This window comes from Pongo abelii, chromosome 19 (assembly GCF_028885655.2).
Source record: "Pongo abelii isolate AG06213 chromosome 19, NHGRI_mPonAbe1-v2.0_pri, whole genome shotgun sequence".
Classification (NCBI taxonomy): domain Eukaryota; kingdom Metazoa; phylum Chordata; class Mammalia; order Primates; family Hominidae; genus Pongo; species Pongo abelii.
The window spans coordinates 42,388,036-42,457,362 of NC_072004.2; the positions used below are offsets into that span (position 1 = coordinate 42,388,036).

The window sequence follows — 69,327 nt, forward strand, 5'->3', positions numbered from 1 at the left end:
CTCTGTCATCATCAGAAGGGTTCAAGTGTCTGCTTAGCTGCTGGTGGGTTGCTGGGGGCTGCTTAGCTCAAGAGGAAGGGTAGCTCTCAGGAGGCCTTCCCCAGCCCCAAACTTCGGTTCACAGAGAGGTCCTGAGCACAGAGAGGTCCTGAGCCCAACATGGGTTGGACACGGCGATGCCTTTGTCTGTCCCTTCTCTGTCCCCCTCACCAGCCCATTCTGACAGTCCAGCTTCCTCTCCTTTACCCAGGCAGGGATGTGTCCACCCCAGTCAGGACAATAGTTTTAAACTCAGGGCTAAGGGACCTTTATTGGCCTGGGGGAAGGAGATTGGAGGAGGGAGCTACAGAGGGCCCGGCCATGTGGGCTCTGACTCCTACAGATGGCCAGGAGCTGGGCAGCCCAGCCAGTACTGAGCGATAGAGCGTGGGTAGGGAGGGTCCACAGCGTCCACTCGCCGTGTGCGAAGGTTGACTCGGTAGTACTTATCTGGAAGAGAGGAAAGCAGAGGATGCGTCAGGCCCAGCCTGGCCCTGCCCACTCTTCCCTTGAGAAGAAAGTCTAGGGTCTCTCTCAGAAGGGAAAGTGAGTGAACATCCATGATGCAGCTAAGGACTTCTGGCCTGGCTTTCTGTGGTCACTACCTGCAGGCTGCATTCAGCCCTTGTGCACCAGGGACAGCAAGGAAAACCCAAGCTAGACCAGCTTCAGGGGTGGCAGCGGCTCCTACCTCCAGAGAAGAAGAAGACACTCTGGATGGGTTCACAGGTGGCAGGCACAAGCCAGTCCATCCTGTAGTCATCATAGTTGTTGGCTCCCAAGTTGCTGTCCTCACTGGAGAACAAGGACAGCCACATGGCGTGGGATGGCCGGCGGGAGTTCTGGTTGCGGCCACGGCTGTGGCCTCGGTGTGAACGGTAGCCTTTGCGGTTGCGACGCCTAAACTTTTGCTTCTTGGCCAAGGCGGGGCGGGGTGCCATGCCTGAGATGTAGATGCGGCCAGCCATGGCTGCGTCCACTTGCCCTGGCACACCGTGCCAGTCCCGGCTAATGAACTGGGGCTGTCTGGTACCAGCTGTGGCAGGGAAGGGGTGAATGAGAGGTCTTGGGGGTCCCAATCTTGCCCCTTCCAGCAGGGCCATTAGAGTTCATCTGCTGCACCTTGCCCAAAGACACACGGCAGCAAATGGCAGAGCCAGGCCTTTGACTCTCAATCCAATTCCCTTCCCCCTGTGCTCTCCCTCCACCATATCACTGGTGTCTCCACCCCATCCCCCCAGGCCCCCTAAACTCCTCAGCCATAGCCCCTCCCTCTGCTGGCTGTGCTCTCGGCTGTGCTAGGCAAAGTCCAAGGTGTGGGGTCCAGGTAGAGCCGAGCTTTCCCCAAAAGGTCAACAGAAGCAAAGTCTGGCCTGAGCAAACAGACTTTGATCGATAGCTCCACAACCACAGCCCCCTCCAGCCAGCCTGGCTCTACCAATACCAAGGGGTTTCAGCCCTTTTGAGGGAGAAGCAAGACTTGCCCTCTCTCCATACCAGAGGTTCTGCCCCAGAAGAGAAGCTCGAAGATGTCCTCCCAGCTGTCCCGCTGCATCATGGCAAAGTGTTCAAACACAGCCGACAGGGAGCTGCCTTCACACTCCTCCTGACTGGGCTGGTGCTGGAACTGGTACTCCCAGTACTGTTTCCCTGAGAAGCGGGGTGGTGGGCATTAGGAGGGCTGGGCCAGGGCAAGACTGGAGATCCCAGAGGCTGTTGAAGTTAGGATCTCCCAGCATGAGGTGGGGGTCGGGGGTGGGCACATGCTGAGGCCTGTCTCCAGTGAAGTGTGAAAGGAATCCAAGACTGCTCCACTGCCTGCTCAGTCTCCCACCCACCCCCTGAGTACCCTTGAAGAAGTAGACCCGCTCCCGGCCACTGTAGCTATGGGCAGGGAGGGCCAAGGCTGCATCCACGTTGTCCGGGATGCCATCGAAGCCATCAGAGATATTTCGGGGGTAATCAGGGTCCAGGACGCCATCCTCAAAGCGCCAGTACTGACTACCCTAAGAGGTGGGGAAAGTGAAAAGGGGTATAGAGGCTGCTGGCTGGGCACAGAGGCAGAGTCCCTTGCCCTAAGGCAGCCTTTCCCAGGTCCAGGTTCACTGCCCAGGACCTGGAGTTTTGGGGCTGCCCTGTGCTCACAGAGCTCCCACCAGGTCCTGCAGGGCCCCGGGTCCAGCCTCCCTGTCCACCCTGTCCCTGGGAGCAATAGCTCTCAAACCCTCCCTAGATGCTTTCTACCCTGGCCCACAGCCCCTGGCACCTTGAAGAGGTAGGTCTTCCCCTGACAGTTGATGCGGGTGAAGGCGGCATCGATGGGGCCCTCGATGCCCCAGACATCTCGGATGAGCTTGGGGTACCCAGGCCTCACTGCCTTTTCATCCAGTTCATAGCAGTACTGCCCTAGAGTGGAGGAGGTGGTGTGAGAGCGGGGATGCTCCTGGGGCAGACCCCCATCCCCAACACCTGCCCTGGATTCACCTCGGAAGGCAAAGAGGGAACCGTTCTTGAGGTCAGTGAAGGCGTCGAAGGGCTTCCCACTGCACAGCTCCTCCTCTGCTGGGGGCTGAGGTCTCCCTGGATGAAGGGTCTCAGGCCTTGAGTCCATCCCCTCAGGCCTAGAGGTGCCCACCTCAGGCGCAGGGGCCTCTTCCTCAGGTTTCAGAACAGGTGCCTGCTCAGGATTCCCTTCGGGCTGGGCCTGGAAGTCAGGGGTCAGGGAGGGGCCCCCCAGCTGTTCGTGGACGGTGGCATTGTTTTTCTCCTCACCATCGTCATAGACCGAGTACTCATCCTCCGGCATAGTGAACACATCCCCACGAGTCACTGCAGAGAGTGGATGGTAGTGAGTCTCCAGCAGCAGGGGGCACCCCAGCCCACCCACCTGGGCTCTGAACACACCTTGGGGCTTGCACTCAGCCGTATAGTCTGTGCAGCAGCTCTGGTAGTAAGAGCAGAGCTCGTCACACTGGCATTTCTTGTCCGCGTTGAAGCCCTCAGTGCAGCGGCCCTTGCATGACTCTGAGGAAGGAGTGTCAGTCGGTGCCACCAAGCCCAGACCACCCTCGCCCTCCCTACATTGACTCAGATGGCCACCAACACCCCCCTGTACCTTGGTCAGCCAGAGCAACCCATGCCAGCAGGGCCAGTATGAGAAGGGGTCTCAGGGGTGCCATGGCAAGCTGGGCTCTGGTCTCCCTGAAGTCTCTGCTCTGATGCCTGAGGAAGGGAGGGAGAGGCAGAGACAGGGAAGGAGGGCACTGGAGAAGAGAAACTGCCTTTTCTGCTGCTCTGTTTGCTCAACCTCCAGCCCATCCCCTCTGCCCCCTCCAGCGGCTGCTGCAGCAAAGGTCACATTCCCGGAACACTGGGCCTGGGAGAGCTGGAAGATAAGACCTTTGCCAAGCTCAGAATCATTAGGTCATCGGAAGGAGAATTAGCACCGTGGGTCTGGAGGGCAGAAAGAAGGCTCATTGGGCAACAGCTTTATCTCTCTGAGTCTTAGTTCATTTTCAGTAAAATAGGATTAACAAAGCCTTGCCTCATGGGGTGCTGGGAGATTACATTAACTGGAACAGACAAAATGCCCAGTAGCTGGAGCAGCCACAAATTCCTTCTCCAAACATAGCTATTGATCTATGATTGTGTTTGATCAGACACATCCCTGGCTGGGTGCTCATTTGCCATTATTTATTTAGGGCAGGAAAAAGGGAGTGGGAGGAGAGACTGTAAGCACTCTGGGGAATTTTATTTTTTAGCATAAAAGAACAAAGTTTCATTTCTGGGTTCTTCTCTTGGGTGCATCAATCTCCCCAGGCTGGAAATTTGGGTAAATATCAACCCACTGGACTGGATTTAATTTCTGAGTCTTTTCTGAGCAGGCCACTCCCTGTTCCCAGCCTCAGTCTCCCCATCTGTAAAGAATGGGCTTGTTCAACACACTTTTAGACTCTCAAGAGAAATATGATCCCTCTACCTGGAAAATGCCCACTGGCATGAAACACCTGATTTTGTGCCCAATTTCAGGTGTCCACAGAACTTCTGAAATCCTCCCATCACCTGAAAAAAGTGATCCTGAGATTTTAGCTGACTTTTTCTGTTCTGTAATCAGAGGGGACTGTGATTTTGGCCAATCTCTTCCTCATGGGCTTCAGTGGAGTCAGCTGTGGAATGGAACATCAATTCCCACCCCATAGGCATGTTGTGAGGTTTCGCTGAGAAACAGCCATAAAAGGGCCTTAAGAATTATGATGATTGTTTTAACCACTTAGTAGGGAGGGGGCACCCAGCGGTGTTGCTCCCACGTACCGATGTCACGTGGGGCGGGGAGGCGGGGCTGAGAACGGAGACCGTCCTCTCATTCTCCACCCCCTTCCTCCAAGTCCAGCCCAGGGGGAGGTGGCTGCGACTGACTGAGGGGCTAGGGAAGGCTGGCCAGGGGCGTGGGCGTGGCTGGCGACGACTTGAGGGTGGGGCTGCGCAGGAGGCTGGAGGAGCCCCGCGGGACCCAGAGGCGGGGCGTCGGCCCCGGGACCGCTGCGGCTCCGGGGCGTGGCTGCTGCCGAGCATCTCCCAGCTCAGCCGAGCCCCTGCCCAGGCCACGCTTTGTTCCAGCCGCCGCCTCCTCTACCCTCCGGCGTCCGGAGCCATCCCTCGCCTCCTCGCTCTCTCCTTTCCCCCGCTCCCTGCATCTGGGCCTGCATCACCTTTGCCAACCGCTCCCCCGATCCTGCCGACACTCCTCCCCCAAACTTCTGACCGGCACCCTTGCCTGGTACCCTTATCTCCATTCCTCCCCCTCCATCTTCTTTCCCCGACCCCTCTCGGGTCCCTCTTTTCCCAAAACCGGGGTCTCTCCGCGTGGCCCCCGCCTCCAGGCCGGGGATGTCCCCCGCGGCCCCGCGCCCATGGTCCTGACGCTGCTCCTCTCCGCCTACAAGCTGTGTCGCTTCTTCGCCATGTCGGGCCCACGGCCGGGCGCCGAGCGGCTGGCGGTGCCTGGGCCGGATGGGGGCGGTGGCACGGGCCCATGGTGGGCTGCGGGTGGCCGCGGGCCCCGCGAAGTGTCGCCGGGGGCAGGCACCGAGGTGCAGGACGCCCTGGAGCGCGCGCTGCCGGAGCTGCAGCAGGCCTTGTCCGCGCTGAAGCAGGCGGGCGGCGCGCGGGCCGTGGGCGCCGGCCTGGCCGAGGTCTTCCAACTGGTGGAGGAGGCCTGGCTGCTGCCGGCCGTGGGCCGCGAGGTAGCCCAGGGTCTGTGCGACGCCATCCGCCTGGATGGCGGCCTCGACCTGCTGTTGCGGCTGCTGCAGGCGCCGGAGTTGGAGACGCGTGTGCAGGCCGCGCGCCTGTTGGAGCAGATCCTGGTGGCTGAGAACCGGTGAGCGCGCCAGGCTGGGGTTGGGAGAGCGCCGCGTGGTGTGGACAGTTAAGCGCCTGCGTTCCCGTGTGCCTCGCGCCGTGCCTTTGCCTCCCTCACCTCTCTGCCTGCCTGCACTACATCTGTTAGGGATCAGCCTGTCTGTTTCACAGATAAGGAAACTGAGGCTTGGGAAAGTTTAGTGACTTGCTCAGTGGGTCACAGTGAACTAAGATTTGCTCCCAGGGCTAGTGGGGTGAGGAATGGAGTTACAGGACAGGAGTCCGTCCCTGGCTCTATGGATGGAGATGGCATCCTATTGCCAATTCTCCCTCTGCCCCGCCCCCAAGCCCACAGCTCTCCTTCCCACCGGCTCGGGTTCCCTTCTATGACACCTCTCGCCATCATCCCGTCCCCCTCCCAATGAGAGAAGAAGGGAAACACAATGCTCAGAAAAGAGGGAGGGAGACCTCTCCTTTCCCTCCTTCCCAGGCTGTAAGGCGTGCTGGCCTGAAGCTGCTTACTCCCTTCTTGCCGCCCCAATCCAGCTTCTGCTCCATCCTTCATTCTGGTTCTTGCAACAGGCCAGACATGATCTCATTCTGCAGCTGCTGATGGGAAACAGTTTTCTGCTGGGAGGCATGGGTGGGGGAAGAGGACACCGGGGTGCAGAGCCCGGCAGGGACCAGGCAGAGTGTGTGTTCTCTCCCTTCACCCCACTTAGCACCAAAATGCCGCAAGAGGGTCAAACAGAGGCCTGGTTGCCACTCTTGCATGTCTCTTGGGATTTCTCCGGGAGTATGAAGACCTCCAAGGACTCACTTTCCCTCCCTTCTGATGCCAGAGCAGACCAAGCTGTCACACTCCAGTCTCATGCTGAAGCCTCCAGCTTCTCAAGCTTAGAAGAGTTTTTGGAAGAGTCACTTTCAGCTCATGCAGCTCTCACAAGTGTGAAGGGAGTGGGTTGGGGGTGTTTTCCTTGCCATTTTCGAAAAGAAAAAAATTACCTTGTGATTGGTGGAAAGATACAACTGTCAAAAATGCATGAATGAAGCAATTTAGGTTGGGAGACCAAGATAGGGTTCTGCTTATTTGGCAAGCCATTAACCTCCCATCTGACATCCGTTGCCATGGTGGGGATAGGCCGTGAATTTGGAGGAGGTAGCAAATAAAATATGTGCTCACTGGGTGTGGTGGGGTCAAGGCTGGTAGGTGTGCCCTGCAGGCTTGCTATGTGAAGTCAGGTAGCTATAACTACAATCCCTGGAGAGTGAGTACAGCCAGCACCCCAAGGAGAGGAGGGCTGCAAGATGCAAACAGTACTGCTATATCTCAAGGTTAAAAATGACAATTCTCACCTGGTTCAGAGTTACCGAGAGAAGGGTCACTAACCAGTGTCACTGGTCCCAAGAAACGCACGCTGGTCTCTTCAGGACCAAGGACAGAGCACAACCTGCGTGGTTGCTATCACAATACTTCCAAAGAAAGGCAGGGTCCCCGCCAGGCGCTGTGGCTCACGCCTGTAATCCCAGCACTTTGGGAGGCCCAGGCGGGTGGATCACCTGAGGTCAGGAGTTCGAGACCAGCCTGACTAACATGGTGAAACCCTGTCTCTACTAAAAAAAATACAAAAATTAGGTGGGCATGGTGGCGGGCATCTGTAATCCCAGCTACTGGGGAGACTGAGGTGGAAGAAATACATAGAACCCGGGAGGTGGAGGTTGCAGGGAGCTGAGATTGTGCCATTGCACTCCACCCCATGCTGGGTAACAGAGCAAGACTCGTCTCAAAAAAAAAAAAAAAAAAAAGGCACTGTCTGTAATCCTAGCACTTTGGGAGGCCTAGCACTTTTGGGAGGCCAAGGCAGGCGGATCACCTGAGGTCAAGTGAAACACAAAAATTAGCCGGGCATGGTGGTGGTGCGTGGTGTGTGCCTGTAATCCCAGCTACTCTGGAGGCTGAGGCAGGAGAATTGCTGGAACTCGGCAGGCAGAGGCTGCAGTGAGCTGAGATCGCGCCACTGCAATCCAGCCTTGGCAACAGAGTGAGACTCCATCTCAAAAGAAAAAAGAAGGGGAGGGTCCCTGCACCCCTTGTAGGCTGCATGAGAATGGGGCTGGAAAGAAGAGAAGGGGAGTGACACACTGCGAATTTTTTTATGAAACGTTTTTCTCCTTCACCAACCAAGCCCCCACTGCCTCATCTCAAAGAAGGCTCTTCTGGGCAAGCATGGTAGCTCATGCCTGTAATTCCAGCACTTTGGGAAGCTGAGGTGGGTGGATCACTTGAGGCCAGGAGTTCAAGACCAGCCTGGGCAACATGGCAAAAACCCATCTCTACAAAAAATATACAGATTAGCCGGACGTGATGGCATGCACCTGCAGTCTCAGCTACTCAGGAGGCTGAGGTGGGAGGATGGCTTGAGCCCAGGAGGCGGAGGTCACAATGAGCTGAGATCATGCCACTGCTTTCCAGCCTCAGCGACAGAGCCAGACCTTGTCAAAACAAAACAAAACAAAACAAAACAAACCTATTCCATCAGTGTGCCCACCCCTTTTTGCCACTTCCGTCTTGCTTTCTTCTTCTCAGGATGCTATTGCACCCATTGTCAAGGAGCCTAGGTCACAGTTTTCCTGACTTCCAACTACCAGAAGTCCAACAGAATATGGCTCTTCAAATCTGGCCCCACAACACCCAGTGAGGGCCCCGTATGACTGCTAGCCTTCTATATTCACAGTCCACCCCCTTCAGGGGATCTTAATGAAGCTATCCTCAGAGTAGTTAAATGGCTTTCCCAGGAATATTCAATGAATAAATGGAGGAGACAGGTTTTTGAAATCACAGAAAGGTGGCCGGGAGCAGTGTCTCATCCCTGTAATCTCAGCACTTTGGGAGGCCCAGGCGGGCAGATTGCCTGAGGTCAGGAGTTCGAGACCACTCTGGCCAACGTGGTGAAACCCCGTCTCTACTAAAAATACAAAAAAATTAGCCAGGCATGATGACATGCGCCTGTAATCCCAGCTACTCCAGAGGCTGAGGCAGGGGAATTGTTTGAACCAGGTAGGTGGAGGTTGCAGTGAGCCGAGATCGTGCCACTGCACTCCAGCCTGGGCAAGAGTGAGACTCCATCTTAAAAAAAAAAAAAAATCACGAAAGCCATTGCACATAAATTCAAAAAAGTGGAAAAGCACACAAAAGGTACACAGTTAAAAGTTATTCTCGGCCAGGCGTGGTGGCTCATGCCTGTAATCTCAGAACTTTAGGAGGCTGAGGCAGAAGGATTACTTGAGCCCAGGAGTTTGATTGAGACCAACCTGGGCAGCATAGTGAGAGCCCTGTCTCAATTTTTTAAAATTAAATTAAAAATTTTTTTAAAGTTCTTCTCAACCAGACCCCCTCTCTGGAGATAAACCACTATAACAAGTTTCTTGTATATCCTTCCAGAGACAGTCTCTGCATATACAGGCATTTGCATGTATATTATATAGACATGTTTGCAATATATACACAATCTTCCCCTCCTTTGGAGCTGGGATTTGAATCCAGACCTGTGTAATTCTAAAATATGTGCCCATTTCACCAGACCCACAGCCTCTCAGACCACAGAAGAACTGGGAGCTGGGTGAGTAGTTATCACAAGAGTGCAGCACAGTTCCACTCTGTAAAGGTGCCAGGTGCATAGGGAAAAGTGAGGGCTGGGGCATCAGGAGACTCAAAATAAAGTCCTGGCTCTGAATTGATATGTTCCTGAGCAAGTCCTTCCCTTCACTAGGCCTCAGGTAAGTCCTCTGAAAATGAGAGTGTTGGCTGGCTGGGGGCGGTGACTCACGCCTGTAATCTCAGCACTTTGGGAGGCCAAAGCAGGCGAATCGTTTGAGGTCAGGAGTTTGAGACCGCCTGGCCAACATGGTAAAACTCTGTCTCTACTAAAAATACCAAAAAAAAAAAAAGTGAGCCAGGCATGGTGGTACATGCCTGTAATCCCAGCTACTTGGGAGGCTGAGACATGAGAATCAGTTGAACCCAGGAGGTGGAGGTTGCAGCGAGCTGAGATTGCGCCACTGCACTCCAGCCTGGGTGACAGAGTGAGATCCTGTCAAAAAAAAAAAAAAAAAGAAAAGAAAAGAAAAAGAAAATAAGGGTGTTGGATTAGATCATTTCTTTCTTATCTTTTTTTGTTTTTGTTTTTTGTAGAGACAGGGTCTTTCTGTGTTGCCCAGGCTGGTCTCAAACTCCTGGACTCAAGCAATCCTACTGCCTTGGCCTCCCAAAGTACTGGAATTACAGACATGAGCCACTGCATTCAGCCAGATTAAATAATTTTCTTATTTTATTTTTCATTTTTTGAGATGGAGTCTCCCTCTATCACCCAGGCTGGAGTGCAGTGGCACGATCTTGGCTCACTGCAACCTCTGCCTCCCAGGCTCAAGTGATTCTCATGCCTCAGCCTCCCGAGTAGCTGGGATTACAGGCACCTGCTACCATGCCCAGTTAGTTTTTGCCTTTTTAATAGAGATGGAGTTTCACCATGTTGACCAGGCTGGTCTCGAACTCCTGACCTCAAGTGATCGGCCCACCTCAGCCTCCCAAAGTGTTGGGATTACAGGCGTGAGCTACCACGCCTGGCCACATTAGATATTTCTTAAGCACATCCTGGCTCTTATATTCTAGGCATTTATGTAGTCAGATGTCTAGAAACGCAAAGTGAAGGTGAAGGATCTTGAACTCCGGAGACAGGCAGATCTGGGTTCAAATCTCAGCTGTGCCTCTCAGAAGCTGTGTGACTCTGGGCATGTCATGTAACCTCTTTGAGTTTTGGTTTTCTCATTGGTAAAAGGAATAACTGGGCCAGGCGAGGTGGTTCACGCCTGTATTCCCAGCGCTTTGGGAGGCCGAAGTGGGAGGATTGTTTGAGCCCAGGAGTTTGAGACCAGCCTAGGCAATATAATGGGATCCTGTCTCTACAAAGTAAAAGAAAACAAAACAAAAAAAATCAGCCAGACATGGTGGTACATGCCTGTAGTCCCAGCTACTCAGGTGGCTGAGTTGGGAGGATGAATTTAACCTAGGTGGCCAAGGCTGCAGTGAGCTGTGAGCTTATGGCATGTTCCGGACTCAGCTAGGTTCTGCAGTGGACACAAAATCACATGCACTATGGTCACTGTGGTGCCCTTTGGGCAAGGACTCCATTGCTGGCTGGGCCTCTACCTCTTTGGCAGTAATGTCACCTGTGGAGGACATCACTTTTTTTTTTTTTTTTTTTTTTTAGACGGAGTCTCACTGTGTCACCCAGGCTGGAGAGCAGTGGTATAACCTCAGCTCACTGCAACCTCTGCCTCCTGGGTTCAAGTGATTCTCCTGTCTCAGCCTCCTGAGTGGCTGAGATTACAAGCGCACACCACTACAACTGGCTAGTTTTTGTAATTTTAGTAGAGATGGGGTTTCACCATGTTGGCCAGGCTGGTCTCGAACTCCTGACCTCAAGTGATCCTCCTGCCTCAGCCTCCCAAAGTGCTGGGATTACAGGCATGAGCCACGGCGCCTGGCCATCTGTGGAAGACATCATTTGTGGAGGTCAGTAAGGCAGGAAGCCTGAACCTCTTCCAGGATGTGGCAACTCTCCCACCTGCTCGGCAGGCCTCCAAGTTCTCTCTGTTGGATCTGTCCTCTCCACCACAGCCAGAGGGAATTTTCTAAAACCCAAATATGGCCAGGCCACTCCCCTCCCTGATAGTTTTCAGTGGCTTCTCTTTGACATCAAGATAAAGTACAAATGCCTTGAGGTGCCTCAAAAGGCCCCCAGGTCCAATCTCTTTTCACACTCTCCCCTTGAATCTTCTGCCTCAGCCATGGAAGTGTGGGCAGCTCCCCAAGTGCACCAGCTCTCCAGCACCTCCAACTCTTTGCATACACCTGTGCCTGAAATGCAATCTCTCCTTCTCCTCCTGACTAATGCCCACACTATTCTCTTGCCCTAACTCCATAGGGAACCATTCAATATATCTAATGTGTATCTTTCTATCTGTGTTCTGCTAAAATCTTTAAATCTTTATTCTTGGTTTTGTGTGCATTTATTTTTAATGTATATAAATAGTGCTGTGTCATATAGCACATTCTATTTCTTACTTTTTCCCACTCAGTGTTGGGTTTTGTTGGGTTTTTTTTGGGTTTTTTTGGTTTTTTTTTGAGACAGGGTCTCGCTCTGATGCCCAGGCTGGAGTGCAGTGGCCCAATCACGACTCAGTGTAGCCTCAACCTACTGGGCTCAAACTATCATCCTGCCTCAGCCTCTCAGGTAGCTGGGACTACAGGCCTGTGCCACCATACGTGGCTAATTTTTTGATTTTATAGAGTCAGGGTTTTGCTACGTTGCCCAGGCTATGTTGTCCAGGTTCATGTTGCTGTGTTATCACCTGCTCAGTTATTTGGACCTCCCCCCAAATCCTACAGAATAGGCACCTGCCCATGTTACCTGACTCTCCCCAAGCTTGATACTGATTGCCTCCAACTTCCTCACACTACAAATGACACTGCAGTGAACATCCTTGCCTAAGTGCTCTTGTCTATCTATATGACAATCTCTTTGGGAGAAGTTGCCTGTATTGTTCAGCTTCTGATTTTGCCCATCTAACAGGTGTAAAGTGGTAGCTGGTTTTCTGTTTGTTTGTTTTCTGCCAGTGAACATTTTATTCAAGGTATGTGTGTGGAGAATGGTCAGGGACAAAGGAGAGTGGGAATGGCCTTTGAAATAAAATAAAATGATTTAGGTGAAGAAACTCTAGGAAAGGGTAATTTTCTCCATTTAGATCTTTTTTTTTTTTTTTTTTTTTTTGAGACGGAGTCTTGCTCTGTCGCCCAGGCTGGAGTGCAGTGGCGCCATCTCGGCTCACTGCAAGCTCCACCTCCTGGGTTCACGCCATTCTCCTGCCTCAGCCTCCTGAGTAGCTGGGACTACAGGCACCCGCCACCACGCCCGGCTGATTTTTTGTATTTTTAGTAGGGACAGGGTTTCACCATGTTAGCCAGGATGGTCTCGATCTCCTGACCTTGTGATCCGCCCGCCTCGGCCTCCCAAAGTGCTGGGATTACAGGCGTGAGCTACCACGCCCGGCCTAGATCATATTAAGAAAGAAAATGACATATAAGGTTTCTGGTCTATGGAACTAACAAACAAGTAGACTATTAATATAATATCAGATATTAAATGCCCTGAAGACAATAAAATAAGGTAATGAGTTAGAAAGTGATGGGGAAAAGCCTTTAGATTGGATTATTGGAAGGAAGTAACATTTGAGCAGACATTGGAATGATGAACCATGAAGAGGATTTTATTGAAGAACATTTCAGGTAGCGATAGCTATTGTTTTAATTTTCATTTCTCTGATTACTAATGAGTTAGAGCATCTCTTTATCTGGTTGTTCAAATTTTGGATTTCCCCTTGTCAATTGCCTGTTTATGTCCTTTGCCCATTTTCTTTTGAATTTATTGTCTTTTTCTTCTTGATTTGAATATTTGCTGATATATTCTACATATAAACCCCTCATTGATTTTTTTTCTTTTCTTTTTATTTTTTTTCTGTCTCTCTTTTTTTTTCTTTTAACACAGGGTCTCACTTTGTTGTCCAGGATGGTCTCAAGTGAACCTCCCACCTTGGCCTCCATGTGCCAGGCATTGTGCCAAGCATTCTACAGGCATGAGCCACCTTGCCCAGCCTGGTTTTATATTTTCCCTTTTTGGTTTTAGACATTGCAATACCTCTGGCATTCTTTCTATTCCTCAAACATGTCAGCTCCTCTGCCCTCAGGCCTTCATCCTTGCTCCTCTCTCTGCCTGTTATGCTCCTCCCAGATATTTGCACACAGGAATTTCTTCATATTAAGCTCTTAGATGTCATCTCTTCCCACATACCCCTCCTCCAGGCACACTCCATTACATCATCCTGTTTTGCTAGCCAAGGCCCTGTCACTACGATCTGGTTCACTCATTGTTTTCTTGTCTATGTCTTCTTCCATCACCCTGAGGATAAGCTCTGGCCAGTCTCAGTTAAACCTCAGCCCGTAGGGCAGTGCCTGGCACAGGGGAGGTCCTCAGGAAACATCTGTTGAATGAATGATGTGCCCCAGTCATGGGCCATGGAGTGAGGAAAAGGCAAGGCTAAGAGTGGTGTGCTTCAAGTGACACTTCAAATTAGGACAAGTTAATATTTGTTGAGTTTTTACCATGTGCCAGGCATTGTGCCAAGCACTCTATAAGGCTTATCTCATTAGTCCTGATAATAATCCTATGAGGCAGGTATTTCTATTTTCTGTTTATGAGATAAGGAAAGCAAGGTAGATAAAGGAAGCTGACCAAAGGTCTCCTTTATCCCAGTTAGAAAACGGGCTGAGAAGAAACCAGGACCCAGGGGGATCTGCTCCTGAGCTGAGGCTCTTAGCCACCACACATACTGCCTCTCAAGGGGAGGAGGGAGGGGGAGAACGGCTGCGGCCAAAATAGAGCACCCTTAGAATCCGAGAAGTGGGGTCCTCCCAGGGGAGGTGGTGAGGGTGGGGAGCAGGGAGGGGAATGCTCTCCCGTATATGAGGCCAGCGAGGCCCAGAGAGGGTTAGTGACCAGGCCCCAAACGGGCAAGCCAAGCTCCCCAAGCTGCGGCAATTCCACTGTCCCCTTCCACTTTCACTGGGCAGAGACCGCGTGGCGCGCATTGGGCTGGGCGTGATCCTGAACCTGGCGAAGGAGCGCGAACCCGTTGAGCTGGCGCGGAGCGTGGCAGGCATCTTGGAGCACATGTTCAAGCACTCGGAGGAGACGTGCCAGAGGCTGGTGGCGGCCGGCGGCCTGGACGCGGTGCTGTATTGGTGCCGCCGCACGGACCCCGCGCTGCTGCGCCACTGCGCGCTGGCGCTGGGCAACTGCGCGCTGCACGGGGGCCAGGCGGTGCAGCGGCGCATGGTGGAGAAGCGCGCAGCCGAGTGGCTCTTCCCGCTCGCCTTCTCCAAGGAGGACGAGCTGCTTCGGCTGCACGCCTGCCTCGCAGTAGCGGTGTTGGCGTCTAACAAGGAGGTGGAGCGCGAGGTGGAGCGCTCGGGCACGCTGGCGCTGGTGGAGCCGCTTGTGGCCTCGTTGGACCCTGGCCGCTTCGCCCGCTGTCTGGTGGACGCCAGCGACACAAGCCAGGGCCGCGGGCCGGACGACCTGCAGCGCCTCGTGCCGCTGCTCGACTCTAACCGCTTGGAGGCGCAGTGCATCGGGGCTTTCTACCTCTGCGCGGAGGCTGCCATCAAGAGCCTGCAAGGCAAGACCAAGGTGGGTGCAGATGTGGAGTTAGGTGGATCAGGGGTTAGAGAGCCTTTGGGAAGGTTTCCCAGAGGAAGTCACATTCAACCGGGTCTTGAAATACACATCAGAATTAGGTGAAGCAAGACAAAGGACAAGGGGGCCAGTCATTTTGGCGTTGAAGGCAAGACCCGAAGTTTGGACTTGGTTTTGGGGGCAAGAGGAAGACACTAAGAAGCTTTTAAGCAAGGGGACACTTAGGTTTTACAAAGATCATCCTAGCTGCTGTGTGGAAAGGGGCTTGGCAAGGGTGAGGATGGAGGCAAGGCAACCCAATAGAAGACTATGACTTGCAGGGGTGGGCGTTGGGGGAAGGGAGAGACAGGGATGCCAGTGGCAGAGAGCAGATTCAAGAGATGTTTAAGAGATGGAGTTAGCACTTGGTGGCTGGGAGAAGGAGAGGGAGGAGCTGAGGATGACTCCTGGCCCTGAACATAAGCAATGAATAAGGTGAACTGGGTGAGAGACAAGTGGAAGTGGGGAAGGGGAAGAAAGTGACTTCTGCAGGACATATGGAGTTTGAGATGCCTGAGAGATGCCCAGCTGGGGAGCTTCAGTGGGTAGTGTAGCCTTTTGAGTCTGGAGTCAAGATGGCTGTTAGGGACAGAGGCTTGGGGCTTGGGACAGGACATCAGTGTGTCAGCCAGATAACCCCCATCGGAGTTCCAAGGGGTCCTCATGTCCAGGGTCTAATCTACCAGTGACCTTTGCCCACTGCTTTAACTTGCTGTGTGACCTTGAGCACCTGGCTTCCCCTCTCTAGGCCTCTATCTGGGCCTCATTTTTATCTTCTGGAAAATTCAATAAATTGGACCACAGCAGCAGTTCTTACCCTGGATGTGGGATAGTTTTAGCACCACAAGTTTGTGGATTGTACTTTTTGGAAACAGAGTTCTACTATATTGCCTAGGCTGGCATCAAACTCTCAGGCTCCAGGCAATCCTCTCTGCCTCAGCCTCCCAAGTAGCTGGGACTATAAGCACACACCCACATCGCCCAGCTGGGCTTTGTTTTTAAAATATTACAGGTTGAAAATTCTCCCTACAATGTCACTCTCTCTTCTTTGCATTTTTCTGTGGAGCCTTGGAGGTTGGTGATAGCTGGTGCACAGAGATGTGGTGCATACCCCATGGCCCACCTTGTCTCTACCCCAGCTGTCATCTGGAGGTGCTCAAAGGAGTGTGTCTTACAGATGATTATCACCCATCATGTGTGTCCCTGCAGATCAAAAAGAGACTGCTGGCTGGGTGAGGTGGTTCATGCCTGTAATCCTAGCACTTTGGGAGGCCAAGGCAGGTGGATCACTTGAGGTCAGGAGTTCAAGACCAGCCTGGACAACATGGTGAAACTCTGTCTCTACTAAAAATACAAAAATTAGCTGGGCATGGTGGCAGGTACCTGTAATCCCAGCTACTCGGGAGGCTGAGGCAGAAGAATCACGTGAACCTGGGAGGCAGAGGTTGTAGTGAGCCAGAATCGCACCACTGCACTCCAGCCTGGGCTACTAAGTGAAGCCCCATCTCAAAAAAGAAAAAGAAAAAGGAGACTGCTATGTTAGGGGGGTCTCTGGGGCCTCTTTCAACATCCAGTGTTCTAGGAACTTCTGATTCTTCTCTCTGCACTCCAGAGCTGGGTCAGGGAGGACTTGCTCTATAAGGCAGGTCATTCTGCTTAGGGAGAAGGGTCTTAAAGGAAGTAGGGAGTGAGGACCCCAAGAATTGGATCTGGGCCGCAACCATGATCACCAGCCTGTCACCCCTTTCCCACCGAGGCCAAGTGAGTGCAGTTCAAAAAAGACATCTCGCGTCCCACTCTGTCCTTCATTGTGCCAGATGCAGGTTTCCAGTAGTGACTAAGACATGTCCTCAGCTTATACTCCAGTGGAAGTTGCATTGTCAACCAGTGACAGTGGCATTCAGAGTGTGGTATAAGTCCTCATTGGAGGTGTGGGCCAGGATGTGGAGGAATCAAAGCAGGCTGCACGAAGGAGGTGCTAATCAATTTGGATTCTGGTGGATGAGTAGAATTTCCGTGGAGTGGGAGGATTCCCATGAGCAGACTGGAAGAACTAAGGGTTTGGAAACATAGTGGGCCAAGACCCAGAGGTGTGAAAGCCTTGGAATGTGTGTGTGTGTGTGTGTGTGTGAAGTGTAAGTTAGTGGAAGGCGAGGTGAACTGGGAGTGATGGGCGGCTGCACTGTGCCCTGCCTGGCGCTATGCTGAAAGCTCAACTTTATTCCAGGGCCGGTGGATGCTGTAGAAGGGATATGAAGGAGGGATACGCCCCTCCGCCCCCAACCCATCCGAGTCAGGACCTGGTCAGGAATTGAGAGAAATTCAGGAGGGGGATCCGCAGGGCCCCATGACTTAGTGGCTGAAGGCGGGGCCAGGGCAGATGGAGGGACTTTGGGTTGTGAGAAGAGACAAGGAGAGGGACTGGGCACGTGTGGAGGCACCCGGAGAACTGGTGGAACCTACAGCTCTCTCCCCACTCCCTCCCTAGGTGTTCAGCGACATCGGCGCCATCCAGAGCCTGAAACGCCTGGTTTCCTACTCTACCAATGGCACTAAGTCGGCGCTGGCCAAGCGCGCCCTGCGCCTGCTGGGCGAGGAGGTGCCACGGCCCATCCTGCCCTCCGTGCCCAGCTGGAAGGAGGCCGAAGTCCAGACGTGGCTGCAGCAGATCGGTTTCTCCAAGTACTGCGAGAGCTTCCGGGTAGAGTCGCAGGGGATACGCCTCCCCCGAGTCAGAGCGGGCGCCCTGTGCACAGGGACTGCCTTCCCTCCCCGACTCGCACTCCCGCGGCGCCGGGGTGGCTTTTGGGGGCGGGGAGCCTGTACGCAGCCACCCTTGGGGTCACTCGGCTCTGATCTAGGTCCCATCCGCCTCCTCCACGCCTTCTCCAGTTCCTTCCCTTGCGTCTTGTGCTCGAGGTCCAAGGGCGGAGTAGCGGAGCCCTTCCTGACACCCGACTCCTTCCCCAGGAGCAGCAGGTGGATGGCGACCTGCTTCTGCGGCTCACGGAGGAGGAACTCCAGACCGACCTGGGCATGAAATCGGGCATCACCCGCAAGAGGTACAGAGCCTCCTGCCCGCCGGACCCCAGCTAGGTCTAAATAAGCGCCCCCTCCGCTCGCAGCCCGTCCGATTCTGGACCTCAGCGTCTTCTCCTCCGTGGGGTGCAGGTTCTTTAGGGAGCTCACGGAGCTCAAGACCTTCGCCAACTATTCTACGTGCGACCGCAGCAACCTGGCCGACTGGCTGGGCAGCCTGGACCCGCGCTTCCGCCAGTACACCTACGGCCTGGTCAGTTGCGGCCTGGACCGCTCCCTGCTGCACCGCGTGTCTGAGCAGCAGCTGCTGGAAGACTGCGGCATCCACCTGGGCGTGCACCGCGCCCGCATCCTCACGGCGGCCAGAGGTCAGCCCGCCCACCCGGGACCCCGCCCCAGCCCCAGCCCCAGCCCCAGCCGCGGCCCCGGAAGGGTGAGGGGAGACACGGGGTGGAGCCTTCCAGCCTCACCGTGGATTGATTGAGCACAAACGTGGGTCACACTGGGCTCTGAGGATGTAAAGATGAATACGTTGCACTTTACCTCAGGAAGTTCCCAGTCTGAGCGGGGTAGGCGGTGGGAGGAAGGAGGGTATTAAACAGGCAGTTGGCCCCGGCAGAAAGCCACCCAGGTCTCCAGTGGGAGCACAGAGGAAGCCCAGCCCACCCCATCCACCCAGGTGTAGATTTCAGAGAGGACAGGATGCCTGACTATGTCTCGAGAGATGCACTGGCGGGGAGGGGTGGCAACAGGAAGGGCAGCCCAGGCAGAGGCAGCGGCCTATGGAGAGTCCATGCAGTGGGGTGTAGGCAGGAAGGGTGTGCGTATGTGTGTTATCCTATTGGCCAACAGCTTACAAAATTTGGGTCTAGAGGTGGTTTAGAGTGAATTCTAGGCCTCTAGCCACCCTCCTTGTTTACTAATTTATTTTAACTTACTAATTTACTACTTAGCTAATCTTTATTGTCAATTACAAGGTACTCTCTTTGGTTTTTAAGATGTTATCCCATCAGTCTCTACATTGATTCTATGCAATGAGTGTTCAGTTTTTAAAATCAACCTTAAAGAACTCTTGAAAGAATAAAAAGAGGAGTAAGTGTCCAGTTTGAGGGCCGGGCAATGTGGCTCATGCCTGTAATTCTAGGACTTTGGGAGGCCAAGGCAGGCGGATCGCTCAAGTCCAGGAGTTTGAGACCAACCTGGGCAACATGGTGAAAGCCTGTCTCTACTAAAAGCATAAAAAAATACAACAAATTAGCTGGATGTAGTGGCGCATACCTGTAGTCCCAGCTACTTGGGAGGCTGAGGTGGGAGGATCACCTGAGCCCAGGAAGTTAAAGCTGCAGTGAACTGTGATCTGGTCACTACACTCCACCCAGCCTGCGCAGCAGGAGTGAGACCCTATCTCAAAAAAGAAAAAAAGTATCAGTTTGAGGAGTTTTGAAAGACATCTGTGTGACCCCCCACCCCCACCCTCGTCATTAAAGATATAGACTATTTCCATCATGGGTGTTCCTTTTAAAGATAATGAAACTAACATTTAAAGAATTCAAATACATTTCCCACGGTCATAAAAGTCATTAGATGGCAAAACTGGGACTTGAGCCCTTGTCTTTCTGCTTCATAAACAAACAAATGTTGTCTAAGAGGGTTATGTCTAAATATTATAAGAAGATGAATTATTTTCATTTTATCCTTTCATTCAGCAATTACAGACTAAGCACCCACAAGACACAAGGGACTGAGCTTTGGCTGCATTCTTATGCTTCAACCAAAGCAGGTTGGCTTTTATTATTTTTACATTGCAGCTCCCATTAAAACTTCAAGATTTCATTTTTATTTTAATTAATTAATTTGAGACAAGGTCTCATTCTGTCACCCAGGTTGGAGTGCAGTGGCACGATCACAACCCACTGAAGCTTCAACCTCCCGGGCTCAAGTGCTTCTCCCACCTCACCTCCCAAGTAGCTGGGACCACAGGCGCGCAACACCACACCCAGATAATTTTTGTATTTTTTGTAGAGACAGGGTTTCACCATGTTGCCCAGGCTGTTCTCAAACTCCTGGCCTCAAGCAATCCTCCCAACTTAGCCTCCCAAAGTGTTGAGACTACAGGTGTGGGCCACCGCACCGGCGCAAGATTTCATTTTTAAACAACAGGAAAATCCTAGGGCAAAAATAGCTTACAAAAAATAGTTTGTATAGTGAGTAGGGAGCCATGCATAGTTTTTAAGTGGGAGGAGTGACATGCTCAGATTTGGATTTTAGAAAGATGTTCTGGTAGCTGTGGCAAATGGACTACACTGGGCAATTCTTTTCTTTTTATTTTTTTTTTGTCAGAGTCTCACTCTGTCGCCCAGGCTAGAGTGCGATGGTACATTCTTGGCTCACTGCAACCTCTGCCTCCTGGGTTCAAGTGATTCTCGTGCCTCAGCCTCCCAAGTAGCTGGATTACAGACATGTGCCACCATGCCTGGATAATTTTTTGTATTTTTTGTAAAGACAGGGTTTCACCATATTGGCCAGGCTGGTCTCGAACTCCTGGCCTCAAGTGATCCACCCACCTCGGCCCCCCAAAGTGCTGGGATTACAGGTGTGGGCCACTGCGCCTGGCCTAGACTGGGCAATTCTAGCTGGGTTTGGGGAGGCCTTTGAGGAGGCTGGCATTGGAAACCTGAGCCAGGGAAGGGCCCGGAGGCTGGAGTCCAGGATGTTTAGTAGGTAGAATCCTCAGAATGCGGTGCCTGGCGCTTAGCACTGAGCATGGCTCCAGAGGAGCAGAGTGCTATCTGTTTTACTCACTGCTGAATCTCAAGCACTGAAGATAGTCCTGGCACACAGCAAGCGCTTAGGAAGTATTTGTTGAATAAATTAAATGGGAGGCAGGAGTTGAGGCTGATACCCAGGTGTCTGGCTTTGGTGGGAAATAGGGAAGAAGGAATGAGGGGGAGATTTGGGGTGTGTTGAATTTGGAGTGATTGTGGGCAGCTGGCTGTGCAGGTCTGGAGTTCCAGAGAGAGGTCAGGGCTGGAAGTGCATGCATATCAATGTCCCTAGAACACAGTGCCTGCCTCCTAAGAGGAACCCAACAATAACATGACCTTCCTTCTGTAGGCCCCATTTCTCCTTTTTGGGGCAGGCCACCCTTCCCAGGCTGGGCTGAGAGAGCTGGGTGGACTGGGGACTAAGTCCACAAGGGATGATATACCTGACAGTGAGTGATGCGGAGGGGCCACCCTCACCATGCTGCCTATTGCCCACTTCAGAAATGCTACACTCCCCGCTGCCCTGTACTGGTGGCAAACCCAGTGGGGACACTCCAGATGTCTTCATCAGCTACCGCCGGAACTCAGGTTCCCAGCTGGCCAGGTGAGGAGGGGCAGGCGGGCAGCGGCGGGGTGTGGGGACAAGGCTGTGGCACTGACACAGGACCTGCTTGCAGCCTCCTGAAGGTGCACCTGCAGCTGCATGGCTTCAGTGTCTTCATTGATGTGGAGAAGCTGGAAGCAGGCAAGTTCGAGGACAAACTCATCCAGAGTGTCATGGGTGCCCGTAACTTTGTGCTGGTGCTGTCACCTGGAGCACTGGATAAGTGCATGCAAGACCATGACTGCAAGGATTGGGTGCATAAGGTAGGTGCCCGCCTATGCCTCTGCAGTCCCAGCATTGGCCCGTGGTCCAGAAGATAGGGTCATCTTCTATTCCTTCTTGTCTGCACATCCCAGCACACTTAGCCCTGAAGCACCTCCTTGGCCCAGCTGGAAGTCAGGAACCACAGCTCTAACTGTAATAGGACTTTAGCAAACCACAAGGGACAAGAGACTAGGCTTTGGCTCTCTGAGCCTCAGTTTTCTTATCTGCAAAATGGGGTAACTTACCTGTTCCACTCACCTTGTAGAACTGTTGTGAGGATCAGAGAGAGATAAAAATGCTTTGAAAAATAACTTCCGTGAGAGACAGGACAGCATAGCGACAGGCAGAATGGAATAGTTGTTGAGAACTCAAAACTGAGAGTTTGAATCCTGGCTCTGGCCTTGGGCAAGTTTCTTAACCCCAATAAGCTTCGTATTTATTACTGGAAAGAGGGTATAATAATAGTATCTAACTCCCTAGAACATTGTTATAAGGATTAAAAAAGCCAAAATTTGTGAAGTGCTTAGCAGAATGGCTGGCACATAGTAACTGCTCAATAATGGTAACAATTATTATTATTAATATAATTATTATAACTACTATATCTGTTTAATTCATCGTTGTATTTTCAGTGCCTGACACATTGTAGGAACTTACTGAATACTAACAGAATGCATTGATGGATAGATCCATATTGCATCTTCAGGTTATTAATCATTAATGGGTGAGTAGGAATTGGAGTTGGGGCTGAGGGATGCAGTCGTCATCTGAGGGACAGGATGAGACAAGCAGTCAGCTCAGAGACAAGAATATGCCCACGGGGCCGGGCACGGTGGTTCACACCTGTAATCCCAGCACTTTGGGAGGCTGAGGCAGGAGGATCACTCGAGGTCAGGTGTTCGAGACCAGCCTGGGCAACATGGTGAAACCTTGTCTCTACTTAAAAAATACAAAAATTAGCTGGGCATGGTGGCACACACCTGTAATCCCAGCTACTCAGGAGACTGAGGCAGGGGAATCGCTTGGGCCCAGAAGGCGGAGATCACACCACTGCACTCCAGCTTGGGCAACAGAGTGGGACCCTGTCTCAAAATGACTAGATCGCATACAAGTTGGTGTAAATGCTGAGCCAGGTAAGCAAACCTCTTGCTTGCCACAGGGGTTTGGAGAAGGGAGAGAGCATCAAGGTGTCAACGAAAAGAGTCAGACTCTATGAGTGACCATGGCCCGTGACACAGCCCTCAGGAGACCCTGAGAACACACACCCAAGGTGGTCAGGGCACAGTTTGGTTTTATACATTTTTGGGAGACACGAGACATCAATCAATACATTTAAGATGTACATTGGTTTGGTTCAGAAAAGCAGGACAGCTCAAAGCAGGGGCTTCCAGACTATAGGTAAATTTTAAAATTTTCCGGTTGATAATTAGTTGAGTTTATCTGAAGACCTGGGATCAATAGAAAGGAAATGTTTAGGTTAAGATAAAGGGTTGTGGAGACCAAGTTTTATTGTGCAGAGGAAGTTCTCAGGGCAGACTTCAGAGAGAGTAGGTTTTAAAATGTTTCTTGTCAGACTTAAAAGGGTGCCTGGCTCTTTGTTGATTATCTCCTGAGTCTAGAAAGAAAAAGAAAAAAATGGGGGGAAGGGGATTCTCTATAGAATGTGGCTTTTTCCCACAAGAGACGAACTTGTGGAGCAATTTCAAGATATGGCAGGGAAATATATTTGGGGTTAAAATACTTTTATTTCCTCCCTTATTATGTGATGTTATGCTAGAGTCAGGTTAGAAAGCAGACCACGTTATATAGGGTTAAAAATCCTCCAATAAGACTTTATGGTTTGTAGCACATGACTCCCTAGGCCCCTTAGGTAGGAATTTGGGCAAGATAAAAAAAAATCAGAGTTTAGTCCTCAGAGGACTGGAATAATCAGGGAAGACTTCATGGAGGAAACAGGTCTTGAGAAGAATCTTAAGAATCTGGGTAAGTGGAAGAGAAGGCATCCCAGGCCAGGGTAACAGCATGAGCAAAGGAATAAAGGTAGGGAGGAGAACAGTGCTGAAAGCCCACATACATCTTGGGTACTGCTTTCTCCATATCACAGATGAAGAAACTGAGGCTCAGAAAAGTAGAATAATTTTCCCCTGGCTGCACTACTAGTGTGGAAATCAGAAGAGCTAGGCTTCAAATTCCATCTATCTGACTCCAAAGCTCACCATTTTCCCAAGATCCACACTGCATTCTATGGCACAGCTCTTAGGGGTGTGAGGGGAGGTGATGGGGTAGGGCTGGATTCAGTTGACACCAGAGATGATTGTCTGTATCTCTTCACAACTTCACATCCAGTGATGTCATGTTGGTAGCTTGACATCAGCCATGGTGGGAGCCTTTACACCAAGGAAATTGGCAGCCGCTACAAATCAAAGTTTTGTTTGTTTGGTTGATTGGCTGGTTGGGTTTTCTTCCCCCATGAATAGCTAGTTATTATAAAGTTACCAGCACACCACTGGCTGGATAAGAACTATGGAAACCAGGTAAAGGAGTGTCTAAAGGCAGGAGAAGACCTGTGCTTAAAGCACTGGAAATCAAGGAGCCCATGAAGGAGAAGATGCCAGGGCAGTGGGTTTTAGGATGAAGGCTCTGACACTGGAATGCAGTCCACATGGAGTGTGGAGTCAAGCCCCAGAGGCCATGTAGGAGGGGCTGAGTACTAGGCCTGATTTGAGGAGGGGCCCTGGGCCAGGTGAGCATCCAGGAAGAACATGGCTGATAACCCAGAGCACGTGGCAGGCAGCCTTTTGAGTGAAAGAAAAGAGTGTCTGTGAGCTCCATGAGACTTCAGACCTTGCCTCATTCATCTATGTCCCTGGTGCCTAAAACCATGCATGGTACAAAGGAGGCTCTATGCAATTGCACCAAAAAAAAAAAAAAAAAACAGAGAGAGGCTGAGGCTGTAGAGGAGTTTATAGAACAATTGAATCAATGATTAAGCAGACAAGTGATACTGATGAAGCTGAGATGCCATGCCTGGGAGAGCCATACATATCTAGTAGATTTACCAGGTTAGAGGACTTGACTGCATTTTTTTTTTTTTTTTTCCAGTAGAGAGAGGGTTTCGCTATGTCACCCAGGCTGGTCTCGAACTCCTGAGCTCAAGCCTGGAGTTCAGTGCCTGCCTCGGCCTCCCAAAGTTCTGGGATTAGAGGCATGAGCCACCGTGCCCAGCCAGAGGACTTGACTCTAATTATTTTCGTTCTCAACCAGCTAGGTGATCCTGAACAAACCATTATCCCTTTTATTTATTTATTTATTTATTTATTTATTTATTTATTTTTGAGGCACAGTCTTGCTTTATCACCAGGCTGGAGTGCAGTGGCGAGATCTCAGTCAGCTCACTGCAACCTCCGCCTCCCGGGTTCAAGTGATTCCCCTGCCTCAGCCTCCTGAGTAGCTGGGACTACAGGCACACGCCACCATGTCCGGCTAATTTATATATATATATTTTAGTAGAGACGGGGTTTCACCATCTTGGCCAAGATGGTCTCGATCTCCTGACCTCGTGATCTGCCCACCTTGGCCTCCCAAAGCGCCGGGATTACAGGCATGAGCCACCGCACCCGGCTGCCATTATCCCTTTCTTGGCCAGCCTCTGAATCTGTGCGATGAATAATTTGTACTGTCTTTGGTTTTGTATAATTCTGGATGAAACAAATGTCTAAAGTTTTCCAAATAAATTGCTGCAGGGTCAGGATTCGTTCCAATGCTCAGCAGAGAGGCAGCAGGGCTTGGCTGAAACAGCCTGGACTTGGACTCTCGAGGCTTGAGTCAGAGGACCGGCCCCTCGTGGGCTGGCCGTATGCGTGGCTTAGGAGGAAATCCCTTCCTCTCTGGGCTTTTTTCTCTCCATCTGTAAAATGGAGCGGCTCCCCGGGAAGCCAGTCAAGGACGAAGTTAGGCATGTTCTTTCCCCAGGAAGGCTCCACTTCCCAAGAATGCTTGGCACCCCTTGTCGTCCCAGCAGATGGCAAAGAGGTGGGAGGAGCCTTTGTCTTGGACCGGCCCCAGAGGCTCCGTCATCCCTCTTTGGTTGTTTCTGGTGCTTAATTGCCTCTGGTTTTAAAACTCCTTTCCCTGAAGTCACATTAGTGGGTAATCAATATGGAAAACCACAAGTGAACTGCACTCAAGAAAGTAAAATCCCTTTGGTTCCCTCTTGAGAGGAAGAAAAACATTCAATAAGCACTTATGGAACCCGATTACTAGCAAATAATTCCTCAGAACAACGCTTTGAGGTAGGTTTTATTATCCCCACTTTACAGAAGAGGAAATAATAACACCTATTACGTATTAAGCATACACTGTATGCAAAGTGCTGTTCTAATTACTTGCCATGGAATGTTGCGCTTATTCCATGGAGCAATCCTGAAGACAGGGACTATCATTAATCCTGCTTTATATATTAGAAAACAGAGGAACGAGTGTGGTAGTGCAGGCCTGTGATCTCAACACTTTGGGATGCTAAGGTGGGAGGATCACTTGAGGCCAGGAGTTTGAGACCAGCCTGGGCAACATGGTGAAACCCCATCTCTACTAAAAAATACAAAAAATTAGCCGGACATGGTGGCACACGCCTGTGGTCCCAGCTAGTTGGGAGGCTGAGGTGGGAGGATGGCTTGAGCCCAGGAGGTTGAGGCTGCAGTGAGCCTTGATGGTGCCACTGCCCTCCAGCCTGGGCAAAAAGTGAGATCCTGTTCCCCTGCCCCCCGCCAAAAAAAAAAAAGAAAGAAGAAAACAGAGACTTTGAGAACCTATTATTTTTGCCTCATGTCGTAGAGCCTGTGTCAGAGACTCAATGCGAACCCCGATTTGATGATTCCAGAGTGCAGCCCTAACTGCTGTGCTGTGTTTTCTCATTCATTCATTCATCCATCCATTAAATATTTAGCGAGGGCTAACTATAAGGGCTTTGTGAAAGATGCTGAGATATAAGGTCAGTGAAAAACAGATATGATCCCTCCTCATGTCTGGCAGAGAAGAAAAATACTGAGTAATTTACCCATTAATTAATTAAAATTTGCAACTGTAATATGTTCTGCAGAGCCTATACTAGGGGAACTGACTTGGTCAGGGCAGTGGGAGACAACTGCCCTGTGTAAGAGTTGATTGAGCTCAGATCAGAAAAACGAATGGGCATTATCAAGGGGGAAGGACAAGGAAGCTTATTTTGTGTGTCTGGGAGGACAGGGCAGGGGTAGAGTTTGAGAAGTGGACTGTGGCCAACCACATAGGGCCTCACAGGCCACGTGAAGGAGTTTGGACTTTATTCTAAGACCATGCAAAGTCTTGAAGAATTTTAAGTAGGGGGTGACAGGACCTAATTTGTCAGATGTGCATTTTGCAAATATTAGCTACATGAAAGGGCAATGTGGAGAGTGAATTAGAGAAGACAAGGGTGGATGAGGAAAGACCTGATGGGGGCTTAAAGATAATGGGGATTGGAAGAGGGTGGTAGTGGGGTGGAGGTAGGGAAAAATGGTGAATTTGAGAAATAAGTAAGGAGTACAATTGGCAGGGCGCATGATGGATCAACCTGTATGCAGGAGTGTGATGTTTTTCTTCTGACACCAAATTGTTTGGGGTTTTTCCCACACTAACCACTAATTCTCCAACTTGCCAACACCAACTGGGTATCCCACAATTCAATTCAATTCTGAAATGTCAGTCACGAGGCCCAGGTCCCCAGGCTACCACATTTCTGTTTGATTTGGCTAGAAATTCGGGGGTTCCCATGACACCCCGAGGTTCAATTTGCTAGAATGACTCACAGAACTCAGGAGAGCACTTTACTTACTATTAGTTGTTTATTATGTCAACCTTAAATAATGAGATTCAGAAAATAAGACTAAGTATAGAGTTTCTTTGAGTGCAAAGTTTGAGAATAGCCACCCAGGAAGCATTGACTCCAAAGGAATGGGGTGAGCATTCCAAACTGGAGAAGTTAAGGTTTCACTTCCACAGGCAAAGAGAGAGGAATTTTAGCAGGATTACAACATTTTCCATACAAGACCAGTGCATATGTTACAGTGCTTTGATTGGTTATAGATTGCTACATTCCAAGGAAGATGACTTTATCACCCCCTGAGAAAGGGTGGTGATCTGGGTGGGGATCTAAGGGAGTCTTATCTTTGGTGCCATTTGGTCTTCCTAAGTAATTACAGAAAAAAAAAAAAATAGGTGGAAGTTGCAGCTGCATGCCTCATGACTCAGGCTGCACAGACCAATTCCTGTCAAGGCTCAGAATAATTTAAAGTTCCAAGAGCTTTAGGTTTGATTTAACAAAGCTTGAATAATAATAATAAATAATATTATTAATCTCAAAATCCTGAGCTCAAGTGATCCTCCTGCCTCAGCCTCCCAAAGTGTTGGGATTACAGGCGTGACCCACCATGCCCAGCTGAATTATTTAATTTCACAGTTATAAAGGACACAGCTCAAGAATGGCCAAATGGAAGAGATATAGGATCTCTATGTATGGAGGGTAGAGGTGTGGATGCCATGCCTTCTACCACCTTCCCAGCACCTACACCCGTTTATCAACCTGGAGGCTCTTCAAAACCCCTTGTTGAGGGGTTTTTATGGAGGTTCCATTATGTAGGCATGATTGATTAAATCATTGGCCATTGGTGATTGAGCTCAATCTCCAGCACCTCTCTGGAGGCTGGGAGGTGGGGCTGAAAGTTCCCGTCCTCTAATCATGCCCTGGTCTCCCTGGTGACCCGCCCTCTTCCTGAAACTATCTAGGCTACCCCCATAGCACCACCCAGGCCCCCAGTGGGGAATCATCTCTTTAGCATACAAAGACACTCATCATTCAAGAGATTCCAAGGGTTTTAGGAGCTCTGTGCCAGGAACTCTGGGCAAAGGAGAAATATTGATTTTTTATTATACTACAAGGGTTAGGTAGACATCAAGGTGGACATCAGGACTGGTGTCCTGCCCTGGGCCCAGCCTCAGGCCAGTGGCCCTCCCAGCACCTGCCTGGCTACAAGGGTCCCTAGATGGGTACAGGGGTATCTTCCTCCTTTCCTTTCTTTCTCCAGGAGATTGTGACTGCTTTAAGCTGTGGCAAGAACATTGTGCCCATCATTGATGGCTTCGAGTGGCCTGAGCCCCAGGTCCTGCCTGAGGACATGCAGGCTGTGCTTACTTTCAACGGTATCAAGTGAGCCCCAGGGCCCTGGGACCAGGGGGGTAGGGTACAAATCACCATGACAGGCAGAGTGTAGGCAAACAGCTGACTAGCAGCTCCCTCTGCCCAGCTGTCTGACCCACATGGCTCCTGTGCCCACAGGTGGTCCCACGAATACCAGGAGGCCACCATTGAGAAGATCATCCGCTTCCTGCAGGGTCGCTCCTCCCGGGACTCATCTGCAGGCTCTGACACCAGTTTGGAGGGTGCTGCACCCATGGGTCCGACCTAACCAGTCCCCAGTTCCCCAGCCCTGCTGTGACTTCCATTTCCATCGTCCTTTCTGAAGGAACAGCTCCTGAAACCGGTCTCCCTGGGCTGAGACAACCTGGGCTCTTCTTAGGAAATGGCTCTCCCTCTCCCTGTCCCCCACCCTCGTGGCCCACCTCCAACCCACTTTCCTCAATATCTGGAGAGGGAAGGGAAGTCAGGCTTGGGTGCGGGAGGTTAGAACTCCCCCAGGCCCTGCCATTGGGTTGTCTGTCTCCGTCATGGGGAGGGTCCCTGTTCAGTTCTGGAGACACTGGAGTTGGGGTGGGGGTGGTTCTGCATTCCCTTCTCCTGCTCTGATAGCAGCCAGCTTGAGGAGGATGAAGGAAGGTAGCCTCAAACAGGAATTAAGGCAATGCCCAGGCGGGCCTGGGCACTGTATTCTGAGCAAAGGCCTGGGCCCAGGAGCCAGCCAGGGATGAGTGCCATCATGGCTCTCCACTCAGACCGTGCCTGGCCCCTGCACTTACAACTTCCTGCCACTCTGTGGCCTTGCCCTGTAATCACTCAGTGCCCTTAGCTAGCCTAAGTCCCAGATCCCCTACAGCTTCCTTCGGTGTGGTATCTTTTGCCACATCCAGGGCGAGGGTTGAGGCAAACCAGCCCTCCCTCTGACTTCCTTGTCACTGCAGCCAGCTTTGCTGCACTTGCTGGTGCACAGGAGCCTCCTGTTTGGACCTGGGTCTGGGCATGGGGAGGCCATGCCTCAAAGCCCACCCTACCCCATGCCTTGGTGCTGTGCCTCAGGCTCCTTCCTGGTCTGGCCCAGCTGGCTTCCCCAGCCCCTCAGCCATCCAGGGCTACCCACCGCTTGCTCAGGGACCAGGCAGCCCCCCATGGCAGTAAAAGCAGCCTAGACAGAACCTGCAGCTCTGTGGAAAGAGGCAAAGTCCTGAAAAGGCAAAGGGTTGTCACTTAGGGCAGCTTCTCCAACTTTAACGTGCATCCAAGTCACCTGGGAATGTTGTTAAAATCAGGAGATCTGGGGTGGGGCCTAGGACTCTGCATTTCTTACAGATTCCCAGGTGAGCTGATGCTGGTGGTTAAGGGTAGCAAATCTCTAAAGCACGAAGCCCTCACAAATCTTTGCCATTTCCCAAACACTCTGCTCCATGGTCTCCAGTCATCAGAACAACTCTACCTGGTATTATCATCCCCATTTTACAGATAATGACACTGAGGCTCAGAAAGGTTGAGGATAAGCCCAGTTTCCTGTCATTAGTGGCAGCCCCAGATCCAGACCTAGGCCTCCTGGCACCCCGTCCACTGGCAGTGGAATTGCTTTCCTGAGAATCATTCTGAGGCTGGGCTATTGCTTCTCCCTTGCTTCAAAGAATCTAGCAGCGGGGGATAGGATTTTGCAACAAAAAGCTGACCCAGAGGCCATACAGAGCAGGAATATCCCGTTGCCCCCTCCTCCACTGGGTTCAGAGGGCAACAAAGTACCCTCCAATAAACCCAGGCTCCAGGCCGTGGGGGCTGCTGAAGGCTCTTTCCCCGCAAGGGCCAAGTGTTGACACCTTAAAGCTGGCTGCGCCCCCAGCCCCACTCTTGGCTGTGCTGGCCAGGTGACTTCTAGTTCTTGGCCACATCATCAGAGAGTCAAAAGGTCTCACTCCAGGTTTGGGGCTCCTTCCTTCCACTCCCCTCCCTGCCAGAGTCTGTCTTGGCCAGTGCCAGCCTCGATGCTTTGGTTTTGACCCCACCTGATCCCCCTTTCCTCATGCAGCACAAGTGCTCACCGGGGCCAGAGCCAGGGCATGGATATGACAAGCAGGGCAGCCTGGACACTGCCCTCACAGGACAGCGTCAATAACAATACAGTGTAATACAGTGTCTGAGTATCTCCAGGGGATGATTTCTGGCTCTTTGTCTCCAATCAGTCCCACTCCCTCCTGAGGTCCCCATGGGCAGTATTCAGAGAGGTTTCCTACGTTTTATTTCTGTTTGGTATACCCTCCACTGTTGTCCACTGCCCTGTGTGGCCTTCTGGTTGACCTCTGCCCGATCTTCTGTCTCTCTGGGGGAATCAGAGTCCAGCATCCAGCCCCAGCTGGAACAGCTGAAGTCACAAGCCTCCCCTAAGCCAAGGCCAGTGTGTTCAGAGGTGACTGCCACCCATACTAGGAAAAACACAGCTCAGATCACCAGGTCAAGCACCTAGGCCTGGCTTCTCCTGAGACAGAGGACTCAGAAGAGGCCTTTCCTCCAAAGCCTGCTCAGACACAGGTCTGTAGGGCCAGGGTGTTCTGCTTGGCTGGGCTGCAGCTGCTACCCCTCGGTTGGGGCTGAGTCAGCCAGATCCTCCCCCCACTTCTCCCCAAGGGCCAAGAACTGCTCAGGGACATTAAAGGTCAAAAGTCCAGCCACACTCATTCATCCTTTCCCCAGGCCCATGAAGAGAGGCATCTCATGGTAGAATGTATGAGGAAGTGGGAAGTATCTCAGAGAATCAGCTAAGTTTCCTAACTTGTCCATCCAAATGTGATCACCACGATTCAACAATTTGGGGCATTGCTGATCCAGCCATTCCTAGTGGGGCTTGCTCAAGGTTGCACAGCGAGTCAGTAGAAGCCCTGGCTGGCCCCACTTGGTACCAATCCACCAGGCAGCTCAGGGCTCTTGCCCAGCCCAGCAGCTTCTGTTGTCTGACGTATGGCAGGCAGACTGGGAACAGGAAAACAGAGGGCCCCAAAGCCCAAGGCACCAGAAGGTTTGTTTCAGTTTGCTGAAGCTGGTTTATAATGATTGGCACTCTTCAGCCCAGGGAGTGGGTAAGCCATAGCCAAGGATCGATTCCCCAACCACAGCGAAGGCAGCACTCTTCCTCCAGAGATCACCAAGCCCCTCTTACCTCCCTCCCTCCTTCCCAAGGCTGGCACTAACCAGGTACCACATTCATTGTTAAGGAGTGGCTGGTGACTGCTACACGTGTTGGGAACCTGGTTGGGGCTGTGCAGTTTGGGCTGGAAGGAGAGATGCCAGCCCTTGTGCTGCCTCTGATCCCTGAGGTGTCACCTCTCTCAGGACCTCTCCTCTGGCCTGTGCGGTTATAAGTGATGGATGGCAGAAGGGGAGAACTGACTCCTGTCCCAAATAGCTCCTCTGCCACCTTTCCTGCAGTGGGCTTGTGTGGGTTATGATTCTAGATCCTAGACAGAGGCTGGGTCAGCTGTGGATGGGGTGGTGCCTTGGTCTGTCTTGACTACCTCGTCCAAAGAGAGCACTGCCCTTAGACAAGAGCTGCTGGTCCTGCTGTGGGCTGGGCTCCCAGCTGCAGATCTCCAGTTGTTTGGTGTTCACGTTGCTCCTCTTGCCCTCTGTCTTCTGGTCCAGGCAGATCAGGGGCTCTGGGGAAACTGCTGGAACTCAGGGTGAGGATCAGCCTTTTCCAGCATCCTGTGAGAGACCAGAGAGAGAGTTTGGATTTCACATGGGGAACCCTCAAGGCCTGTCTGGAGAAGTGACACAGGATTTACTGGGGTGGGCTGGTCCAGGTAGCTCTCCTGAACCTCCTCCTTCCCCAAGCTGAGAAGCTGAGAGCTGGAGGACAATATCCAGGGACATGGCTCTGGAAAATAACTTTTTTTTTTTTTTTTTAAGAGACAGGATCTTGCTCTGTTGTCCAGGCTGGAGGGCAGTGACATAATCATAGCTCACTGTACCCTTGAACTCCTGGGCTCAAGTGATCCTCCTGCCTCAGCCTCCTTAGTAGCTGGGACTACCGGTGCATACCACCATGCCTGGCTAATTTTTTAAATTTTTTATACAGACAAGGTCTTGCTGTGTTGCCCAGGCTGATCTTGAATTCCTGGGCTCAAGTGGTCCTCCTGCCTCAGCCTCCCACAGGATCGGGATTACAGGCAGGAGCCTCCATGCCTGGCCATGAAATATAATTCTTAATATCATACAGGAAAAAGTCAGCGGGTCAAGCTAGCCTGTGGCCCAGCCACAACTAGCTGACAAAGCTTCCTGGCCTTCCCTTTAACACAGTTCAGCTGCCATAGTTCCATCTATAAAATGGGAATGGAGGGAAATAGCGGAATTGGGAGAGAGAACACAGCCTTGCCAAGCAGCAATGTTAGCCTGATCCTTCCTCCACCTAGCTCGCCACCTCGCCCTTGGAAAGTGGCTCCTGGAGGATTAGGCAGCCATCTGCAAGGAGAGGGGCAACCTGGGACAAGACACCCAGAGGGTAAGGATTCCAGGAATGAAGCTGCCATTTCTGGTTGGGAGGAGAAGAGGAAACTTTTAAGAGAAAGGGCTCCATTATGAGCATGGGTTCAGTGCCCTGCATTACCCAATCAGAATGGCCGGGATGAGCAGGAGGCCAGCTCCGAGGAGGAAGGGGAACCCCTTCATAAAGTTCAGAGTGGCTGGGTAGAGTGAGTTGAAGATGCCGGAGGCCGTCAGCATGGCCAGGCTATTCACACAGGCCACAGCAGAAAAGAGAGCACCTGTGAAGAAATAAATACCATACTCTGAAGTACGAAAGGGCCATATTCCAATTCTGGCACCACCACCTCACAGCTGTGTGACCGGGAGTAGTCACTTAACCTATGTCTCCCTTTCCTCACCTGTAAATCCTGCTACATCATGTACTGTGACAAGGATTCAGTAAGGTCATATGTGGACAGTAGCTGGCACAGAGGGGCTACTAAACAAATGGCTGCTATTAAATCCACATTAAAAGTACACGTGATCTGACAGAACCCAGCACATAAAGAAAAAAAAAGTACATGTGATATTGTCTGATGAAAGCTTGATGGAAATGGCTTTTTTCTGGTTTATCTTCTTTGGAATCATCTCCTGTTTGGGATTAACTGCTGGTCTGATCAGTTCCAATATTCATAGCTGTGTCACCACTGAATAGCTTCTTATCCTTTGGGTTCCTGTTCCTCCTTCTGCTAAATAAGGATAATACCTATTTCCTAGATTGTGAGCAACATTAAGTTCACATGGAAATCACCCATCACTGGGCCTGGCCCCCTGGAAGTAGCTAGTTAGTAAGGGCTGTTCTTTTCTCGTGTTTCTCTTGACATCTCTGGGCACAGAGAAAGTGCTAGGAAAAAAAGTTTAGGTGAATGAATGAAGACACATGGATTCTGGGGACACCAGAACCCACAGTGGGTTCTGTATGGCACCAGGGTCTCTGTCATCATCAGATCCTCATTCCAGGACAGATGGAGAAAGATGAATGTTTCCAGACTGGGGCATAAAGACCCAGAGGCTGGAGAAGCTGTTCTTTATAGATACACCAGGAGAACCCACAGTTTACAAAATGTGCAACAACCCAACAGAAGTTGAGATTAAATTCTGTCACATCTAGAGGGGCCTGTGATGCCATCAAAAGCAAACCACCCACATCACAGATGAAGAAACAGGCCTGTGGCAGGGCTCGGACTAAAACCCAGATCCTGAGACCAGCTGCTTTTAAACACAGACGTGGGTTTGCATCCTAGCTCCACCATTTACTGAGTAACCTTGGGTGAGCCAATGTAACCCCCTGGGCCTCTGTTTCTTCATCTGTCAACTGTGGAAAATGAAACCCATGTCACAAGGTTGTTCACTTCTGGGCTTGTACATGCTGACCCCAGAGAAACAGGAAACTCTGGCATCATCACACCCATCTTACAGGCGGAAAAGCTGAGGTCTGCAGAGGGTAAATCCTCTGCTCTGGTTATCCAGAAAGAACATAATTGTGCTCTGCTGACTGCAAATCCCAACTCTGCGGTTTGAAAATCCAAGGCAGCATGATCCTCTGCCCATTGTGGGCAATTTCACCGAAATGTGTTTGTCTTGGCCACTTACTTCTCCAGGGTGAGAGGGGGGAAGGCAAGCTGTTCCCCCAGCCATGGCTGCCCATCAGCCCATTTCCGGCAGCACTGGACATGAGGAACCAGACACAGGTGGGTTCTGACACTCACCCTGCTCTGTCTCTCTCACCAGCTTGGAGAGTTTAGCCCGGATGACAGGTGTGATGACTAATGACAGGAAGAGCAACCCATATCCTGTGGAGAAACAAACACTCATCAGGAAAATGGGGCTGGGGAGAGGGGCGTCCAAGGGAAAGGCAGCAGAGCTCCTATCCATACCCCATGTGGGGCTTAGGTTAGACCCAGGAAGAACTTGCTTGATGGTGAGGGTGGGAAGACAGTAGTCAAGGAGGAATGGAGACTGCCCTTGTCTGGGCTTGGCCACCTGCTAGCTCTCATGAATGAATGCTAATTCCCATTGATTGCTTTCTTGTCTAAACCTCTTGTGGTCACAGCAGGCATCACCCACCCACTTGGCACTTAGTAGGGATATGGCAGGGCACAGAAAACAAGCATGGGCTTTGGAATCAGCCTTGAGTTCAAAACCTGATGCCATTACATATTATCTGTGTGACCTGGGGTACTTAACCTCTCTGAGCCTGACCCCCTGTATGAGGAAGATAATAAGGCCTTCATCACAGGATGGTTCTGAGGCATAGGAGGCTGAATAATGGTGCCCAATGGCATCAGATTCATAGCCCTGGAACCTGTAAATACTACCTTATTTGGAAAATGAGTCTATGCACGTGTGCAGTTAAGCCTCCTGAGAGAGCGGGGTTATCCTGGATTAGCAGGTTGGGCCCTAAATGCCGTCACACATATCTTTATAAGAGGAAAGCAGATGGAGATTTGGCACCGACAGAATGGAGAAGGCACAAAGAGGAGGAGAGGCAATGTGAGCACAGAGGCAGAGACTGGTGATGGCCGCCCCAAGCCAAGGAATGCCAGCAGCCCCAGAAGCTGGAAGAAATGAGAAACACGTTCTGTCCTGGAGCCTTGCAAGGGAGCACTGCCTGCTGACTCCTTCCATTCAGCCCAGTGGTACTGACTTTGGACTTCTGGCCTCCAGAACTGTGAGAGAATATGTTTCTGTTGTGTTAAGCCCCCAAGTTTGTGGTATTTCATTACAGCAATCTCAGGGAACCAATACATGAGGTAAAAAGGTAACATCTATGAAGAGTATGGCATAGGGACACAGCAAATGTGAGTTCCTTTTCTCTTTGCATTCAGTTACTTACAGGCTTCCTGTTTTCTTCATAACCATTTCTCTCCCTGTGCGACTGTTGACTCCTCAGCAAAACTGCAAACTCCTACAGGACAGTGGATCCTCCAAAGAAGGTATACGATGAGGCATCCAGGGACCCTAGCAGTGTCAGGCCCCTCAAATCCCACTCTGTTGAGACCTCCCCCCGACCCAGAGCAATGACAGCATCTTTATCATCTCTGCATCCCCCAGGGCCATCAGCAGGAGTGAAATGCTCCCTTCTGCTTAATTGTCAGACAAGCAGTTGAGTTAAGAAATCTGTGATTATTGTATTGTTGGCTATACACAGCACATTTTAGGGCTCTATCAAAATAAATCTGTCCCTTTAAAAAAAGTTAACTAAAGCCGGGCACGGTGGCTCATGCCTGTAATCCCAACACTTTGGGAGGCTGAGGCAGGCGGATCCTTGAGCTCAGGAGTTAGAGACCAGGACTGGGCAAAATGGTGAGGACCCCATCTCTATAAAAAAGACAAAAATTAGCAAGGTGTGGTAATGTGCACCAGTGGTCCCAGCTGCTAGAGAGGCCAAAGTGGGAGGAACACTTGGGCCCGGGGGATGAGGCCGCAGTGAGCCATGATCGTGCCACTGCACTCTAGCCTGGATGACAAAGCGAGACCCTGTCTCTAAATACATCAATCGAATAAAAATTTTAAAAAGTTAACTTCCTCATTTACTGGCCTGTTGACCCTCTCCCACCAAAAAAAGAAGGAGAGGAAGTGAGGAGGGAGAGGAGAAGGAGGAAGAGAAGAGGAACTGAAGCAGGAATTTCATATCTGTGGTCCGAGAAGACTGGTTTTTAAAAAACCCAAAGAAGCTGACTAAGGGTATTTGAGGTAGGTCCTGTGATTCTTATCAGAGAAGTGAGTACCAAGGCATTAATGGCATGGACTTTGTTTAAGAACATATGAATAGGCAGTGGGAGGCCAAGGGGTAAAGCAATTAGTGTATGAGCCACACTTTTGTCTTTTGCTCTATATTACTAACAATATTAATGGTTGATAACAGTGGGTTAATTACTTTAGCTACTGAAGGTCTATATTTTCCATGTATCAAAGATGGCATTTTTGAGGGATTTCTTAGTTGTCTGTTCTCCAGTGCAGGCTGGGGGCATAACTATGTTTCCAAAGACACAGGAATGAACCACACCTGGGGGCAGTGAGTGGCTGGCCCCCAGTTCTTACCCAGTGCCTCTGGGACAAGCTGTCCCTGAGCCCACACACTTTACCTGTGAACATGAGAGGCGTGATGGTGGCAAAGGCAAAGACCACCATCCCCAGGATGTTGAAGGCCAGGCCGATCTCAGCTACCCAGGCATCGGCCAGGCAGTACTGCAGGAGCTTCAGGGCCAGCAGGCTGGTGAGGTAGGGGAGATGCTGAGCTGCAGAACCATAGCCAATTAGTTTGGAGTCCCAGCAGAGCGGTGTGCTTAGTTCATACAGGGTTAAGATGTCCTGGGCCCCAAAGTGCACAGTGATCACCACAAAGATGGCCAGTGAGTAGAGGGCTAAATGTTTCCTGGACTTCTCTGGGGCCGGAGCCACATAGAGCTGGACAATGGATCGGTGGTGACGGAACGTGAAGAGCCGGGTGGACTTTGGCTCCTTTAAGGTCTCACCAAAGCAGAAAGCTGCATAGAGAGTCATGGCTATCAGCAAGGCCAAGGCCAGCCAGAACGGGTTGGCATAACCCTGGGCCCGCAGCCAGTGGCCCCCAAGGAGGCTTGCCAGCATCCCAGCCACCCCGATGCTGGCTTCCAGCAGGGCCATCCGGAAGGTGCGGCTGCGGCTGGAGCTGACATCTGCCACGGACGCAAAGCTAGCAGCCAGAAGGCCACCGAAGTCGCCGAGGAGGGCACAAAGGATGCGACCCAGCACGAGGTAGCCGACGTGGAGCTGCAGCTGCACCACAAAAACGGACACTAGGGCCTGGAGCAGCAGGCCCAGCGAGGCCAGCACTAGCAGCGGGCGGCGGCCCACACCGTCGCTCCAAGTTCCCAGCAGGGTGGACGAGAAGAGCCCCACCAGGAAGCCGCCCACGTTCATGTAGAGGGTCCAGTGGGAGGTAAGGGTCTCCACTTCCTGTAGGGGCACAATGACCAGGGTGCGGTTCCTCACTCTGGGTTGCCCAATCCCCAAATCCTCGCCATCCCGGGAGCTACAGGGATGAGGACTTTCTTTGGAGCCCTAAACCTCAGAGAATCTTAGCACAACTTTCAAAATCTGCCAGTGGAGAGGGGGAAGGACATGGACCAAGGCCCCATTCCCTTTCCTTTCCCCCCCTTTTGTTAACCTGCAAGGCCAGACTTTGGCTCAACTTTTCGCATCCCACACGCTGAGGTTCTCGGTCAGGGCCCTTTGCTCTGGTCCCGCCCACCATCCAAAATGCACCCTCCCTCCAGTTACCCGCCACTATCATTACGCGGGCCCCGCCCCTCCGCTACCCCCACGCTCCAGCCCTGGGCCCTCCACCTGCCAGGCTCCTCGGCGCCCCGCTACCTGCATGGTGGGGTCCGCGCTGCGGTTGCTGCAGCCCCCCCTTTGGCGGGTGCCATTGTAGCCGAGGTCGGCGCTGAAGCGGTGCCACAGATACTGCGTGGTGAGCGGGCCCTGCAGGACCAAGGCAAAGTTGGCCAGGAAGACCAGCGGTTCTACCGGGCCCCGGCACAGCACGGCAGCCGCGGGGCGGGCGCGGTGCTTTTCAGGGGGGCTCGCGCTCCCCTCCATGTGTGTGTGCGGAGGGGCTGTCGCCAGGCGGGCTTCGGATAGCGCGCGCGACTCGCTGCCTAGGACCAGCGACGCGAGGCGCGGGGCTTGCGCTGTCTGCGCCTGCGCCCGGCGTCCCTCCTTAAATGTCCGGCGGGGAGGGGCCTGTGACCTGAGGCCACCGGACTCTCGCCGCGGGTGCACCTGGCTGGGCGTGGGCCCGCGAGGGACCCGGCACCCCCAGCCCGCGGGATGACCTCACCTGTAAAGTCCTTTAGAAATGCTTCCTTGTACTACAGATATATACAAATCAATGTGAACAATAGCTGCTACCACAATTTAAGAGGCTGAACAGTGGCAAAAAACTTAGCAAACTGATGTACGCATTCACATTTGCCTTATTTTTATGGCACATTCTTTGTTCCCAGCCACCCAACCAGCATAATTTGTAGCTTTATATTAGTTAATATAAGTTAGGATTTCAGAAGGTGATGGGAGACCTGGGGGAGACTGCTTGTTTTGAAGTTTAAAGCAGTACATTAACAAATGTAAGTGACAGCATAGAGAAATGTATATAGGGTTAACATGCAGAGGTTTGTATTTAGGCTTTCCTGTAAGTTTAAATACTATTGTTTAAAACAAATATTCAGATAAGAATAACACTTTAAAACCATTCAAGGACTGGGCATCGTGACTCATGCCTGTAATCCTAGCACTTTGGGAGGCTGAAGCAGAGGAATCAGTTGAGCTCAGGAGTTTAAAACCAACGTGGGTAACATGGCGAAAACCCATATCTACAAAAAATTAGCCAAGAGTGGTGGCATGCACCTATAGGCCCAGCTACTCGGAAGGCTGAGATAGGAGGATCACCTGAGCCCACGGAGTTCAAGGTTGCAGTGAGCCATGATCATGCCACTGCATTCTGTGGGGGAAAGAAATAGAGATCAGACTGTTACTGTGTCTATGTAGAAAGAGGAAGACATAAGAAACTCCATTTTGATCTGTACTAAGAAAAATTCTGCTGCCTTGTGTTGTGGGAAGTCAGGGACCCCACATGGGGGGACCAGCTGAAGCCATGACAGAAGAACGTGGACTGTGAAGATTTTATCGCCATTTATTAGTTCCCCAAATTAATACTTTTGTAATTTCTTATGCCTGTCTTTACTGCAATCTCTAAACATAAATTGTAAAGATTTCATGGACACTTATCACTTCCCCAGTCAATACCCTTGTGATTTCCTATGGCTGTCTTTACTTTATTTTTTTATTTTTTATTTATTTATTTTTTTTGAGAGGCAGTCTCACTCTGTCGCCCAGGCTGGAGTGCAGTGGCACAATCTCTGCTCACTGCAAGCTCCGCCTCCCGGGTTCAGGCCATTCTCTTGCCTCAGCCTCCTGAGTAGCTGGGACTACAGGCGCCTGCCACCATGCCCAGCTAATTTTTTGTATTTTTAGTAGAGATGGGGTTTCACCGTGTTCACCAGGATGGTCTCGATCTCCTGACCTCGTGATCCGCCCACCTCGGCCTCCGAAAGTGCTGGGATTACAGGCGTGAGCCACCACGCCCCGCCAACCTGTCTTTAATCTCTTAATCCTGTCAGTCGAGGAGGATGTATGTCGCCTCAGGACCCTGTAATAATTGCATTAACTGCACAAATTGTAGAGCATGTGTGTTTAAACAATATGAAATCTGGGCACCTTGAAAAAAGAACAAGATAACAGCAATGTTTAGGAAACAAGAGAGATAACCTTAAACTCTGACTGCCGGTGAGCCGGGCAGAACAGAGCCATATTTCTCTTCTTTCAAAAGCAATAGGAGAAATATTGCTGAATTCTTTTTCTCAGCATGGAACGTCCCTGAGGAAGAGAATACGCGCCTGGAGGTATAGGCTTATAAACAGCTCCCCCAGGTGCGCCTGTCTCTTATGGTCGAAACTGCAGAGATGAAATATACTCCAGTCTCCCATGGCGCTCCCAGGCTTATTAGGAAGAGGAAATTCCTGCCTAATAAATTTTGGTCAGACCACTTGATCGCAAAACTGTCTCCTGATAAGATGTTATCAATGACAGTAGTGCCCGAAACTTCATTAGCAATTTTAATTTTGCCTTGGTCCTGTGGTCCTGTGATCTTGCCCTGCCTCCACTTGCCTTGTGATATTCTATTACCCTGTTAAGTACTTGATGTCTGTCACCCACACCTATTCACACACTCCCTTCCCTTTTGAAAATCCCTAATAAAAACTTGCTGGTTTTTGTGGCTTGTGGGGCATCACAGATCCTACCAACGTGTGATGTCTCCCCCGGACGCCCAGCTTTAAAATTTCTCTTTTATACTCTGTCCCTTTATTTCTTAAGCCGGCCAACGCTTAGGAAAAATAGAAAAGAACCTACGTGATTATCGGGGCAGGTCCCCCGAAAGCCTTGAGATGCTGTTAATCTGTAACCCTAGCCTCAACCCTGTGCTCGCAGAAACATGTGCTGTATTGACTCAAGGTTTAATGGATTTAGGGCTGTGCAGGATGTGCCTTGGTAAAAATCTGTTTGCAGGCAGTGTGCTTGATAAAAGTCATCACCATTCTCCAGTCTTGAGTACCCAGGGACACAATGCACTGCAGAAGGCCGCAGGGACCTCTGCCCAAGAAAGCCTGGGTATTGTCCAAGGTTTCCCCCTCACTGAGACAGCCTGAGATATGGCTTCGTGGGAAGGGAAAGACCTGACCGTCCCCCAGCCCGACACCCGTAAAGGATCTGTGCTGAGGAGGATTAGTGAAAAAGGAAGGCCTCTTTGCAGTTGAGATAAGAGGAAGGCATCTGTCTCCTGTTCATCCCTGGGAATGGAATGTTTCGGTGTAAAACCCGATCGTACATTCTATTTACTGAGATAGGAGAAAACCGCCTTATGGCTGGAGGTGAGACATGCTGGCAGCAATACTGCTCTTTATTGCATTGAGATGTTTGCATGAAGTCAAACGTAAACCTGGCCTATTTGCACATCGAGGCACAGCACCTTTCCTTAAACTTGTTTATGACACAGAGTCCTTTGCTCACATGTTTTTCTGCTGACCCTCTACCCACCGTTACCCTATAGTCCTGCCACATCCCCCTCGCCGAGATGGTAGAGATAGTGATCAATAAATACTGAGGGAACTCAGAGACCAGTGCCGGTGCAGGCCCTTGCTTGCTGAGCGCTGGTCCCCTGGGCCCACTTTTATTCCTCTATACTTTGTCTCTGTGTGTTACTTCTTTTCTCAGTCTCTCATCTCCACCTTGCGAGAAATACCCACAGGTGTCGAGGGGCAGACTTCAGCATTCCAGCGCCACTGCATTCCATCCTGGGCAGCAGACTGAGACTGTCTCAAAAACAAAAACAAAAAAAAAGACAGCTGGGTGCAGTGGCTCGTGCCTGTAATCCCAGCACTTTATAATGTTAACTGTAATTTTTTGGCAGGTTTTTTTTTTTTAGTCAAATCAAGGAAATTCTCCCCATATACCTTTCATACTTTTTTTTTTTTTTTGAGATGAAGTCTTACTCTGTCGCCCAGGCTAGAGTGCAGTGGCACAATCTCAGCTCACAGCAACTTCTGCCACCCAGGTTCAAGCAATTCTCCTGCCTCAGCCTCCCAAGTAGCTGGGATTACAGGCGCCTGCCACTGCGCCTGGCTAACTTTTTTTTTTTTTTTTTTTTTTTGAGATGGACACTCTGTAGCCCAGGCTGGAGTGCAGTGGTGCAATCTCCGGCTCACTGCAAGCTCTGCCTCCCGGGTGGGTTCACACCATTCTTCTGCCTCAGCCTCCCGAGTAGCTGGGACTACAGGCACCCGCCACCAAGCCCGGCTAATTTTTTTTTTTTTTTTTTTTTTTTTTTGTATTTTCAGTAGAGACGGGGTTTCACTGTGTTAGCCAGGATGGTCTCGATCTCCTGACCTCATGATCTCCCGCCTTGGCCTCCCAAAGTGCTGGGATTACAGGCGTGAGCCACCGCACCCAGCCACGCCTGGTTAACTTTTGTAGTTTTAGTAGAGATGGGGTTTTACCATCTTGGCCAGGCTGGTCTTGAACTCCTGACCTCGTGATCCACCCCCCACTTGGCCTCCCAAAGTGCTAGGATTACAGGTGTGAGCCACCTCGCCTGGCCCCCATATACCTATTTTACCTGAATTTTATTATGAGTTGGTGTTGAATTTTGTCAAATACTTTTTTTCTGATATTAATTGACATGATTTTTTTTCTTTTAGCCTTTTAATTTTCAAATACCAAATCAGCTATGTATCCTTGGAATAAATCCCACTTTGTCATGTTGTGTAATTCTCATATATTGATTAATTCTATTTGCTAATATTTTGTTAAGGATTTTGCATCTTTATTTATGATGGGTGTTCTTTGGCAGTTTTCGCCTTTTTTGTGTGTGCTTCCTTTGGTTTTGGTGTCAGAGTAAATACTAACTTCTTAAAATGATTAAGCAATGTTCTTTTCTATTTTCTGAAAGTTTGGGTAGGATTGGTGTTAATTATTATTATTATTATTATTTTTGAGACAGAGTCTTGCTGTGTCACCCCCGCTGGAGTGCAGTGGCATGATCTCGGCTCACTGCAACCTCTGCCTCCCGGGTTCAAGTGATTCTCCTGCCTCAGTCTCCCTAGTAGCTGGCATTATAGGTGCATGCCAGCATGTCCAGCTAATTTTTGTATTTTTAGTAGAGACAGGTTTTCACCATGTTGGCCAGGATGGTCTTGATCTATTGACCTTGTGATCCACCAGCCTTGGCCTCCCAAAGTGCTGGAATCACAGGTGTGAGCCACCTTGCCTGGCGGTGTTAATTATTTTTTAACTGGTAGAATTGTCTAGTGAGATCATTTGAGTCTGGAGACTTCTTGTTTGTGAATTTTTTAATTACAAATTTAATTTTCTTAATAGCCATAAGGCTGTTCTTATTATCCATTTCATATTGGATGAATTGTGGTAGATTATTTTCATTTTTTTGAGGAATTGGTCCATTTCATCTAAGTTGTTTAATTTATGTAGAACTAGTTTTAGTATTTCCTTACTATCTTTTTAATGTGTATAGAATATATATCCCCCATTTATTTCTTTCTTTCTTTTTTTTTTTTTTTTTTTTTTTGAGACAGTCTCACTCTGTCACCCAGGCTGCAGTGTAGTGGCACAAACTCGGCTCACTGCAAGCTCCGCCTCCTGAGTTAAAGCGATTCTCCTGCTTCAGCTTCTCCCAAGTACCTGGGATTACAGGCACCCACCACCATGCCCAGCTAATTTTTTTATTTTTAGTAGAGATGAGGTTTCACCATATTGGTCAGGCTGGTCTCAAACTCTTGACCTCAGGTGATCCACCATCCTTGGCCTCCCAAAGTGCTGGGATTACAGGTGTGAGCCACCGCACCCAGCCAATTTAAAAATCTTTAAGGAAACACATCAAAATGAAACTAGAGGTTGTTTCTAGGTAATGGGACCATGGGAATTTCTATTTCTTCTTTGGCATATTTATATTTTCCACTTTTTCTGTAATGAACATCTATCATTAAAACAGGTAAGATGTTGAGTTTTAGCAAGATAAAATATGCAAATAGAAAAGAAATAAAAGAAATATACCCAGTGTCAACAGCAGTTGCTACTAGATGATGGCATCATATGAGATTTTCATTTTCAACTTTCTTATTTTTTTTTTTTTTTGGTCTCATTCTGGCGCCCAGGCTTCTGGAGTGCAATGGCACAATCTCAGCTCACTGCAACCTCCACCTCCTGGGTTCAAGCGATTCTCCTGCCTCAGCCCCCCAAGTAGCTGGGACTACAGGTGTGCACCACCATGCCAGGCTGTTTTGCATTTTTAGTAGAGACAGGGTTTTGCCATGTTGACCAGGCTTGTCTGAAACTCCTGGTCTCAAGTGATCTGCCTGCCTTGGCCTCCCAAAGTGCTGGAATTACAGGGGTAAGCCACCTTGCCTGGCAGATTTTCATGTTTAGCTTCGATGTTTTCTGAATTTTCCACAAAAAGCATATATTAGAATTATACTGGTAATATCACATATCACCCCATATTAGATGAATGGGAAGAGGAAGATAAGTGGTTACATAGTCAGGAGAAGGGTCACGTCAATAAACTAAAACTAAAAACTTCTGTGTTATCATCAACAGCTATAGAGTCTTTCTTTCAAAGATATCTAATTGTCAGCTGGGCGCAGTGGCTCACGCCTGTAATTCCAGAACTTTGGGAGGCTGTGGTAGGCGGATCGCTTGAGGCTCAGAGTTTCAGACCAGCCTGGCTAACATGGCGAAAACCCAAATCTACTAAAAAATACAAAAATTAGCCAGGCGTGGTGGTGGACACATGTAGGCTCAGCTACTGGGGAGACTGAGGCATGAGAATCGCTTGAACCTGGGAGCCAAGATTGTGCCATTACACTCCAGCCTGGGTGACAGAGTGAGACCCTGTCTCAAAAGAAAAGAAAAGAAAACTCAGGGGACCCTAACAGCTAGCTGCCTTAACATAGCTGATAAGCTATCAAGTTCAGGTCAATTAAATTTGTTCCATGTGGTTCTGCAGGAAGTAGCCAGGACCAGTGTGGTGGGGCTGCAATTGGAATTACATTGAGACAGACCTTGAGATAGGAGGAAGGATTTTTGAGTAGTCTGAAATGGCAGAAGATACATTGGTCTTGAACCTGCTCTTCAAAGTGTGATGCAGAATTGCAGCTTGGCTTCAGAGGAAGCCTATTAGACAAGTACTGGGTCTCAGCCCACAGCTCAGACCTACTGAACCAGTGCCTGCAGTTTAAAAAGACACCCAGGGCCAGGCGTGGTGGCTCATGCCTGTAATCCCAGCATTTTGGGAGGCTAAGGCAGGCAGATCACTTGAGGTCAGGAGTTTGAGACCAGCCTGGCCAACATGGTGAAACCCTGTCTCTACTAAAAATACAAAAATTAGCCAGACATGGTGGCAGGCACCTGTAATCCCAGCTACTAGGGAGGCTGAGGCAGGAAAATCGCTTGAACCCAGGAAGGCAGAGGTTGCAGTGAGCTGAGATCGTGTCATTGCACTCCAGCCTGGTTGACAAGAGCAAGACTCTGTCTAAAATAAATAAATAAATAAATAAATAAATATATTTTAGATAATTTTTGTGCCTATTCTGCTTATGTAGATAAAAAAAAATTGAGACATGATCTCACTGTGTCACCCAGGCTGACATACCATACTGAATTCTCATATTACTTCCAGTAAAATCTTAGTTGATTCTCTTAGGCTTCTTAGGCTGTCTAACATTTATCATTTCATATGCAAATAATGATAGTTTTGTCTCTTCCTTTTCGATACTTATACTGTTTCCTTCCTTTCCTTTCCCTTTTTTTCCTTTCCTTTCTTTGCTTTTCTTTCTCAGGGCCTTGTTGTCACCCGGGCTGGGGAGTAATGGTGTGATCTAGCTCACTGTAACCTCAAACTCCTGGGCTTAAGGGATCCTCCTGCCTCAGCTTCCTGAGTGGCTGGGACTACAGGCAAGCAGCTAATTTTAAAATTTTTTTTTGTAGAGATAAGGTCTCGCTATGTTTTCCAGGCTGGTTTTCACGCCACTTTAGAGGAAGGACTCAGGTTTCCTTTATTTCCTACTTTTAAGAGTTTTTTTTTATTATTATTATTAGGAATTGTCTGTTGAATGTTAGCTAAAACAGTCAATAAAATGTATTAAGTGCCAGCTGCATGCAAGACCCTAAGTTAGATACAGTCAGCCCTCTTCATCAGCAGGTCCACATCTTCAGATTCAACTAGATGAGGCTGAATATTTGAAAAAAGAAACAATAAAAATACAAATAGAAAGTACAGTATAATGACTGTCACCATTGTACAATATCTATACATTTTATTAGTGATGACTTAAAGTACATGGGGCCAGGCATGGTGGCTCACACTTGTAATCCCAACACTTTGGGAGGCCGACCTGGGCAGCATAGTGAGATCTTGTCTTTACTAAAAATAAAAATAAAAAATTAGCCAGTGTGGTGGTATGCATCTGCAGTCCCAGCTACTCAAGAGGCTGAGGTGGGCAGATCACTGGAGCCCAGGAGGTTGAGGCTGCAGTGAGCTGTGATTGTGACATTGCACTCCAGCCTGAGCAACAGAGGGTGATCCTGTCTCTAAGCAAGTAAATAAAGTATATGGGGGGGATGTGTGTTAGTTATATGCAAATACTGCACCATTATATGTAAGGGATTGAGCATCCACAGATTCTGGTATGGTGTGGGGGCGGTATCCTGGAACCAGTCCCCCTCAAGATAGCAAGGATGACTGAACTGTGGAAGAATCAACACTGTTAAATAGCATACAGTTCCTGTCTTCAAAAAAGTTATCTCATCGGGTAGATGAGACTTATAATGAATAAAAGGAATGAATACAGATTTGGAGCTAATGGTTGTTGTGATGGATAATCTTAATTGCGTTTTCTTCCAAAACAGATTCATTCTCATAGAAGGGCATCAGAGGAAGATAAAGAAGGATCCTCAATGTCAGACATCTGAGCCCAAGCTAAGCCATCATAACCCCTGTGACGTGCACATATACATGCCCCACTCCAACTAATCAATCGACCTTGTGGCATTCCTCCCCTGGACAATGAGTCTCATGAACTCCCAACCCTGCACCTTGTGACCCCTCCCCTGCCCACAAGAGATAACCACCTTTAACTGTAATTTTCCACTACCTACCAAATCCTATAAAGCTGCCCAACCCCTATCTCCCTTTGCTGACTCTCTTTGTGGGCTCAGCCCACTTGCACCCAAGTGAAATAAACAGCCTTGTTGCTCTCACAAAGCCTGTTGGTGGACTCTTTTCACGTGGACGCACATAACAGTTGGGAGTTCGAGACCAGCCTGACCAACGTGGTGAAACCCTGTCTCTACTAAAAATACAAAATTAGCCGGGCGTGGTAGCGCAGGCCTGTCATCCCAGCTACTTGGGAGGCTGAGGCAGGAGAATTGCTTGAACCCAGGAGGCAGAGGTTGCAGTGAGCCAAGATCGCGCCATTGCACTCCAGCCTGGGCAACAGAGTGGGATGACCCTGCCTCAAAAACAAACAAACAAACACAAAAGCAAAACAAAAAAATGGTCAGGCACAGTGGCACCCAGGCCTGTAATCCCAGCAGTTTGGGAGGCCAAGGTGGGTGGACTGCTTGAGCTCAGGAGTTTGAGACCAGCCTGGGCAACATAGTGAGACCCCCTTCTCTACAAAAACTAGCTGGGTGTGGTGGCACGTGCCTGTAATCCCAGCTACTTGGGGAGCTGAGGTGAGAGGATTGCTTGAGCCCAGTAGGCAGAAGTTGCTGTGAGCTGAGATCACACCACTGCATTCCAGTCTGGGCAACAGAGCAAAACCTTGTCTCAAAAAAAAAAAAAGAAAGAAAGAAAGAAATTGGTAATCAAGATATCCTCCACAACCCTCAAATTCTCTGGTCCTGATAATTCCATAGGTAAGTTTCACCAAACTTGGAAGGAATAAAACCTCATGTCTTGTGCAAGTTGTTCCAGAAAATAAAATAGAAAGTTACCAAAATCATTCTGTGGAGCAGGTATAAACTTGATTCCAAAGTCATATAAAACAGGAAAAGCAAATAAAATTAGGCTCATTTTACTTATCAACAAAGATGGGAAAATTCTAAATAAAATATTAGTAAATCAAATAGAAAAGAGGACAAAAGTCAGGCCCATCAAAATAATTTGACATTAGAAAATTAATCAATATAAAAGCAAAACATACAGTTATCTCAGTAAATGCAGAAAAAGCATTTGGCAAAGGTAAACAGCTATTTATGGTTAAAAAACTATCAGAAAGTTAGGAACAGAATACCCTTAACTTGACATCTACTAAAAACCTACAGAAAGACATTATGGTTAGCTGAGAAATTTCAGACTCATTTTGCTTTGAATTGGGAAAAAAAGGCAAAGATAGCCATTGTCAAAGCTACATTTAATTATAGTATTGGAAGTCTTTGCCATCATTATAAGGCAAGAAAAATAGAGTTATAAGGTTTATTAGGGAAGCAAAAAATTTATGAATCAGAAAGTTCACCAACATTGCTGTGTAAATGATCACTTAAAAAATTAATAGCCAGGCATGGTGGTTCACGCCTGTAATCCCAGCACTTTGGGAGGCTGAGGCGGGCAGATCACAAGATCCAGATATCGAGACCATCCTGGCCAACATGGTGAAACCCCGTCTCTACTAAAAATACAAAAATTAGCTGGGCGTGGTGGCACATGCCTGTAGTCCCAGCTACTTGGGAGGCTGAGGCAGGAGAAGTGCTTGAACCTGGGAGGCAGAGGTTGCAATGAGCTGAGATTGTGCCACTGCACTCCAGCCTGGGCAACAGAGCGAGACTCCATCTAAAAAAAAACAAAAAAAATTAATGGTCAGGGGTCTCGAGAAACAATCACTAGGGTGCATTCATTCATTCATAAGGAATAAAAAAGGATTTATTAGAAGGAATTGGCTTATGCGATTATGGAGGCTGGCAAATCCAAATCAGCCCAAGTCTGAGTCGATGTCTCAGTTTAAGTCTGAAGTCAGGAAGCTACTGTAGAACCAGGAAGAGCCAATGACTCATTTCAAAGGCCATCAGGCGGAGAATTCTCCTACTTGGGGGATGGTCAGCCTTTTGTTCTGATCAGGCCTTCAACTTATTGGATGAGGCCCACCCACATTATGGAGGGCAATCTGCTTGACTCAGTTTACCAGTTTAAATGTTATGCTCACCCAAAAACACCCTCACAGAAACACCCAGAATAATGTGTGACCAAATACCTGGGCACCCCATGGCCCAGTCAAGTTGACACATAAATCTAACCAATACAGTGTTCCTCCTCACTAAGGTAAAATATTAAAAACTATCTCCAGTGAATCATGCCTCTCCAGATCCATCCCTTTGCAATGTGCCTTTGCTCTGCTGCCCACCACCAGGCCCTCAAACATGTGAATGAAGCCATCTTGAAGCCTCTAAGACAGTCCAGTCATCCCACTGATGTCATGTGAAGCACTTTCTGCAGAGAGCTGCCTGAAACTCTGATCCCCCCAGAATCATGAGTAATAACATGGTTGTGGTTTTTTTTTGAGATGGAGGCTTGCTCTGTCTGTAGCCCAGGCTGGAGTGTAGTGGCCTAATCTTGGCTCACTGCAACCTTCAACTTCATTCAAGCGATTCTCCTGCCTCAGCCTCCTGAGCAGCTGGGATTACAGGCGCCCACCACCACGCCTGGCTCATTTTTTTGTATTTTTAGTAGAGATGGGATTTCACCATGTTGGCCAGGGTGTTCTCGAACTCCTGACCTCAGGTGATCTGCCCGCCTTGGCCTCCCAAAGTGCTGGGATTACAGGTGTGAGCCACTGTGCCTGGCCCGGTTGTGTTTATTCACTGAGTTTAGGGAGTGGTTTATTATGCAGCCATACATAAGTGATGTAACTGATACTACTGAATCAATAAGTAATGACAAAATGTGAATTAAGATATGACACAATAGCACCAGAAATTATTGTGTAAACTGGAATTAACCTAACACAAATGCACAAAATCTTTATGAGGAAAAATATAAAACTCTTTCAAAGGATGCTTTAAAAGACTCAGATAAAAGACATGCCTTTTTTTTTTTTTTTTTTTCTTTTTTTTGAGACAGGGTCTCACTGCATCTCCCAAGCTGGAGTACAAGTGGCACGATCTCTGCTCACTGCAACCTCTGCCACCAGGCTTAAGAGATCCTCCCACCTCAGGCTCCCAAGTAGCAGGGACCACAGGTGCACACGACCACACCAGGCTAATTTTTTTGTACTTTTGGCAGTGATGGGGTTTTGCCATGTTGCCCAGGCTGGTCTTGAACCTCCTGGGCTCAAGTGATCTGCTCACCTCGGCCTTCCAAAGTGCTGGGATTACGACTGTGAGCCACTGCACCTGGTGACATGCCGTCTTTATACAGTTTTATTGAAGTGTAACTGATCTACAGTTGACACTACATTTTAAAGTGAACAATTTCAGTTTTGACATATGTATATACCTGTGCAATCACCACTCCTAAGAACTACTGAACATATATCCATCATTCCCAAAAGTCTTCTCATGTGCTTTTGTAACCCTTCCCTCTTACATCTCCCTGAACCCTTGTCCCTGTCCCCAAGCAGCCACTAATCTTTCTGGGTCATTATAGATTAATTTTCATTTCTAGAATTTTATACAAATAGAATGATCCAGCAATCTTTTTGTCTGGCTTCTTTAGCTCAGCACAATTACTTTGAGATTCATCCCTGGGGTTGTGTGTATCGATAATGTATTCCTTTTTATTGCCGAGTAGTGTCATTCCATGGTTTGTATATACCATAATTTATTCATTCACCTATTGATGCACATTTGGGTTGTCTCCAGTTTTGAACTAATACAAATGAAGCTGCCATGAATATTCATATTCAAGTCTTTATATTGACTTACACTTTCATATCTCTTGGATAAATACTTAGGAGTGGAATGGCTGGGTCTTTCAGGAGGTGTTCCAGAAGAAGGGATTGATAACACAGGAAAGGACAGCTCCATGCGTGTTATTTCCCCTGAAGACCTTCCAGTGGGACAAGACATGGAGGTGGAAGACAGTGATAATAGTGATATTGATGATCCTGACCATTTGTAGGCCCAGGCTAATATGTGTGTTTGTGTCTTAGTTTTGGACAAAAAAGTTAAAAAGTTAAAAAAAACTTTTTAATAGAAAAGTGCTTATAGAATAATGATATGAAGAAAGAAAATTAATTTTGTGCAGTTTTACAATGTGTGTTTTCAATTGTTATCCCAAAAAAGTCAAAAATTTAAAAATATTAAAAAGCTTATAAAGTTAAAAAGTTACAATAAGCTAAGGTTAATTTATTATTGAAGAAAGAAAAATATTTTTAAAATAGGCTGGGGACAGTGGGTGGCTCACGCCTGTAATCCCAGGACTTTGGAGGCCGAGGTGGGCGGATCACCTGAGGTCAGGAGTTCGAGACCAGCCTGGCCAACATGGTGAAACCCTGTCTCTACTAAAACTACAGAAATTAGCTGGGCATGGTGGTGGGTGCTTGTAATCCCAGTTACTCGGGAGGCTGAGGCAGGAGAATTGCTTGAATCCAGGAGGCAGAAGTTGCAGTGAGCCAAGATCACACCACTGCACTCTAGCCTGGGTGCCAGAGCAAGACTCTGTCTCAAAGGAAAAAAATAATTAGCAACATGCTCATGGATAATATGACCTTAACAATTCTAAGATGTCAATTATCTCCCAAATTCATCGACAAATTTATGCAAGTCCATTCAAAATTCCAACAGGACTTTTTCAAGTAAAATTTGAAATGAAGTATATACATAGAGAAATCTACACCAGTAGTAAGTATACAGCACAATAGATTTTTGCAAAATGAATAACTGTATAAACATGACTCAGATTAAAAAACAAAACAAACAAACAAAAAAAACTAAAGTATTATCTGCGCCTCAGGAACCCCCAGCATCCCCAGCCCTGGTAACTAGAGAATAGCTTTGCCTGTTTTGTACTTCATATAAATGGAGTGTAGGCCGGCTGCTGTGGCTCATGCCTGTAATCCCAACACTTTGGGAAGCCAAGGTGGAATTCCTGGGCTCAGATCACTTGAGCCCAGGAATTCGAGGCTAGCCTGGGCAACATGGTGAAACCCCATCTCTACAAAAAAATTAGCTGGGTCTGGTGGCACTGTAATCCCAGCTACTCGGGACACTAAGGCAGGAGAATCGCTTGAACCCAGGAGGCAGAGGTTGCGGTGAGCCAAGATAGTGCCATTGCACTCCTGCCTGGGGGACAAGAGCAAAAGTCTCTCTCAAAAAAAAAAAATAGTTAAAATTTCAGACAGGTGAAAATAGTTTCCCTCTCTCTTTTTGGTTGTGATCTCTTCGTTTTCATCTCCACAGACAGCAGTTACAGGAGATCTTGCACAGGACAGCTGCCCATAGCAAAAAATTATCTGGTGCAAAATGTCAACAGTGCTAAGGTTGAGAAACCTTGCTTTACACATATATTAGCAAATATAAGTGTGCATGAACACACAGAGGCACACACACCCTTTCATACACAAATGGTAGCTACACTGTGTAGGGAGACCCCCTGAAACTATTGCTATGGAATAAAAGATGAAATGTTCCTGATTATTGTGAATACAAAATTGCATGCAGGATTGTGTAAAGACAATGCCAGGTTGGACTACCAGAACGAGCCAACAGCGCATGATGTGCTTCCGTCTGCAGAGAGCCTATGAATGGACGTGCAGTCAGGGAGGTTTCACGTCACCAAGATTCCTATCCCAGAAAAGCAGATGTTCATAGCTCTGGGAATGGAATGCGACCCTTGTGGAAAGTCTATAAACGGAGGCATGGGGGGGCGCCTGTCCATATGGATAAGATAGGGCTATAAACACCCTAATCTTTCCACGGCTCTTCTAGGCCTCTTTAGGGTTAAAGCATACTCTCTTCTGAGAATTTCTGGTCTAACCAGTTGTCTAGCTTCACATCCTGTTTCCATGGATTGTTAGTAACCAGCTTTCGTTGCAATTGTTACTGCTGATTAATATCTTGCTAATCATACGTTATGGAAAGACTGTGTTTCTGTTCTAAGGCTCTGTTATAAATTACTGATGCACACACTATATTGTAAATTCTTATCTCTGTATACTGTACTTCTACATACAAATGTACTGTACTTCTACGTACAAATGTTATGTTAAAGAATTACTTCATCCCCATGTGAACATCTCACCTCATAATCAAATGACCCTAAATCCCTCACTAACCTACCCCCGCCCTCACTAAACTTAATAATAAATGCTGGTATATCCAGTGCATTGTTGGCACTGTGGGACCAGAAGGCGGTGACCCCCCTGGACCCAGCTTTTACTATCTTGTGTGTGTCTATTATTTCTCAACCCGCCGATCCGCCTAGGGGCAGACAGAGAGCCCCGTTGCATTGCCGGCTGCTGGCCAGATCCCGCAATAACAATGCACATATTTCTACATCTCATCCTTTTTACCTAACCATGGAGATAGTTCCATATCTGCACAGATAGACTCTTTCAAGCTGCAGAATACTGTATTCTCCTGTACAGATAGATCACTTATTTACTCAGTCCCCTGTTGATAAACATTCAGATTGTTGCCAGCTTCTACAAATAATATTGCTATAAGTATTCTTGTTCATAGCTTTGTGTGCAAATGCCCATATGCTATTGTATCTGTCTGATAATTCCTCTAAACAGAATAACCAGGTCAAAGAGTATGCAGCTTTAAAATGTTGACAGACCTCACAAAACTCCTCCAAAGATGACTGTTTATGTTCTTACCATCTATGTAGAGATATGTCTTGCTGACACCTTTATTAACAAAATAGAGCCTTCTGTCTTTAAGTTGACTAAGCTTCAACTAATTATGTATTTGAAACTAACTGTAATATCCAACCATTCATTTTTCAACAAACATTTATCCTTTGTGTCAGGAACTGGGATGAGAGGAATGAGGGGATACCCTGAAAAGTATCCCCATTAGACTAGAGGCACGGAGACAGGCCAACACATAGTTTGTACCACAGTGTGACAAAGGCTATGAATTAGGTAACATAACATAAAGGATATTTCATGTAGCTTTTGGTTTTCATGGAGGCCCAGGGTGTGTCCAATCTTCTAATTTTCTTTTTCTTTTTTTTTTTTTTGAGATGGAATTTTGCTCTTGTTGCCCAGGCTGCAGTGCAATGGCGTGATCTTGGCTCACTGCAACCTCCGCCTCCTGGGTTCAAGCAATTCTCCTGCCTCAGCCTCCTGAGTAGCTGGGATTACAGGCATGCACCACCACACCCAACTAATTTTTTTGTATTTTTAGTAGAGATGGGGTTTATCCATGTTGGTCAGGCTGGTCTTGAACTACTGACCTAGGTGATCCGCCCACTTCGGTCTCCCAAAGTGCTGGGATTACAGGCGTGAGCCACCGTGCCCAGCCTTTTTCTTTCTTTCATTCTTTTTTGTTTTGTTTTGTTTTGTTTTGTTTTTCTGAGACAGAGTCTCAGTCTGTTGCCCAGGCTGGAGTGCAGTGGTGTGATCTCAGCTCACTGCAACCTCAACCTCTTGGACTCAAGCAATCCTCCCACCTCCGCCTCTCAAGTAGCTGGGGCTAGAGATGCAACACCAGGCCCAGATAATTTTGTCTATTTTTTGTACAGGCCAGGTCCCACTATGTTGCCCAGGCTGGTCTTGAACTCCTGGACTCAAGCAATCCTCCTGCCTCGGCCTCCCAAAGTGCCGGGATTATAGGCATGAGCCACCACACCCAGCCTTAATTTTTCAAGAAAAGCCTGGAAATTAGGTTTTTATATCACAGCTTTTTATTTTGAAATATTGGCAAAAAAATGAAATATTATTTCACTTGGCATAATGTCCTCAAGTTTCGTCCATGTTGTAGCATTTTATTTATCTTTTGAGACTGAGTCTCACTCTTTCACCCAGGCTGGAGTGCAGTGGTGTGATCTGCAACATCTGCCTCCAAGCTTCCAGTGATTCTCCTTCCTCAGCCTCCTGAGGAGCTGGGATTACAGGTGCATGCCACCATGCCCGGCTAATTTTTGTATTTTTAGTAGAGATGGGGTTTCACCAGGTTGGCCACGCTGGTCTCGAACTCCTGACTTCAAGTGATCCGCCTCCCTCAGCCTCCCAAAGTGTTGGGATAACAGGCGTGAGCCACCATGCCGGCCATGTTGTAGCATTTTAATGTTGAATAATGTTTCATTATATATATGTACTGCATTTTTGTTAATTCATTAATCTAATGATGGATATTTGGGTTGTTTCTACCTTTTGACTATTGGGAATGATGTGGATATAAATATCGATGTACAAATATCTGAGTCCCAGTTTTCAATTCTTTTAGATATATATATCTAGGAGTGGAACTGCTGAATTATGTTCTAATTCTGTATTTACCTTTAAGATTTTTTAACTTTAAACATTTTAATCTGTATTTAATGGAAAAACAAAGGAAAAATATCCCAGAGGAAAAATATGCAAATAAATTCTACCTCTGGTTGATACACAGTTATTAATAACAAAACTAGTGTGAGTTTAGAGAGAATGTTTAGCAAACACAGATAAATGAAAAGAAAAAAATTACCAAAAACCCTGTATCTGCAAAACACCCATTGTTAATAGGGATCTTTATTTTCAGAGAATACAAATATAGATTAAGATTAATAGTGAAAATAGGGCCAGCATTTAGAATGGTATATGTAAAATCATTAGTTAAAAACAAACAAGGCCGGGCGTGGTGGCTCACACCTGTAATCCCAGCACTTTGGGAGACTGAGGTGAGCGGATCACCTGAAGTCAGGAGTTCAAGACCAGCCTGGCCAACATGGTGAAACCCCAACTCTACTAAAAATACAAAAAAAATTAGCCAGGCATGGTGGTGGTAGGTGCTTGTAATCCCAGCTACTCAGGAGGCTGAGGAAGGAGAATCACTTGAACCTGGGAGGTGCAGGTTGCAAGGAGCCAAGATCGTGCCATTGCACTCCAGCTTGGTCAACAAGAGTGAAACTCTGTCTCAAACAAACAAACAAACTAGTCCAGGCATGGTTGCTCATGCCTGTAATCCTAGCACTTTGGGAGGCCGAGGTGGGAGAATCACTTGAGGCCAGGAGTTCAAGACCAGCCTGGCCAATGTGGTAAAACCCTGTCACTACCAAAAATACAAAAATTAGCCAGGCACGGTGGTGCGCTCCTGTAGTCCCAGCTATTTGGGAGGCTGAGGCAGAGGAATTGCTTGAGGCCGGGAGGCAGAGGTTGCAGCAAGCTGAGATCGTGCCATTGCACTCCAGTGTGGGAGACGGAGTGAGACCCTGTCTCTAAACAAAAACAAACATCCCCCACCCCCAAAAAAACCCCAAAACAAAAAACAACAAACAAACAAAGCCAAGACCTCTCTGAGGTTGTGCCAAGCCCACTGTGCTTTTTCTCATTCATCCTGGCTTCTGAAAGAAAGGAATGCTATTATGACCACTTTACAGTGGGAAAGGTAGTGTCGTAGGGTTTCTACATCATGTGTCAGAGCTGGGATTTGAACCCAGGCCGTCCCAGTGCCCACGTTTACCTGTAGGCCCAGCAGCCTCACAGATGTCACATCACACACTGTGTTTGCGAAATTTATCTCAACTTTTGTTGTGATGAAAAATTTCCGACAAGTACTTTTCTGCAAAATAATTTTTTAACCACTGCACACCATTCCAGGGATGGGTGTATCAATCTCATACATCTCTATTGATTATGTCTCTATGATTTCATGTTTATACTATTACATCAATGAGGCAAATAGCATTGTCTATATATATTTGCATGCATTATCATTTTTTTTAGGATAAATTCCCAGAAGTGGAATTGCCCAATAAAACAAAAAAGACTTCAAGCCATTTGATACACACTGCCAAGCTGGCTCTCAGAAAATTGTGCTAATTTACATTTCTAACACCAGTATATAAGAGTGCTTTCTTCTATATGTTACCAACACTGGTTTTTAACAATGGAAATTCTTTTGCAAATCTTATAGTTCAAAATATTCTTCTCATTATATATTACCTTATTATTTATGATATTTTCTGGTAAAATTAAAATACTAACCATACCAAGAGTGGGCAAGAATGTAGAGGGACTTGGCCACGCACAATGGCTCACACCTGTAATACTAGCACTTTGGGAGGCCAAGGTGGGTGGATCATTTTTCAGGAGTTCAAGACCAGCCTGGCCGACATGGTGAAACCCCATCTCTACTAAAAATTTAAAAATTAGCTTGGCATGGTTGTGTATGCCTGTAATCCCAGCTACTCGAGAGGCTGAGGCGGGAGAATCGCTTGAAACTGGGAGGTGGAGTTTGCAGTGAGCCGTGATTGCACCACCGTACTCCAGCCTGGGTGACAGAGTGAGACTCCATCTCAAAAAAAAAAAAAAAAAAAAAAGCTGCCAAGGTGGCTCATGCCTGTAATCCCAGCACTTTGGGAGGCCAAGATGGGTGGATCACCTGGGGTCGGGAGTTCGAGACCAATCTGACCAACATGGAGAAACCCTGTCTCCAACCTGACCAACATGGAGAAACCCCGTCTCTACTAAAAATACAAAATTGGCTGGGCGTGGTGGTGCATGCCGGTAATCCCAGCTACTCAGGAGGCTGAGGCAGGAGAATCACTTGAACCCGGGAGGCAGAGGTTGTGGTGAGCTGAGATGGTGCCATTGCACTCCAGCCTGGGAAACAAGAGTGAAACTTCATCTCAAAAAAAAAAAGAAAGAAAGAAAAAGAATGTGGAGGGACTGGAACTCTCATATACCATTGGAAGGAAAGAAAGGTGTTGTAACCATTTTGGAAAATAGTTTGACAGTTTCTTTAAAAGTTCTATGTCCATCTACCCTATGATCTAGCCATTTCATGCCTTGGTATTTATCCAAGAGAAAAGGAAATAGATGTCCATACAAAGAGTCGTACACAAATGTTTGTAGTGGTTTTAATTGTAATAACTTCAAACTGAAAATAAACCATATGTCCATCAACAACTTAATAGATAAATTGTGGTACATCCATACAATGGAATACCACTCAGCAATAAAAATAACTGAACTATTGATACATGCAATGACATGAGTGATTCTCAAAATTATTATGCTGAGTGAAAGATGCAGACAAAAAAGAGTACATACCATTGGATTCCATTTGTATAAACACTAAAAAGTATACACTAATCTGCATTTAGTGGCACTGATCTATAATGACACTAATCTATAGTAAAGCAGACCAGTGGTTGCCTGGTAATGGTGGGGAAGAGCAAAATAAAGCACTTACAAAGAAAACTTTTGGACTAATGGATAAGGTCACTATATTGATTTGTGGTGATGATTTCATGGTCATATACATAGAACAGAACAGAACAAATTGTACCTTTTCAATATGTGTAGTTATTGTATGTTAATTACATGTCAATAAAGATGCTTTTAAAAATCCCCCCAGATAGGCCAGGTGCAGTGGCTCATGCCTATAAGCCCAGCACTTTGGGAGGACAAGGTGGGAGGATTGCTTGAGCTCAGGAGTTTGAGACCAGCTTGGCCAACATGGTGAAACTCTGTCTCTACCCAAAATACAAAAATTAGCTTGGCATGATGTTGCATGGCTGTGGTCCCAGCTACTCGGGAGGCTGAGATGGGAGTATCGCTGGAGCCTGGGAAGTTGAGGCTGCAGTGTGCCATGATGATGCTACTGCACTCCAGCTTGGGTGACAGAGCGAGACCCTGTCTCAAAAAAAAGAAAAAAAAATTCCCCTCAGGACGGTCGGCCCTATGTATGTGCGTATTCTGTATCCATGGATTAACTCAACTCAACTGAAAATATTTGAAAAAAAAAAAAAAAGATGATTGCTGGGCACGGTGGCTCACGCCTTTAATCCCACCACTTTGGGAGGCTGAGGTGGGCAGATCACCTGAGGTCAGGAGTTCAAGACCAGCCTGACCAACATGGAGAAACCCCATCTCTACTAAAAATACAAAAAAATTAGCTGGGCTTGGTGGCACATGCCTGTAATCCCAGCTACTCAGGAGGCTGAGGCAGGAGAATCACCTGAACCCAGGAGGCAGAGGTTGTGTTGAGCAGAGATTGAGCTATTGCATTCCAGCCTGGGCAACAAGCGTGAAACTCTGTCTCAAAAAAAAAAAAAAAACTGCATCTGTACTGAACATGTACCAACTTTATTTCTTGTCATTTCCTAAATAATATTGTAAAACAACTATTTATATAGGCTTAGGTGTTGTAAGTAATCTACAGGTAACTTAATGTGTGCAGGAGGATGTGCATAGGCTATATGCAAATTTACCTTCTTCTTTTGTTTTTTGAGACAGGTTGTGGCTCTGTTGCCCAGGCTGGAGTGCAGCTGGCAAGATCTTGACTCACTGCAATCTCTGCCTACTGGGCTTAAGCCATCTTCCCACCTCGGCCTCCCAAGTAGCAGGGACTACAGGGGGATGCCACCATGCTGAGCTAATATTTGTACTTTTTGTAGAGATGGGGTTTTGCCATGTTGTCCAGACTGTGCTGGAACTCCTGAGCTGAAGAGATCCGCCTACCTTGGCCTCCCAAATACACCTTTTTCTGTCAGGAACTTGAGCATCTATGGATTTTGGTACCCGTGGGAGGTCCTGGAAACAATACCCCAGCGATATGGAGGGACAACTGTATTACAGTATTCTCATTGTTTTACTTATTGTTGTTGTTGTTTACTAAGCAGCGGCACTGAATATGATCAGGCAGGCTGCCAATTTCACAATTCTCTATTTGGAGTGTCTATTTCCAAATAGACACCCCCCGAAGCTGTGGAATGCAGCAGACTTGCCAATGAGCTAAACATCATGGCATCTCTTGATCAGCCTTTTATTTTGAGGATTTTCCATCTGTAAGCTCTCTTTATATAGGCTATTAGGCATCTGTCATAAATGTTGTAAAGATGTTTTCCGGCTTTGCAATTTGGAGTTGACTTTTGACATTGATGAACCAGTGACAATTACTTCTGATCTGATAACTTATTTGTTGGCAAAGCATGGTTCTGTGAATTCCTTTCTTGGCACCTAGGATCATGGCTTCAGCATCTGTTCTTCTAGAAAACAGGTTTGTCCAGCAACTTGTATTTGTCATCTTCCTTGTGATTTGTTTGATCAAGTACATTGTCTGTTGAGTTGCTGCTGGCTTTCAAGGTCAAACGCATTAGGCTTTAATAGGCATTCTGAAGTGCTTACCAAACCCAGCTCTGGAGCAAAGGAACTGTTAAGAGTCCTTCTTTTCTCTTTTCCTTCTCCTACTTTTATTTCAGTTTGTTGAATTCCTCCCATAATCTGCCTCTGGGTTAAAGGCTTTACATTATCTTTTCACATCTAATTCTCATAACCTTGTGATCCTAGGTGTGGTTAGTTCCATTTTTTATTTAAGGAAACTAACCTGTGGAGAAGCAAAAAAAAAAAAAAAAAAAAAAAAAAAAAAAAAAATCTACCCAGGATCACATGGGTAGCAGGTGAGGAAAGTGACTTTTGAACTTATATTGGTCAGACTCCAAAAGTCAAGCTCTTAACCTTCACCCTACTACCTCTAACCCTGGCTTTCAATGAGTTGCTTGTGTGTTTCTTCATCTTTTAACCCTGATAAACAGATTTGGTGCACAATAGGACCCGAGATCTATTGGGTTGTGGAAGAGAAAGAATATTCTATGTGGGGTGGGTTGAGGAGGTGTTTCCAAAATGTTTCCACTTCAGTTTCATACACAAACATACAATGGATGAAAAAGCTGGAAGGCAATAAGCTCACTTTGTTACACACTCCTTCTGCAATCAGGTTGTACATGATGCCACTGTGAGCAGCTTCTCAACCTCAACACTGTTGACATTTTGGGTGGATAATTCTTTGTTTTGTGTTGTTGTCGTGTGCCTTGGATGTTTAGCAGCATCCCTGGCCTCTACCCACTAGATGCCAGTAGCACCTCCACCTGTGCTGTAACAACAGAAAATGTTTCTAGGCATTGCCAAATGTCCTCTGGGAGGAAGAATCACCCCTGGTAAACAACCACTGGCCTATGATTAATAAAGGCTTAACAATGCCTTTCACAGCTCCAAAGAAATATCCATAATAAAGATACACTGCGTCACGTGTTTCTCTCCTTCTCACTCTCTCTTTTTTTTTTTCCCACTAGCAGAATTTCCTAGTGGAATCTAAATGTTTGATTAGCACACTTAGAAACCGGGGAAATGTTTATTTAAATATATGGCTAATGCAAAGAAAACATTTTTATCATTACAGATAATTTTTTTTTTCTGAGACGGAGTTTCACTCTTGTTGCCCAAGCAGGAGTGCAATGGCATGATCTCAGCTCACCACAGCCTCTGCCTCCTGGGTTCAAGTGATTCTCCTGCCTCAGCCTCCTGAGTAGCTGGGATTACAGGCATGTGCCACCACACCGGCTAATTTTGTATTTTTAGTAGAGGCAGGGTTTCTTCATGTTGATCAGACTGGTCTCGAACTCCTGACCTCAGGTGATCCGCCCGCCTTGGCCTCCCAAAGTGCTGGGATTACAGGCGTGAGCCACTGTGCCCAGCCATTACAGATAATTTGTATTGAACTCATACTGTTTGCCAATCCCAATGCTAAATCCCTTACTATGTCATTTATCTCATTTATGACTCACAGGTTTTAAAAACAGACATGAATGTTATGCCCATTTTACTGATGAGGGAATTGAGATTTACAGAGATTAAATAACTTCTTTAAGATCACTGGAAAGATTAATGCAGCTGAAAACTTAATCCAAGTTTGTTTTACACTGGGGTTTATTTACACTACTGACTTCCAAAATTAATATTCATTTACAGTAGGTCAATTAAACACAATCATTAAAAACAAAATGAAGTGGCTCACGCCTGTAATCCCAACACTTTGGGAGGCCGAGGCGGGTGGATCACGAGGTCAGGAGATCGAGACCACGGTGAAACCCCATCTCTACTAAAAATACAAAAAAAATTAGCCAGGCGTGGTGGCGGGCACCTCTAGTCCCAGCTACTTGGGAGGCTGAGGCAGGAGAATAGCGTGAACCCGGGAGGCGGAGCTTGCAGTGAGCCAAGATGGAGCCACTGCACTCCAGCCTTGGCGACAGAGCAAGACTCCGTCTCAAAAAAAAAAAGAAAAGAAGGTACATTTTAGACTTGCTGAATTTGAGGGTTTTTTTTTATTTTTTGGTTTTTTTTGGTTTTGTTTTTTTTGTTTTGTTTTGAGACGGAGTATTACTCTGTTGCCCAGGCTGGAGTGCAGTGGCATGATCTCGGCTCACTCACTGCAACCTCTGTCCCCCAAGTTCAAGCGATTCTCCTGCCTCAGCCTCCAGAGTAGTGGGATTGCAGGCACCTGCCACTGCACCTAGCTAATTTTTGTATTTTTAGTAGAGACGGGGTTTCACCATCTTGGCCAGGCTGGTCTTGAACTCCTGACTTCATGATCCACCCGCCTCGGCCTCCCAAAGTGCTGGGATTACAGGCGTAAGCCACCACGCCTGGCCAAATTTGAGCTATTAAACATTCAAGGGGAAATGCCAAGTCAGCAGTTTGATATATGGAATTGACTGGGCACAGTGGCATATGCCTGTAATCCCAGCATTTTAGGAGGCCAAGGCAGGAGGATCATTCGAGCTCAGGAGTTCAAGACCAGTCAGGGCCATACAGCAAAACCCTGTCTCTACAAAAAAAATACAAAAATTAGCTGGGCATGATGGCATGAGTCTGTAGTCCCTGTAGCTATTCAGAAGGCTGAGGTGGGAGGATTGCTTGAGCCTGAGAGGTCAAGGCTTCAGTGAGCTGTGATCATGCCACTGCTCTCCAGCCTGGGTGACACACTGAAACCCAGTCTCAAAAAATAAAAATTAAAAAATATATATATGGAATTAAGGAGAGAATTCCAGGCTACAGATGTAAATTTGGGAGATGTCGGCATACGGATGGTATTTAAAGCCATGAGGCTGCAGGAGCTCACCAGCAGAGTGAATATAGAGAAGAGAGTTAAAGGCTGAGCCCTGAAGCACCGCCAACAGAGAGAGGTCAGAGAGAAGAGAAACCAGAAGGGGGGGTGAAGAGCGGCAGCCACTGTGGTTAAAGGAAAACCAAGAGAGTGTGGGGCCCTGGAAGCCACACTGAGGGAACTGAGACAAGGAGGGGATATGCAAGGCTGTTCAGTGAGCACAAGCTAAGAACCTAGGCTTTGCTGGGCACGCTGGCTCACAACTGTAATCCTTGCACTTTGGGAGGCCAAGGCGGGTGGATCACCTGAGGTCAGGAGTTCAAGACCAACCTGGCCAACATGGTGAAACCCTGTTTCTAATAAAAATAAAAATAAAAATAAAAAAAATAAAAAAATAAAAAAGACCAAGCCATGGTGGTGCATGCCTGTGGTCTCAGCTACTCGGGAGGCTGAGGCAGGAGAATCACTTGGAACTGGGAGTTCAGTGAGCCCAAGAGCCCAGATGGCACCACTACACTTCAGCCTGAGCAACAGACTGAGACTCCGTCTCAAAAATAAAAAGAAAAGAACCTACGCTTTATCTCTGAATCAGGACTGAGCATCATATTTAGCACACAGTAATAGACATCAAGTATCCAGTCTTGCAGTGAGAAAAGCAGACGAAATCCCAATAGCAGGCTATCCTACAAAATACCTGACCAGCACTCCTCAAAACTGTCAAGGTGGTGGGTCAAACGAGACGATGACTGAGCACTGACCATTGGCAAGAGCAGTCTTGGTGGAATGGAAGAGGTGAGAGTTGGCCTCAAGTAAACTTAGAAAATTGCCAGCCATCAGATTTTTTTTAAATTAAAAAACAAAACAAAACTGAAATACTGTGTGTTGACAAAGATATGGAGCAACTGGAACTTTCACATACTATTTTTTTTTTTTTTTTTTTGAGACAGAGTCTTGTTCTGTGGCCCAGGCTGCAATGCAGTGGCACAATTTCAGCTCACTGCAACCTCTGCCTCCCAGGTTCAAGCAACTGTCATGCCTCAGCCTCCCGAGGAGCTGGGATTACAGGTGCCCACCACCATGCCTGGCTAATTTTTGTATTTTTAGTAGAGACGGGGTTTCACCATGTTGGCCAGGCTGGTCCTGAACTCCTAGCCTCAAGTGATCTGCCTGCCTCAGCCTCCCAAAGTGTTAGGATTACAGGTGTAAGCCACTGCACCCGGCCCACATGCTCTTTTTTTTTTTTTTTTTTTTTTTTTTTTTTTTTGAGACAGAGTCTTGCTCTGTCACCCAGGCTGGAGTGCAATGGTGCGATCTTGGCTCACTGCAATCTCTGCCTCCCAGGTTCAAGCGATTGTCCTGCCCCAGCCTCCTGAGTAGCTGGGATTACAGGCACCCACCACCATGCCTGACTAATTTTTGTATTTTTAGTAGAGATGGAGTTTCATTATGTTGGTTAAGTTGGTCTCGAACTCCTGACCTCGTGATCCACCTGCCTCAGCCTCCCAAAGTGCTAGGATTACAGGCATGAGCCACCACACCCGGCTGCCTACACTCTTCTTATGGGAGTGAAAATTGGTTCAATCTTAAGAGAACCCTTTGGCAGTATCTACTAAAACTGAACATGTTTATAATCTATGACCCAGCAATTCCCTTCCTAGGTATATATCTAATAGCAATCTGTACATATGTTCACCAGAAGTAGTGAACAAAAACATTCATAGCATTCTTCATAATAATCGCAAACTGGAAATAATCCATCAAAAATAGATTAGTAAATGGTAATATAGTCACATGATGATGTATTACCCTGCAATGAAAGTGAGAAAACTACTGCTATCTGCAATAATGTGGATGAATCTCACATTAGAGAGTATAATATTGATGCAGGAGAAAAGAGGCAGGTTAATGGCTACAGACAGACGGTTAGGAAAAGGTGTAAGTTTTGTTGTTTGACAGCAAAGCAGAGTGACTATAGTTAACAACTATCTATTGTCTATTTTTTTTTTTTTTTTTGAGACAGGGTCTCGCTCTGTCACCCAGCTGGAGTGCGGTGGCACAATCACAGCTCACCGCAGTCTCAACTTCCCAGCCTCAACCAATCCTCCCACTCAGCCTCCTGAGTAGTTGGGACTACAGGCACACACTACCACGCCCAGCTAATTTTTTTTTTTGTATTTTTTTGTAGAGATGGGTTTTTGCCATGTTGTTCAGGCTGGCCTCAAACTCCTGACCTCCTGATCTCATATTAGGGAGTATAATATTGTCCTCTCTTCTAGCTACTTTGGAATACACAATAGAGACCAGTTGCGGTGGCTCACACGTGTAATCCTAGCATTTTGGGAGGCCGAGGCAGGTGGATCACTTGAGCTCAGGAGTTTGAGACCAGCCTGGGCATCATGGCAAAAACCCATCTCTACAAAAAATAAAAATAAATAAATAAACAAAATCTGGTATAGCCATGTGATGGAATATTATTCAGCCATAAAAAAGAATGAAATATTGAGGCCAGGTGTGGTTGTTCACGCCTGTAATGCCAGCACTTTGGGAGGCCAAGGGAGGCGGATCACTTGAGGTCAGGAGTTCAAGACCAGCCTGGACAACATGGTGAAACCCCATCTCTTCTGAAAATACAAAAAAAAATTAGCCGGGCTTGGTGGCAGGCACCAGTAATCCCAGCTACTTGGGGAGGCTGAGGCAAGAGAATTGCTTGAACCCAGGAGGTTGCAGTGAGCTGAGATTGCGCCACCGCTCGCCATCCAGCCTGGGCGACAGAGCAAGACTCCATCTCAAAAGAAAAAAAAAAAAAAGAAGAAGAATGAAGTATTGATATATGCTACAACATGAATGAACCTTGAAAATATTATGCAGAGTGAAAGAAGCCAGACACAAAAGGCCACATATTACGTGATTCCATTTATATGAAATATCCAGAATGGTAGGTCCATAGAGATAAAAAACAGATGAGTGGTTGCCAGGGGCTGAGGCCAACGGGGAATGGAGAGTGACTGCTAATGGATATGGGTTTCCCTTTTGAAGTGATGAAAATGTTCTGTGACTAGGGAGTGGTCGTGGGTGCTCAATACTGTGAATGTACTAAATGCCGCTGAGTTGTGCATTTTAAAATGGTTAAAATGGTAACGTTTATGTGTATTTTACAATAAAGTAAGATAAAATGAATCCATGGTGTAATAACTCAGGATAGTAGTTACCTTAGAGTATAAAGAAGTGTAAGTGATGGGGAGGGGGCTGGATTTCTGGGGAACTGGTAGTATTTTTTAAAATCTGGGTGGTCCTTCCATAGGTACACTCATTTTGTAAAGATTCATTGACACATAAGAGACAATGGATAGAGATGATTCTTTCAAGGAGTTTTGCTGCAGAGTGGAGCTGTGAACGTGGGCAGCAGCTAGAGGGAGAGTGGAATCAAGGGAGGGTGGTTTTAAGATGGAAGAAATGATACTGTTTTTGTGTATGTGAGAGTAATCTAGTAGAGAGGGGGAAATGGGTGGTGTGGGAAAGACGAGAGAATCGCTTGAGCAGTCCTTGAGCAACGTGACAGGATGAGGCCTTACGCCTAAGTGGGGAGATCCTCGACTGGCCATCGAGAGGACCAGCAGGAGGCGGAGGCACAGGGCTGCCTGTGGTGGCGGGTGGGTAGAGCAGTGGGCATCTGTGGCAGCTCACTTCTGGTTTGTTACCAATATTATCACCCACAAATTACCGACGCACAATCTCAGACTCAAGGAGAAAAGGGGTTTGCTCACCATCACACAACTGAAGCCAGAAGCGGAGCCAAGCGCTCCCGGATTCCAGGTGCACTACACAAAACTGCCCGAGTGCCTTGAGCTCAGCTCCACCATGGAACACGGCGCTTTCTATTGTTTGCCCTAAAACAACTTCTCAAACTTTCAGAAGTGCCTCTCTTTATATAGATTATACACACACCCCCCATATATGTGTGTATATATATACGTATATACATGTATATGTGTATATATACACTATATATATGGTGTGTGTATATGTGTGTTTGTGTATATATATGGTGTGTGTGTACATATATATATAGTGGCTGTGTTGCTATATTTGGCTACCATATATATATATGATAAGGATTCTGGAATTGGGTGAATCTGGCCCGCCTTGTGGATATGCTGTACCACAGAAAAGGATTTAGTTACACTCCCTGCTCAGCCTCCATCTTTCCTGGCTGGAGAACTCTAATTGCAGAGCTTGCCCTCATGGTAAAAGCCCTTCATCACTCCATTGTCTGGCCCTTTTCCAGTCCTATTACATCTTTCTTGGAATGCAGAAGCCATACAACAGAAACCACAGTGGCTTCCATTTTGAAGAGCCTTTTGCAGGGACAAGGGCCCATTTATATATTCAAACTGATGGTCAGCAAAGCTGTGGTTTTCCCACGGTCACACGGAGTGTCCACAATAGAGCCCAACAAAGAAGAATTCCAATCTCCATCACATCCCACTGCCTGCATGCAGGACTCCAGGTGGGCACGGTGTATCAGTAGGGCACATTCAGCAGCTAGTGATGGGGGCGTGGCAGATTGTGTTGAAGTGGCTTCAAGCAGTAAGGATTTATTGAGTTATATAACGTGAAGCCCTGAAGCAGTCAGTCTTCTGGATTGGTTGATAGGGGCTCAACGGTGTCATCACAGTCCCAATTTTGTCCTATTTTGCCATCCACAAAGGCCATAGTAGGTTGGATGGCACCCTGATACAGTTTGGCTGTGTCCCCACCCAAATCTCATCTTGTAGTTCCCATAATCCCCACGTACCATGAAAGGGACCCGGTGGAAGGTGATTTAATCATGGGGGCAGTTACCCTCATGCTGTTCTCATGATAGTGAGTTCTCACGAGATCTGATGGTTTTATAAGGGGCTTTTCCCCCTTTTTGCTCGGCACTTCCCCTTCCTGCAGCCATGTGAAGCAGTGTTTGCTTCCCCTTCCACCATGACTGTAAGTTTCCTGAGGCCTCCCCAGCCCTGCACAATGGTGAATCAATTAAACCTCTTTCCTTGTAAACTACTCAGTGTCCAGCAGTTCTTTTTAGCAGTGTGAGAAGGGACTAATACAACCCCTTCCCAAAATTATGTCTACTTCCTAACCCCTGGAACCTATGAATGTGACCTGATTTGGAAAAAGCATTTTTCCAAGTGTAATTAAGAGTCTTGAGATTAAATCTTCCTGGATTACCCAAGTGGGCCCTAAATCCAGTGACAAGTATCCTTGTAAGAGATAGAGGAGGCTGGGCACGGTGGCTCATGCCTGTAATCCCAGCACTTTGGGAGGCCGAGGCTGGTGGATCACAAGGTCAGGAGTTCGAGACCAGCCGGGCCAACATGGTGAAACCCCGTCTCTACTAAAAATACAAAAATTAGCTGGGCATGATGGTGGGCACCTGTAATCCCAGCTACTCAGGAGGCTGAGGCAGGAGAATTGTTTGAACCCGGGAGTCAGAGGTTGCAGTGAGCCAACATCACACCACTGCATTCCAGCCTGGGTGACAGGGTAAGACTCAGTCTCCAAAAAAAAAAAAAAAAAGAGAAAAAGAGAAAGAGAGAAGACAGAGGGGAAAGCCATGTAAATATGAAGCAGTGATTGGAAGCAGCCATAAGCCAAGGAGGGCCAGCAGCCATCAGGAGCTGGAAGAGGCAAGAAACAGACTCCCCTAGAACCTCTGGAGGGAGCACAGCCCTGCCAATACCCTGCTTTCAGATTTTTGCCCTCCAGAACTATGGGAGAATACATTTCTGTTGTCTTAAGCCACCAAATTTGTGGTAATTTGTTATGGCAGGCCTAGGAAATGAATACAGAGGACAAGGACTGCAATTATGAGAGTTAGCTGAGTCCTGAGCCCTGTGCCCTGCCCCTATGTGCAGGGGTGGGATTAGCTTTCCCCAAAGCTCATGGGCTGCATGGGAAAGGGATGGTCACCAAGAGAAGAGGAATGAATATGGGAGAGGCAAGCACAGTGTCCACTCCAGGCACCCTGTGTAAGAAAAG

The 69,327-nt window shown here is 48.0% G+C and overlaps 3 protein-coding genes across 9 annotated transcripts; 1 reads left to right on the forward strand and 2 right to left on the reverse strand.

Annotated features, from left to right (window-relative positions):
- Positions 1-283: 283 nt before the first annotated feature.
- Positions 284-3,298, reverse strand: VTN (vitronectin). Of its 2 annotated transcripts, NM_001133591.2 has the most exon segments (8): positions 293-489; positions 731-1,075; positions 1,537-1,689; positions 1,889-2,045; positions 2,306-2,445; positions 2,524-2,868; positions 2,944-3,063; positions 3,155-3,298. In NM_001133591.2, coding segments are annotated over 8 exon segments (1,437 nt in total). In that variant the 5' UTR covers positions 3,219-3,298; the 3' UTR covers positions 293-376.
- A 1,651-nt stretch (positions 3,299-4,949) lies between these two features.
- SARM1 (sterile alpha and TIR motif containing 1) lies at positions 4,950-47,522 on the forward strand. Of its 4 annotated transcripts, none has more exons than XM_002827156.5 (9): positions 4,950-5,419; positions 14,087-14,705; positions 17,239-17,451; positions 17,721-17,812; positions 17,922-18,157; positions 21,056-21,158; positions 21,232-21,421; positions 28,523-28,644; positions 28,774-30,794. In XM_002827156.5, exons 1-9 carry the CDS (start codon positions 4,950-4,952, stop codon positions 28,901-28,903), a joined length of 2,175 nt encoding a protein of 724 aa, XP_002827202.1. In that variant the 3' UTR covers positions 28,904-30,794. The 4 variants fall into 4 exon arrangements, with proteins under 4 accessions (XP_002827202.1, XP_054391592.1, XP_054391593.1 ...); XM_054535617.2 differs by having other exon boundaries at positions 28,523-28,637; XM_054535618.2 differs by lacking the exons at positions 28,523-28,644; positions 28,774-30,794 and adding an exon at positions 47,182-47,522.
- Positions 31,656-38,844, reverse strand: SLC46A1 (solute carrier family 46 member 1). Of its 3 annotated transcripts, XM_054535619.2 has the most exons (5): positions 38,518-38,844; positions 37,248-38,100; positions 34,869-34,952; positions 33,242-33,398; positions 31,656-32,340 (listed from the first exon to the last, which is right to left on the reverse strand). In XM_054535619.2, the coding sequence occupies exons 1-5, from the start codon at positions 38,743-38,745 to the stop codon at positions 32,283-32,285; spliced, it is 1,380 nt and encodes a 459-aa protein (XP_054391594.2). In that variant the 5' UTR covers positions 38,746-38,844; the 3' UTR covers positions 31,656-32,282. The 3 variants fall into 3 exon arrangements, with proteins under 3 accessions (XP_054391594.2, XP_054391595.2, XP_054391597.2); XM_054535620.2 differs by lacking the exon at positions 33,242-33,398 and having other exon boundaries at positions 38,518-38,838; XM_054535622.2 differs by lacking the exons at positions 33,242-33,398; positions 34,869-34,952 and having other exon boundaries at positions 38,518-38,840.
- Positions 47,523-69,327: the final 21,805 nt, after the last annotated feature.

Bases quoted from the DNA above. Each gene is read 5' to 3' on its own strand.
- VTN (XM_054535249.2), bottom strand. From the start codon at position 3,218: ATGGCACCCCTGAGACCCCTTCTCATACTGGCCCTGCTGGCATGGGTT. The intron at 2,869-2,943 runs GTGTGTTCAGAG...CACTCTCTGCAG, and splicing joins GGCTGAGTGCAAGCCCCAAG to TGACTCGTGGGGATGTGTTC. The intron at 490-730 runs GTAGGAGCCGCT...CCTCTCTTCCAG, and splicing joins TGTCTTCTTCTTCTCTGGAG to ATAAGTACTACCGAGTCAAC.
- SARM1 (XM_054535617.2), top strand. From the start codon at position 4,950: ATGGTCCTGACGCTGCTCCTCTCCGCCTACAAGCTGTGTCGCTTCTTC. The intron at 5,420-14,086 runs GTGAGCGCGCCA...TTCACTGGGCAG, and splicing joins ATCCTGGTGGCTGAGAACCG to AGACCGCGTGGCGCGCATTG. The intron at 14,706-17,238 runs GTGGGTGCAGAT...CTCCCTCCCTAG, and splicing joins GCCTGCAAGGCAAGACCAAG to GTGTTCAGCGACATCGGCGC.
- SLC46A1 (XM_054535619.2), bottom strand. From the start codon at position 38,745: ATGGAGGGGAGCGCGAGCCCCCCTGAAAAGCACCGCGCCCGCCCCGCG. The intron at 33,399-34,868 runs GTGAGTGTCAGA...ATTTCTTCACAG, and splicing joins GGTGAGAGAGACAGAGCAGG to GTGCTCTCTTTTCTGCTGTG. The intron at 32,341-33,241 runs GTAATGCAGGGC...GGTCTCTCACAG, and splicing joins ATCCCGGCCATTCTGATTGG to GATGCTGGAAAAGGCTGATC.